Raw genomic sequence first — 67,997 nt, 5'->3', positions numbered from 1 at the left:
GGTTTTGAGGCTTCCATTTTTAGTTTGTGCCGTTAGGCATTTTAACTTTTAAGTTTTGTCCAAAATTTCACTTTAGTCAATATTTTTGGTAATCGTGCTCGAATTAAAATTTTGTCACCGCGATTAGCCATATAAGTTCTGTTTTGGTCTCATAGGATGGTTGGTTTGGGTTTTTGAGACTTTTATTTTCAGTTTGTGTCGTTAAGCATTTTAACTTTTAAATTTTGGCTAAAATTTGAATTAGGTCATTTTTTTTGGGAAACATGTTCAAATTTGAATTTCGGCAGCGTGGTTAGCTCTGAAAAGTCATTTTTCGTCTAATAGGATGGTTGGTTTGGATTTTGAGGTTTTCATATTCAGTTTGTACCGTTAGGCGTTTTAAATTTTAACTTTTGGCCAAAATTTGACTTTGCTTAACATTTTTTGTAAACGTGCTCTAATGAGAATTTCGTCAGTGCGATTAGCTTCGGAAAGTGATTTTTATATCTAATAGGATAGTTGATTCAGGGTTTGAGGCTTCCATTTTCAATTTGTGTTGTTAGGCGTTTTAACTTTTAACTTTCGGCCAAAATTTAGATTTGGTCAATATTTTGGTAAACGTGCTCAAATTAAAATTTCATCAGCGTGGTTAGCTTTGGAAGGTAATTTTTGATCTATTAGGATGGTTGGTTTGGGTTTTGAGGCTTTTATTTTAGTTTGTGTCGTTAGGCATTTTAACTTTTAACTTTTGGCAAAAAATTGAATTTGATCAATATTTTTGGGAAACATGCTCAAATTGGAATTTCATCAGTGCGGTTAGCTCTTGAAGGTTATTTTTTGTCTAATTGGATGGTTTGTTCGGATTTAAAAGTTTTCATTTTCAGTTTGTGCCATTAGGCGTTTTAACTTTTAATTTTTGACCAAAATTTGGAATTGCCTAGCATTTTTTGCAAACTTGCTCATATGAGAATTCTGTCAGCGCGGTTAGTTTCGGAAGGTCATTTTTTGACTAATAGGATGATTGGTTTAGGTTTTGAGGCTTCCATTTTCAGTTTGTGTTGTTAGGCGTTTTAACTTTTAAGTTTTGGCCAAAATTTAGATTTGGTCAATATTTTTGGTAAACGTACTCAGATTAACATTTCATCAGTGCAGTTAGAGGTTCAAAGATGAAACTTTATAGAACTATGATGAATGTGATCTTCTTAGAACGACGACAAGAAAGACTCGAGTAAGTATTACTTGTATTCCTACAGTTCGATGGTAGTGAATATTACAAAAGTTTACAGCTTAATCATTAGTTTGGATACAAATTGTGATATCAAAAGGACACCTCAAGAGTTTAAAGTAATTTATCATCATGGACTATCAGAACAAAATGCTTGTAAAGTAGCTATTATATGGTATCTAGTAGCTCTTTGCTCGGTCTTTATATATAAGGGTTGTAGTGTCTTAGGTAGGAGTATGTTTTAACATTAAATTTCCTTGAGAAAAGTCATGAATTTCCGTGGCTAGCTCATGCTAAGTATTATATATCACATGTGTTGCCTTTGACTATTTTCTTGATGATTTCTTAGAGCAATACTGTAAAGTCTAAGATCATATCAACATGTCAACCTGCAAAGTAATTCAGTGATCCTCCAACAAATTTTTTTCACAAACTTACGACCTTCTTTCTTTGACAACTTTCTAAGGAAATGTTGGTGCATTATTCGCTTCATCTTCAAGATCGTGATTTGGATGTTCAGACGAAAAATGTATTGTATGCCCATTTACAAGAGAGGAAGCATGACATTTGAGAAAAAAATGAGACACAAAATGCAGCAACAAGTAGATAAGATTCTTCAAGCTGGTTTTGTCAGTTGGATACATTGTCAACTTGTACACTACATACGTTTAGAAACACATCATGATATAATGATATGTGTCATATTGAGATTAATTTAACTTGTTATCATAGAGTTTGCATTGTTTCATTCAAATATGATTTATAAAATTGATATTAATATTTTTGAATTTATATTCGTGCTCTTAGATTTTTAAATGCAATGCGCGAATTCGGATTTAGTCAGGCTCCAATGTGGGTACCGGACACCGAATGAAAAACCAAAAAAAATAAAATTAAAATTTATTGATAAATTACCAACATAAATTTTCTGTTACTAAAATTGCCAACCAATTACCAATGTATCTAGAAAAGTTTACTACCAGACATTTGTTACTATAATTACCAACGGAATCGAATAATGAAGAAAAAAATTTAGTAACTCCTTTTCAATTCGTTAGTAAAGGTACTAACGATATACTAACCAAAAATTAGTTGGTGAATTTACCAACGAAAATTCCAGGGTCATGTTTCAAAATTTTGTAACAACATCTTTGGGTGTTTACCAACTGATTTTTGGTTGGTAAGTTTAACAACAAATTAAAATCGGTTGATAATATTTACCGACGAGCCTTTTAGCAACGGATTAATATAAGTTGGCATTTGGTTGGTAGCTCAATTTGCCAACCAATTTGATCAATTTACCAACGAATTTTTTTGTTGGTAATTGGGGTTCCTTTTGTAGTAATGTTATGCAGTATGGTACCTTCTATGTATATATATATATTCAAGCATTTTTAGTAGTCAAAAAAATATGCTTTCGATCGGGACCTTTTATGTCTTTAAATTATATCTACCTCCCAACATAATTTTAAAAGGTTCATGTATCCCACGTAAGATTAAATAATTTCATATGTTAGATTATTTTGGAGTGATCAATGAGACTAAAAAACCTCTCATTCTTGGTTAAATTCCATGTGGAAGTTATACATCATTAAATAATATAGCATGTGAATATCATTCATTAATTCCTCCCTTGAACTTGAATTTCGAACTATATCGAGATATGTTTTGCCTATATTAAGATTTAAAATTTATCATCTACTTTCGAGAAATATTTGAAACAGAGAAGTTACAATAATACAACTCCAACAAATAAAAAAGTGGAAGGTACTAGTCCACTTTCTAGTGTGAATATGGATAAAGGGTAGGCTAAATTCTAGCTACTAAAAATGAACGAAAAGAAAAAAGCTCACTCTTTTTTTACTTTCTTTTTCTTTCCACTTTAATTAAAGGAAGAAAAAGTACTGTAATATTAATCTAGAAAGTTTTTAAAGATGATTCTATCCTACACTTTGACTGGATATTATGTTCAGGTCATTGGCTAAAAGTAACTTGAATATTTGCACATGTGATGCATGATTTATGCTTTTTTTTAAAAAATTGTAAAACTAGATATGGAACTGTCGGATCAAATACATATTACTTCAATCTCAATTTATGTGATACAGTTGATATATATTTGGAGAATCATTCAAACAAAAAGTTATGATTTTTAAATATTTGAAGTTATTAATTATTCCCCAAATTCCGACTAGCGCGGTTCTTTTTCTCGATCAATTTGAATTTCATTTCATTTTTTTAAAAGTTAAGTAGAGTAGTAAGTAGTTAGACGGATTTCAGCGCATGCTGCATTGACTAGAATCTCTAAAGAAATTCGAAGCGCCTATGATAGCATATGATTATTCCTATTCGTCACTGACGATTGCTTGCAAGAGGTGGTAATCGGCACTGTTCCAAAGCGACATAACGACGTGCGTCAGAGTGTTATGGTTGCCAGCTCAAACCATTTGAAATGAAAATACTACTTTTTTCTTATTATTGATAGAGTGGTATTCTCTTCCCTTGTCAAATAAAGTAGATGGGGAGAACTAGAAGAGAGAAGGGAAAGAGCAAATTAAAGGATTGACAAGTCTAATGGGGGAAAATGATTGACACGTTGACTGCCTTCGATGGACGGAAAAAAAAAACTGTCTAACCTTATAACCCCCAGGGCGGACCCCAATCGAAAGGCGCTAGACGGACTAAGGGCAAGCAAGATAAAGAAAGCAGTTGGCCATATGTGTAAAACCTTGTCGCGGGGAGAGTACTTAATGTATTAAAGAGGACCTCTCTACCGGTGAAAAGTGGTGGGTGTCCACTAACAGTCATTCCTGCTCGGCTCGGATAACGCAATTCCATGAGGAGTCGGCTGTTGGACATTGGATCCATTCGGATCTGGATAATGTATGACATTGGGTCGGGGTTTGGTGAACCAACTGGTCTCTCCTCTAGTTGAAGTATCGGGCCCCTTTTTTGTTGCCTAGGTTACACCTTCGGAATACTCCATAAGGAAATTTTTTCTACTCCCTTCAATCTTCACTTTACGCCACGCCGAATCCCCTTTCGTTATAAGGCGTGGAATTAGACCAAGGGGAATCCCTATAGGCTATAGGAACTTTTAGATAATTTTCAAATAATATATATTACTCTTATGTCCCAAGTTACTTGGCGTAGGTAGAATTTCAAGAATAAATCAAATTTTTATATGTTTTCAAATATTTGAAGTAGTTATGATAGTGAATTTGTGATTTATAGTGTTTTTTTATGTCATATTCAAATTATATATATTACTTCTTTTACCCCAATTTATGTGGCATTAAATTTTTAAATATTTTAAATTATTAATTATCATGATTTATAGAAATTTTTAAAATAATTTTTAAATATTCAAAAGATACAAAAAATTAAAATAAAACAATTACAAAAATTATATAAATACTCTCGACTAGAAGCAGACACGTTAAGTCGTCAATCATGAGGTAGCTGCTTCTAACCTTCTCTATATAGTAAGTAATGCATGCGAAGACCAAGAGAACTTCAATCAAAAATATAAAATCTAAAAATTAGTTTTAAAACCAGATGGCACTACTATACACGTTGTTTTGAAAAGTAGATGCGGATATAGTTTTTCTAAAATATGAGAGCAATTGATCATTCCTGCTAACTTAACATTCAATTAAGTGCACTATTTAATCTTTTTATAGTATAAGAGGTAGTAGATATATTAGATTATTTCTAAAATATACGTATATGAAATATCTAATTTGACGAAAAAATTATGAATTAAGTGCATAATAAATCCACCATCTACAAAAATAGTAGTATTAAAATTAAAACCTTAAATTATACTCCATGCATACTGCATTATAGATGCTTTATATGCTCGATGTAATTCATGCATTCAAGAACCAAGCCATTATCTGGAGGATCTTAGGTTTATTTCAGTATAATTCAATTATAATTATATATCTTACTTGTTTGGTGGAAAAGGAAATGGATTATTCAGTGTCAGATGAAATAGTCACCCCCATACACCAACCATTTTGTTTAGTTACTTTTGAGATTATGAAAACAAACCATACCCACAAAAAAATAATATTATAATTCATTTACTTTATTTCTGATGGTGATGTGTATCAATACCATATTCAATCAAACTTTTAAAATCACATTATATATTTTGAAAAGTACTACTTAAAGCTTCATCAAACATTTCAACTTTGAAAAAAAGAACATTTGTAATATGGAGAAGCTTGACCAGCCACTTTCGTGTCAAAGTTTTAGTGATTAGTCTTTAATTAAAGAGCACTTGTATAACAAAAAAAGTAAGATTTAATTAAACTCCTAGTTAAGGTCAAGCTATAAAAACTTACTATATAATACATACATACTCGTCACGCATCTTTTAATTTAATGCAAATTTCATACACGAGTATCATTTTTTTATTTAATATCATTTCATCCTCAAAATTCGAAGATACCAGAAATATTTGTCACATATATCTATTAATTACTGCAATCTCATACGCAAATGTATCGTTTTTTTTAGCATGATTTCATCCATAAAAAATTAAAGTGATGGATAAATAAACTAGGGTTCCATACATATATATTTATTGCATTATACACTTATTATCATATAGTGGTCATCCCACGTAACGAAAGAATGGTTAACATCAAAAGATGTGGTGTAATGGATGAGATAGCTCCTCCCTTAATCAAATGTATTGGATTCGAATTTTGGGTATGGAAAAATCTTTGGTTGGAAGCACTTATCCTGAATAGGGTCCTGCAAAAATAATTGAGCTCCATTGCGGATATCAACGATCAAATACCGAGTGAAAACCAAAAAAAAAAAAACTATTGAAAGTGGTTGTTCCACTTTAACAAGTGTCATGTTACACTTCTTCTAGAAGAACTGAAGCTATCACACCACTTAGGTCCTACTTGATTATCGTTACAGTAGAAATTTATTTGTTTGAAATGTTATATAATATTAGATTAAAGAAAATGCATGACGAGAAAAAAAAACTACCATCTGGCAACTCCTATTAGAAAAAAATATTTTCCTTATTGTTAAACAACTTATTTTCTTAAAAGATATTTTTATGAGAAAATTGAAAAATAATTTTCTCCAGAGACACCCTTCATCATTAGCTCTGCAACAACATTATTATTTTGGTCTTGAATATATACCCAAATATCTAACTATATTTTATATTGGAACCCATCAAAAAAAAAATTCAATTAGTGTGTAGCCCATATTAAAGTCCCAACTAAATTTAAATCGCACACTACAAAATTCAATTCGGAGATGACGCTCCTAACTAACCATCGATCTTTGTTGTTTACACATCTGCTTAAAACTCAAACAAGATCCTGAAAATCTTTCAAAGTGGTCCATACTCCAAAATTCCAAATACATACACCAGGTTACTTTCACTCAATTTCCCCATCTCTTAAATGCCATAAAAGCCAAATTAAATGAGCCCAATTTTTTTGGATAACGTCGTCATCATAAATACAAATAAATGGGATTTTTTGGTTAGACGTTTTGTTCATTTTTACTTATTCATATTTCAAATAAATTGAATTAAATTAATTGAATATTTAAAATTTAGATGTTTGAAAATTGTATACTACTAAGTTATAATTTTTCTCATAGTTATATGATTTAAAAAACATATCTTAAAATATTGGTCAAAATTCATGCAGTTTGACTCCTATTTAGATTAAATAAATTTTTTTTTAGGAAAACTACCTTATTAGATACACATCAGTCATCACTATCATATATATTAATCCTACCTATACTTTCAAGCAATTACATATATTACCATTTTCTCAATATATAACCATTAGTTATAAGCACAATTAAACCATCCCAATTCACGCTTAAATGACAATTTTTTGTAAATCTTTTGCTGGTTTTGGACACACCATTTATTTGGGCTTTTGCTGCTCTGTTGCCATAGTGTATTATAAAGCCCAAAAATTTATATGGGCCAGTCTATCATAGACTGATAAGTCGAATGGGCCTAAATAAATCATAAACTCCGGGATGATCAACTCAAGTCTCAACTTACACTTATAAACTTTGGTTCCTGTAATCTTAAAAATTCCAAAACATGGTTTAAAAAGAAGAAACCTAGTGCCTTCACCATTTGAAGAACTTTTGCCTCTGTTTTGGGTTGGTTTTGATTTTTGCTTCGCAAGGACGTCATTACAATATCCCACAAGTTATGTTTCACATATACATGTCCTTAAGAACTTTTGCCTCGCTAGATAAAAGATCGGTTGCTAAGGAAAAAAAATTAAATTCAGCTCATTTGAAGGACAAATCGTTCAATTAAATGTCATTTTTAAAGCCTATTGCTTTCCTTGGGCCACTCCAACTCCAGGCTTATATATGGGCTTACATGCAAAAACTGGAAATTTGGAGCCCATTAGAACTGTTTAGTAAAAATTTACACATCTTTACCAAATTGGCATTAAATAGTCCTCTTTTATTTTTTGACATTAAAACATTTTTTAATATTTATTTTTACAAGAATTAGCCCGTTTTGTTTTCTAAAAAAGTGGAACTACTTTTATAATATTTTTCTCTCTCTAAATTCGATTCCTTTATTGCTTCTTTTCCTTCTCTTTCCTTGTGGGTGGTTTCTCAACGGTAATAAGTTGAGGTTTCCTTTTTTCTCTTTCTTAAATCTTTCATATGTTTAAATTTGTTCTTCTCCTAAATATTCTCTTATATTCCTAAATTTGCTTTATGTATGCATATCTAATAAATTATTTTTTTATCCATTGTTACCAATTTAAATTCATCTTTCGTACAAACCAACATATAACAATGTGAAATTATTTAAATTTGTTAATGAATTTCGTTGATTTCACTCCAAAATAGTAATGCACAAATGTATACTATGTAAAATTAGAAATATTCTAATACAAATAAATGTATATCAATTTATTAATGAACACCAATGAATATATTCATAACAAATATATACATGTGTAAGATTAATGCAAACAAATGTTTACCAATTTATTACGAATCCAGACGAATGTATGTAATACAAATGTATACCAATCTATTAGACAAATGCCAATCAATGTTTACAAATTTGTTAGTGAATATGGATTGAGTTTAAGGGCAAAATAGTTTGTGGATAATGGACTTGTAGGAAATTTCAAGGAGAGAGATTATTCTAAATAATATTTTTCTAGTTTTAAGTGGAAATACTTGAAAGTTAGAAGAGAGATTATATTAAATTTCTTTTATTATTTTAAAAAATAATAAATTGAAAGGAGAATTTCAAGGAGAAATGGCTGGAAGTTAGAGAAAAGATGATATTAAATATCTTTTACTATTTAAAAAAATAAAAAATGACGTCTATTATTTTTGGCTAATATGTGCTAGTTTTTATTTATTTATTAATAGCTAATTAATATTGGGCTATATGTTGTCAATTGTATGTAGCATTTGTCTATTTGTGTCAATTCTTTCTATTCAATCAACATTTAATATTTTTGTGAATATAATACATTCAAATATGACACATTTATTTTCAAGAATGACCGAATCTTCGACATGCTAATGACAAGTCTTATTCTTTTCAAATAATAGACTAGAATCATATATACGTGCTTCATATATTTTTATTAGGATCTCATTTTGATGTCTAAGCATTATCATATTTTTATATAATATATCTTAACTTTATTTTGAAATGTCATGAGCATCACCACTTTATATTTCTTTAAAGTAATGGCCATGTGCATCATCACCTTATATTTCTTTCTTTTGATCATGTCATGGAATATGATAGAAAGGATTGTTAAAAAAAATCAAGTCAATACATTTCTGATCAACTACATAATTTTTTTTTTACTAAAGGCTCATTTAACCATGCGACATGAAATCATGAGATGGAGTTGAAGTTTTGTTTGGACATACGATCTAGATTTTTATGTTGTATGCTTTCTCATAAACTTAAAGCACTCATAAGTTGTAAAGCTATTAAAATTGTGTCAAATTCTTCATACAATTTTACTAAACAAACAAATATTTATAAAATTGCATGATACACTACCACAAAGTTATTCTTAAAAAATACAATATGTATTCATCAAACTTTAAATTCAATAAAATAAAATAAAAGTGAACATAAGTTGTAGAGTACTAGTCTTTAATATAATCCTCTCACATAGTACGAACAAAATCTTCACGTTGAACTTGCATTTCTCGATCATATGATCGAGAAGACGAACCAATATTGTTATTTTGAGTCACTTGTTGGTAAATAAATTTGTTAAAAATAACGAATTTGGATTTTGGTGAATATAAATGGTAAATAAGAATAGATTTGAAGTAATAATAAATTTTATATATGTTGGTGAAAATAATTGAAGCATCTCCTCTCGGGATTCACCGGACTTCGTAGCTTGAAACAACCTGTCCTTTTCCTTTTCCCTATGCTGAGGCAGCACCAACAAATCAATCCATCGAAGTTCCTATTGACATACATAAAAATATAGGGATGCCCTTGATGATTCGGTCAGTAAGGAAAGGTGGGACAAAGAAAGCTCTACTTCGGGTAGCTGGGTGCATCAACCTCTTTCTTTCACAGGAGAGGGGACAATACGCTTTAAGGAGCTTGGGCTACTCAACCGATAGGAATAGGGGCTTGTTTCCACAACTGAAAGAGAATCTGAAGCAGGATCGGAAACAGAATAAGATTGAGGAGCGGTATCGTATTTAATAGAAATGGCAGCTTTTAGGCGTGATCTATCTCTCTGCTGATTTGTTCTTTTACCATGTCAGCCACACTCTCATTTAGTCGATCTTGATAGTCCGAATACGAGAAGTGTCTTAATCTAGACACTCTCCAAGTTGATAGGATCCAAATGAAAAAAGGAAATACAATGGTAGGATTTGCCATCTTTCTTATTAAATAATGAAAAACCAATTGATCGGGAATGGGGTTCCGCCCTCTCGGTCAAGTTCATGGCGTTTATCATAAAAAAAGAGAAATAAATTATTTTAAAAGTAATGATATGAATTATAAATTTTTTTACTTATGAAATAAACAGTCAGTAGATATAAATATGGGTTTTTTTTTTAAACAAAATATAAACTTGTGGGTCAATTTTTATATTTGAAAATCTCAAATCATGATTTGAATTCCTAAATTATGCTTCTTCTTTTTTTGGAGAATTTAGAATTTCATCTCATTATATCATATCATGAGATAAAATCAGCATGAAATCACATGTCCAGATGTTGATTTCATCTCATAATTTCATATCACGATTTGAAATTGTATGTTCAAATGCCTACTAAGGAAAATGACAATGACACTCTTACCTGCTGCAACATATAACTTTTTTAAATTTATTTTTTTGGGTCTTTTGGAAGGATAAGAACATCATGGTTACAATCTCATGCTAATGTTTAAAATAAAAAATACAATATATGAATCCATTTTTGACGTGAATTTGACATTAATTTTATATTTTAAAGTAAGAATTGTAAGTAAAAACATATAAATTTTACTACAGATCACAACTATTTATAAATAATATTTTTAAAATTGTTGAAAGATTGTTTTCATAAACAATAAATTGAAAAACTTCCAAAACAATACTATTTCATTCTTTTAATGAATAAATAGAGTATAGTTCAAGAAAACTACAATTGTTTCATATTACGATTTATTTTAATTTTTCGAACTTCGAAGGATGGATAGCCACTCTTTTCCCTTCTTTCCTAACCACAATCTTTTAAGTACTACTATCTTTTGAGATCTCATATATTTTTGAATCATATATTTGTGGTTATATGGGGCTTCTCGTAATTGACACTTTTGTATTTCGGGTTTTTTTGAGTCCACTCACATTGAATTTTTGATTAAATTCAAATTGTGTAATGCAGAATTCAATTGAGAGTGACGATTCCAACATGATTTTCTCCATATTCAACGTTTGAATACAAAATTTATAATTAAAAAAGAAATAATCTCACCGTTGAACTATAACCCATTGAAATCAGAAGAATATAAGGACCAACTACCCACTCTTTCATTTAGTGGTTGAAATTGTCGCTCGGGCCCACCAGGTGTTCAACAACCTTGAAAAGTGAGAATCTCCCAATATTTCATTAATTAAAGTTAATTTGAAGATTTGTTGAGAGATCACATAATAATTACAATTAAACTACATAAAAAATGTAAGTAAGATAATCAATAAATTAAAATGAAGAAACTAAAATAATTTCTTATATAAAGAAAATACTTAATTAAAATGAGAGCTCACTTGTACGAACGCCGTCGCATTAACTCTGATTTTGCACGTTCACTTCCCTCCTGCATTTTCATCGATCTCTGTTCATTCCCCCCCCCCGCCGCCGCCGCCACAAACCACCGCGATTCAGTATACTGTCACCGGGAAATTTACATTCCCCCCTTAGCTCGTCCATATTCCGATCGGTCCTCTGGTTTTGAACTGAGTATACATTGACAGAGTGTTCAAAATCTAAGGATTCGTAGAAGGTTGAGCTATAAACTAGGCGATCTCGATCTTATATGGCTTCTGAGGATGTGAAGGCGAGCGAATCAGCGGTGGAGAAAATTGTGAGTCTCGCGGAAGAGGCGAAGTTAGCTAGACAAGAAATCAGGCCTACAAGCCATGCTGTTATCAGTATCTGCAAGTCACTCGTAGCTGGAGGTGTCGCCGGAGGCGTGTAAGTTATACTACATAATTGAATCTTCTCCTTTATGAGACATTGTGAATTAAATACATTTTACAACATTAATTCACCTGATAAATAACATGAGCGAAAATGTGTAAATTTGATGGACTCAACTGAAGGTTGTATACTTCCCCCACCCACCCCACCGTCTGTTTTCCCCCCATTGAAAGTGAAATAAAAAGTTAGATTTCCTTATAATTGAGTCAACTGGAAATAGAGAAGGAGGCAAGTGGTGTTTTCAAAGGTGCCGTTGTTCATATAAATTGAGCTTTTTGTCTAATACCCATGTTGACTTTCCGAAGAATTGCACAAAATATCATCTGTATTTATACTTTTGGTGTAAGATTTGCAAAGCTATAGTATTCCATCAGTGAATGAGGTGTTCATGACTGTTATTCCGTATTCGTTTACTTGATCACATGATTTGATTGTAATGGATTTTTTGTTTCCTTTTATGACGGACATGTGCAAAAGTGCTTTGGGAGATTCCAGCATAAGTTTTTCACTCTGCTTATCTCAAACAAAGACTTTGATGAGATTGTTGTGTATATGTGCTCTTAACTTGGATGACTGAACTGTGTGGTTTATACTTCTGGGAGTGGTGACTGCCAACTCTATCTACACCCCATTGTTCAATAGATAAATCATGGATCTTGTTGTCCCGTATGGATATTAAGAGTAAATTTCTGGATAAATTATTGTTTTGAGTTTGAGAGAGAAGTTAAGGTAATAGTTTGAAACATAAAAAACAAGGGGTTAAGTAATCACGTCAACATCAAGTTTATAATGTTAAGTAATCATCCCTCCATCCATTTGATATGACATCATTTTACAGGTTACAATGTTTAAATAACAGTTGAAAATTAGTTTGATGGAGGTAACATTGCTTTGAAGTGTAAATTGCATAATTTGTTAAATGTGCTTGAATTCTATGAACGTGAAAGTTGTATCAGATACTAGTATTATTTTTGCTATGAGATGAAATATTCTGGGATGTCCAAAATAGAAAGATTGCCATGTGAATTGACACGGAGGTGGTAATAGTGTCTTCTAGTTTGAATTGCATGAAGGAGGTTTTGCATTGAAGAAAATAAGTCAAAGTTCTCGAGACAAACAAAGGTGGAAAGAATTGGATTTCACTTATATTTCTGTATTAATATTCTTTCAACACGCATAAGCTTTCAGAACCTGTGAATCCCATTCTCAGCCTCTTTAGAAAACGCTGACTCTTTCACCAGAAACAGGCATCTCAAGGTTTGAGAGATCTGGCGAGGTTGACTGGTGCATATTATTTAGCAAAATCTTATTTGTGCTGGACCTGATATTTCTGTACATGAGTTCCATGTGATATTATGAATGCTTGAACAAATTCTATTTCCCCTTAATTTTGACTTGATTCCGCACTTACTACTGGTCTCCTTATCCTGCAGGTCACGAACTGCTGTGGCCCCACTGGAACGGCTAAAGATATTGCTCCAGGTGAAGTGTAGTTTCATACCTGCTGTTTCTGTGCTATTTCAACGGTTCCATGTGAAAAATACAAAACTGACTTCAAGCATTTCTTACTTAATTTGAGTGTTGGAGCACCGTAACCCATACTTTAATTTGTAATCAGTGGATCAAATTTTGTTCCTTTTGAAGTTTAGGATAGTAAACTTTATCTCCGACATGCTTTATCTTTGAAGGAGCCTAATCTTTTGTATGAAGCATACATTTATATTGCATTTAAGGGTAGTTCCATCTAGACTAGTTTGCTTCCTACTTTTAACAGGATCTGTCTCAAGTGCAGGTTCAAAATTCACATAGCATAAAATACAATGGGACCATTTCAGGCTTAAAATATATCTGGAGAACTGAGGGGTTCAAAGGACTGTTCAAGGGCAATGGCACCAATTGTGCACGTATCGTCCCAAACTCAGCAGTCAAGTTCTTCAGCTATGAGCAAGCTTCCAAGTATGGTCATATCTGACACTATGCATTTTTTTGCAACTCAGACTTGCTTCTCAATTTCCCTTAAAATCAAATATCTGGTATTTGTTCCCTCTATTGACCTCTTCATTGATATTGAAACAGGGGTATACTATATCTTTACCAGCAACAAACTGGCAATGGTATGTTTATCTTTCTTTTGGGTTATTTAGTTGTCATGTGTTTTTGTTTTTGATTTCACCACTTATCCTCCAATGATTTCCTTGTGGATGAACTATGAAATTTCATATATGAATCCAATCATTGGAAGAAATATCTATAAAACTTTAAGCACAATTCTTTTCCTACTCTGTTTAAAATTTTAAGCAATCTTCATCAGATATGTAGAAAACTTTAAGCACAGTTCTTTTCCTACTATCTCTATAAAACTTAAAGGAGTGTGTTCCTACTGCATGTTACGTTACTACGATTCATTGTGCTGTTGTTTGTGGAGATTAAGTATGAGCTTATATATGTTTTTTTAAGTTCTACCTTTTCCGTTCACGCTACTTCTAGTTCTAGTTCATTTCCTGCTAATGTATTTGGTGCTTAGTCATGTAAAAAAGAAACTCTTATGTTTACAGATGCTATGTTTGATTTAGCAATGGGATATATCTGTACTCTCCTTCTCCTTGTCACTATGTCTGCTTATTATGTTGTCTAGCAATGGCCATGGCTTGGTGGGTGGTAAAGGCTCAATCTGTTCTAGTGCGCAAATGCGAGTTCTAGTTGCGGGCAGCCACTTTGTGCAAAATGAGCCGGAGGTTAAGTTTATACCCAGTTCAACTCTTCCAAACCCTGGATTGAGGGACCAAAGCTGTGGGTAATGGCTATATACTCGCCAATATTTTCTTTTCCTTATAGTGGATGGCCCTTTTGGAAGACACATTTTTTTTTCCGGATTGTCTTTCAGTTATGCTTGTACTGACGCCTTTTCAGGCATTTCAAGTAAGATATAATTATTAAGATCTGTTACCTTTGTCAAAAAAAAAATAATTATTAAGATTAAAAAAAAGAAGAGGAAGTAAATATTGGTTATGCCCGATCGTCCATAAAGATTCTTCCCCTCCACTTTTCTTAAGTGAGCTTATTTCTGTTATAGGATCCTACTATTTCTCGTGCTTCAGCTTACCAGTATAGTTTACCTTTGCAGCAGGCCTTATATTAACGTCTCATTCGACCACTGTATTCAAAAGTAAGAAATTTTTCCCCACAACACTTACGGTCCAAGACTTAGTAATCAAGTCAAAACGTCAGCTGGGTCAACAAAAAGTAAACCTCAAAATTTTCATATTTCAGGGCAAATTTGTATTTAGGTAGAAATTTTACCCCATAACACGTGCTGTCCAAGACATAATCAAATCAAAACATCAGCTGAGGCAGCAAAAATAAACCTGAAAATTTTCATATTTCAGGGCAAATCTGGATTTAGGTTAGTATGTATGCATCCTCATCCTGATCCATCCATAACTTCAGTTGCCAACATAAGTTTTAAAGACAGATAAGAGTTTTTCTCCTTCAAAGCAGGTCACTTTTTCTGCCATATGCTTCTTGTGATCGTCTGATCGCTACTGGATTTTCTAGTAGTGTCAGATGAGATTTATCTGCCGAAGATCTTTTGGAAACAACCTCTCTACCTCCACGACCTCCACGAGGTAGTGGTAAGGTCTTCATATACTCTACCCTCCCAGATCCCCACTTAGTGGGATTTCACTGGGTATGTTGTTGTTGTTGTCAGACGAAATTTATCTACACATAATTTTGGCGTTTAAGTCGTCCTTGGCTAACAGCTTGACTGATTGCCAAAGCTCACAAGACATATTTAAGCCCCATATTTTCAGCATTTGCTTTCTAACTTATTCGGCACCTACCATTAGAGCCGTCAATATGGGCTAGGCCTGTTGGGCCGGCCTGGCTTAACCCGGGATTTAATAGGGCTGGGCTAAAATTTTTGGAGCCCATTTAAAAAAAGGGCTTTTTAGCCCGGCCTGAATAAGCCTGCTGATTTGTGGGGCTTGAGAAATATAGGTAGGGCCGGCCCGTGGGCTAATACAAATTAATTAAAAAATATAATATAATATTAAAATTTAAAATTAAAGAGATCCAAACTCAAAATCTATTTAAAGTTTTTTAGGAAATCACTAAGTATAGAAGTTGCATCCACCATGAAAATGTCCAAACACTTGTTGCTACTCGAAAACTGGTTACATGGTTTTTCTCAAACTGGTAATATATTTTTGTGTACATTTAAATATTATAATTCTCAATTTAGTTATTTTTTAATATTTAACTAATTGAAACCGCATATAAATTGCATATGAAAATGAAGATGTTAAGACAACCTTCCCACAAGTTGATTCAGATATGCTTGATGAAGATGATCATGAAGTGTTAGATACGCCATAGGTTTCATGAAGTGTTAGATACGTCATAAGTTTCATGATTTTTTAAGGAGTTTATTTTTTACATTTTTATGGTTGGAATATTGTCATATTTTTTGTGTTGATAATTTTATTTGTGGATTTGATTAACAAGTAGTAACATTAACACCATGTAATATTGTTTTGTCGATATTTATGATAATATTTTTAAATTATAATTTATAATTTAATTTAATAATTATAAAAAAATATATAACTTTTAAAAAAGTGGGCTGGCCCGGCAAGCCTGTAGCCCACGTACTTGTGGGTTGGGCCGACCGTTTTCTGGCCCACACCAAAAATGGGCTAGCCTGGTCTGACCCGTAAAATGTCAAAGCCTGTATGGGTTTGCCCGGATGGGGTGGGCTAGCCCATATTGACAGCTCTACCTACCATGCTCATTTAATTTGGTAAGCAAAAGAGCATCTGATAAAGCTCTTTTTAATGTGTTAGATTAATGAAGATTGTCTGATGATTTTTCTGGTCTTTTGTGCACATAAGAAGTCATACTATGCTAGTAGCCTGAATATAATGTAAAAGGAACAGAAAGATATTCCCAAGAATTTGTCATCATTTAGACTGTCATCTTCCTTTTTCCACAGAGGATGCTCAGCTCACTCCCTTACTACGTCTTGGAGCTGGAGCTTGTGCTGGCATAATTGCCATGTCTGCAACTTACCCAATGGACATGGTGCGGGGAAGAATTACTGTGCAGGTATTTTATGAGTTCTTAGAAGAAATATTACCTGTTCTGATGTTCTGCATACCGAGGAATGAGTGAATGACTATGGAGCACCGTGCTGCTACACCTTTCTTGAAAATCCTCTTTCCTGCTTTGCAGACAGAGAAGTCTCCTTATCAATACAGAGGAATGGTCCATGCCCTATCCACCATACTCCGTGAGGAAGGTCCACGTGCTTTGTATAAAGGATGGCTTCCTTCTGTCATAGGAGTTGTAAGTTTTCCTTTCCCTAATTTATAAGGAAACGGTTGTTTACTAAATTGGTAATCATGCTCAAACCATCTGGTTCTTCTGATTCTTGTGACAGTTCATAACTTAATTGTTGTTTGCAGATTCCATATGTGGGACTTAACTTTGCAGTTTACGAATCTCTAAAAGAATGGTTGGTCAAAACAAAACCACTTGGTCTAGTTGATGATTCTACTGAGCTTGGTGTTGTTACAAGGCTGGCATGTGGGGCTGTAGCAGGGACTTTGGGGCAAACTGTTGCTTACCCTCTTGACGTTGTACGCAGAAGGATGCAGATGGTGGGTTGGAAAGATGCTGCATCCATCGTTACTGGTGATGGGAGGAGCAAGGCCTCCCTTGAATATTCTGGTATGATTGATACTTTCAGGAAAACTGTGAGGTATGAGGGCTTCAGCGCCTTGTACAAAGGTTTGGTGCCTAATTCAGTGAAGGTTAGTCTTGTCTCCACACCTTGTACCTTTAGGTGTTTTTTAATTGAGACTTGGTTGAAGTTTATTAATTTCTCTTATTGAGGCTCATAGAATTGGCTTCCCTTTTGTGCCAATTTTGTTTAAATAGGAAACTCTTGATCTTGGTTACACATTACCTTTTCATTATATGTTACAGAGTGGATTGCATCCACTTTAACTTATCAAAACCTCTAATTACATTTCCTTAATTGATAGTAAAAGTTAGTTGTTGCCTTGTTGGTCTCCAATATCTGACACTCTCAGTATATTGTCCAAATTTTTAGCTTCATTTTCCCACATAGTCATGCTAAATAGAGCTTGTGTTTCTTCTTGGGACTAAATGGACCGGCCGACGTAATATGTAATGATTTCTGGAGGAGATCTCTGTAGTATCATAGTCTCCATTTGAGTTGTGAAATAGTTGGTCTGTGCACAGTCAAAAGTTCACTTCACAAGCTTTAAGACTCTTTCAATTACTTTTGGCAATATTACTGAACTGCTTGTAAAACACGAAACTGTAAAGTATCTTCTTTATGATGAACTTTTTTTGACTAATAATTGGTTGACTGAGTTACTATGATTAATTCCCTTTTATAGTATATTACTGGATCATTCCTAACTGTTCATCATTTGTTCAGGTCGTCCCTTCAATAGCTATTGCTTTTGTGACATATGAGCAAGTGAAGGACCTATTGGGAGTTGAGATCAGGATATCTGACTGATGAAGACAAGCTCCAATCGTTTTTCCCTGCATATGATAATTTTGCAGACAAGGATAGATAGAGTGATAATAATAACATGGCGGGTTACACCGTCTAAACAGAGAATTTACGCTTTTGTTCTAGCTTGTGACGACAAATTTAGGATTTTCTAGTGTGCTTATAATTTCCTTATGTATCTGTTTATTGCTTATTCAATTGTCAATAAGCAAATTTTACAAGAATAGTGTAATGATGATTGCTGGTTGCCTTTGCTAATCCTGGTCTCCGTTGCACTTGTGGCCTAATTTTTCTGGTGTCTACCAGTTTTCACCTTTTTAGTTGAACAGATTAGGTAAGAAGAAGGGTACTCACTTTCATGATCAGATGTATTCTTTAGTTAGTCATTTCTGTAATGCCATTTTTCGATGTTTCTGTTTAATGTATCGTGAATGTTTTTTATACAATTTTGGTTGCTATGATGTATAGTGTCTTTTGAGATGCTTTATCTGCTGAAGATCTAACATGTTACTACCTTGCAAAGTAGGTGGGTGTTTGTTATGTGTAATGGGTGAAAAAGAAGGGTTTTGAGCTTGATAATGGTGAACTTTTTGATAAGGAGCATTTTACTGTACAATTATACATGATAGCAGAAGCAAATGAAAAGAAAAAACAAGAGCTGTATTTGCAAAAGTGGGAATCATCAGTTCTAGTCTTTTACATGTATGTTTATTTGAAGAAGGGAGGGGGGGTCAAGGACTATGGGGATAGCTTCTATGGCCATGCTGGAAACCTTTTGGTAACATCTCTTGTTGCTAGCTTTGCTGGATGTTGATTTCTTTCACATTTTTCGACAATGCCTGAATGAAAAGGAAGCAAGAGAAGAAGATGAACTTTTTAATATTAACAGATAATCAAGTAGTATTAATTTTGTCCAAAAAGATACCGAAAATTTGATCTCCAAATGATAATTACAATTTTTTTGTACCTGCAATCTCTAAACTTGGTCGAGAATCTCTGAGTTTCTGGTTCACTAGCCCTGTATTTATTGATTCCACCCCGTTTTGTGAAACGTGAATCAGAAACAACTTTGTGTTCTTGGTTGGCTTTGACATTTTCATTGGTCTCAGTTGCATCAAAATCAACTTCTTCAGATGATAACGAAAGAAACGAGAGAATTAGAATGAGATTCAGCTCCTTAAAAAACAATGTCCTTGAATTTTCGTCGCCATTGTCTTCTTCATCTGTATCCGCCAAATGTTCTTCTAATTCCACTCCCTTGGTTGTGGCAGATTCAGCCATTTCTGTATTCTAATTTTGTAACTATAACTAAATAAATAAATAAAACAGTAGAATGATATGAATAACAATAATAATTCATCAGAAAGAAAATAAACAAACTTGTATAGTCATTTTTTACCTTGTTGTGTGTGTTTGGAAAATTTGATATGAAAAAGGATGAGTTTGCATATATAGGAGTGCAATCAGTGGGTGCTAACGTATGGTTTCAACTATCCACCCCTTTTTACATAACCAGAAATTGCTGTATAATAGGCAAATGTTTGGGTAATAGATGGGGGGTTAAGTTAACCTTTCAATCAAGTACTCCTTTTTATTTTCTTGCATAATTCGATGGTCAATTTCATGATTTTGTAGGGGATAAATCAGTTGGATTGCATAGTAATTGAAGAGTATTTGTGTACCTGTTTCGGAAACTTGTAAGAAGATGCAATTTGGATACCACCAAACCCAGTAGCTTGAACACAAAACAAGAAAGATATGAGAGACAGTGAAATAGGGCAATTTTTTGGTCTTCTATCCTAGTCTGGGGAATAGAGAAATTTCTGATAACAACTCCACTGTATGATTGGTTGCCCCTTAAATGGGTCTGGTGCGAATCCCTTAAACAGGCCCACCTTCCTTATTTTTAGTCTAAAATTACTTTACCGTGTTTATCACGCTACTTCTTCCCAATCGTGCTCAATTTTCTCTCTCCCACCTTCCTCAATCAGAGCTCCTGATATTCTTGATACTCAAGCTCAGAAAGAATTTCCACAAAGTCGAGTATAGGGCGGTGATCTCAACCCATGACAAGGTAACTCACTCTTCTACCTTTACTATTGCTTCTATATCACTTTATAATCTTAATATTTAGCTTCTCCAACTACATCCATTGACATATAATCTAGTGAGCTCACTGTGGACTTTTCCCCTGCCCCTACCACACATCCTCAGAAAAAAAAAGGATTGTTAGATATTTTAATTAATTAAGCTAGTTTCTGCTTTCCTAGTTTTAAGGGTATATGGTTGCTATTTCCAAGTTACTGGAAACGTGTGACTTAGTAGGTTAGTTTTAATTTCTTTTATGGCTTAGTGGTTGAGATAATGTAGGATGTGTATTGCCTTTATAAAGGCTGTTCATTGTTTCAGTTTAGTGAGAAGTTTACTACCTCCCAAACTCTTTTGTGTTTATCTTGATTTCTTCCTAGTTTTCTAATAGTGGTATCAAGAGCCAGTGAGGGTGAATGTGCTTTAATTGTGAGTGAGCGATGGCTTCAGAGAGTTTTGTTCAACCTGCTATTCCACGCTTTGATGGTCATTATGACCATTGGAGCATGTTGATGGAAAACTTTTTGAGGTCCAAAGAGTTTTGGGCAATCGTTGATGGTGGATTCCAAGAACCTGCGGTTGGTGTTGTTCAAACAAATGCTCAACAGACAGAGCTTGAAGCACTGAAGTTGAAAGATTTGAAGGCGAAGAATTATCTTTTCCAAGCCATTGATCGTTCAATATTGGAAACAATTCTTTGCAAGGATACGTCAAAGCAGATTTGGGACTCCATGAAGAAGAAGTACGAGGGAAATGCAAGGGCAAAGCGAGCACAACTTCAAACTCTACGAGGTGAGTTTGAAACCTTGCGTATGAAGCCGGGAGAGTCGGTGCTAGTGTACTTCTCACACACTATGACAATTGCCAACAAAATGCGAATTCATGGAGAGAGGCTTGAAGACGTCACCATTGTTGAGAAGATCCTGCGGTCCATGTTGCCGAAATTCAATTTTGTTATCTACTCCATTGAAGAGTCCAAAGATCTGGACACTCTTTCACTTGATGAATTACAAAATTCTTTGATGGTTCATGAGCAGAAGATTGTTCAACAGGATGTAGAAGAGCAAGCATTACAAGTAACCACAACCTCCAAAGATTCTGGGCGCAAAAGGAGCAAGTGTAAGGGAAGAAACTCAGAGAAAACTGAAGAGGGAAACCGAAAAAAGAATGGTCAGCATGATCGTGATCAACGACACTCGTCCAATGGGAAGGCAAGGTTTGCAGATAAGTCTCATATCGGGTGTTATAAATGTCACAGGTATGGTCATTACCGTTCTGAATGTCGTACAGATTTGAAAAATGTACGTAGAGAGAACTCTAATTTTGTAGAAGTAACTGAGGAGGAGGAGGTCTCTTTGTTAATGGTGAGCCAATCCTCAGAACAATACCACAAAAGTTTATGGTATTTAGACACGGGCTGTAGCAACCATTTGTTTGGAGAAAAATCTGCATTTTCTGAACTAGATGAAACTTTTCGCACAACAGTCAAGTTTGGGGATGATTCCCGTATTGTTGTCAAAGGGAAAGGGAAGGTGAAACTCCAAACAAAGTCTCCATATATGCAGATTATCTCTGATGTTTTCTTTGCACCAGACCTAAAAACAAATCTTATCAGTGTGGGTCAACTTCAAGAGAACGGCTATGAAGTGTCTATCAAGCATGGAATTTGCAGGATCCGAGATTCTAATCTTGGAGTGATCACTGAAGCTAAGATGACGACAAATAAGCTTTTCCCACTTGATATGCATAATATTAGCTCTACCAATTTTTGTTTTACAACAAATTTGAATAGTCAAGCATGGCTTTGGCACTACAGATATGGGTATTTGAATTTTGGAGGACTGAAAATGTTTTAGCAAAAGAAGATGGTTACGGGTCTTCCTAATTTTGATATGCCTGTAGATATTTGTGAAGATTGTGTCATTGGAAAGCAATCTCGCGATAGCTTTCCAAAAGGAAAAGCATGGAAAGCTAAAAGGCAGCTATAGTTGGTTCACTCGGATATTTGTGGACCAATAAACCTACTATCCAACGGAGGAAAACGTTACGTTATAACGTTTATTGATGATTTTAGCCGAAAGACATGGGTTTATTTTCTGTAAGAAAAATCTGAAGCTTTTACCAGTTTCAAAAGCTTCAAAGCTCTTGTTGAGAAGGAGACAGGAAGTTCCATTAAGATTTTTCGTACTGATCGTGGAGGGGAGTATCTTTCACAAGGATTTATAAGTTTTTGTGAGTTTCATGGGATACAACGACAACTTACTACAGCTTATACTCCTCAACAAAATGGAGTGTGTGAGAGGAAGAATCTAACAATCATGAACGTTGTGTGAAGCCTTTTACAAAAGAGCCACGTTCCAAAGGCTTTTTAGCCTGAAGCAGTTTGCTGGAGTGTTTATGTGTTGAATAGAAGTCCTTCTCGTGCTATTCAGAATATGATACCAGAAAAAGCTTGGAGTGGACGACAACCAGATGTTCAACACTTAAGAGTGTTTGGGTACATTGCATTTTCTCATGTTCCGGATCAGAAAAGGACAAAGCTTGATGACAAAGCCAATAAGTGTGTTTTCATGGGTGTTAGCAGGGAGTCGAAAGCTTACAAGTTGTACAATCCTATCAGTAAGATGGTGATTATCAATCATGATGTGGTGTTTGATGAAGATAATTTCTGGTCGTGGGAAGAAAAGCCAAACAACCAACAGCTTCCTTTGGATCTTGACGATGGAGATAAGGAGCAAGAGCAACCAGTAGCCGATGAATGTGCTTCTACCTTGGTAAATCAAGAAGGCACCAGCTTTCGACCTCAACGAAATCGAAGAAGGCCAACATGGATGGCAGATTATGAGGTGAGTGGAAATGTTCAATTTGTAAATAAAGATTCATCTACATATTTAGCTTAATTTTCTGATTGTGATCCCGTAAGATTTGAGGATGCCTATAAAGATGTAAAGTGGCAGAAAGCAATGGATGTTAAGATTGCCGCAATTGAAAAGAACAATACTTGGGAGCTTACGGATCTTCCAAAAGGCCAAAGATCGATTGGAGTTAAATGGATTTATAAAACCAAACTCAATGAGTCTGGAGAAGTTGATAAGTACGAGACGCGTTTGGTGGTGAAAGGATACAAGCAAGAGTATGGTGTGGATTACAAGGAGGTCTTTGCTCCGGTAGTCAGACTTGATACCATCCAATTGGTGTTGGCATTGACAGCTTTAAACAATTGGCCGATTTATCAACTTGATGTAAAACCAGCCTTTCTGCACGGAGAGCTGCAAGAGTAGGTATATGTTGATCAACTTCCTGGTTATGTGATGCATGAAAGTGAGCATAAAGTTTATAGATTGAAAAAGGCTTTATATGGCTAAAACAAGCTCCCCGAGCTTGGTATAGTCGTATTGATGCATATTTTAATCTGGAAAATTTTAGAAAATGTCCATATGAGCATACACTTTATACAAAACTTGAGGATGGGAAACTTGTGATTGTATGCTTATATGTCTGGGAGTGATCCTGCATTTCTTGAAAAATTTAAGCTATCTATGATGACTAAGTTTGATATGTCTGATCTTGGCTTGATGCATTACTTTCTGGGCATTGAAGTAAAGCAATCAAGTAGTGAAATTTTTATTTCACAAAAGAAATATGTCCAGGAAACATTACAGAGGTTTGAAATGCAGAGTTGCAATTCTGTCACAACACCAACAGAGTTGGGATTGGAGTTGGAAAAGAATCCTATAGGAAAGAAGATTGACAACACTCTTTTCAAACAACTCGTGGGATGTCTGATGTATCTAACAGTCATCAGGCCTGACATAATGTATTATGTTAGTCTTGTTAGCAAAGAGATTCATTTGTTGGCTGCCAAAAGAATTCTCAGGTATTTGCAAGGTACTACTGACTATGGTATTCTATACAAGAAAGAAGGCAAGTCAGAGTTAATTGGCTTTACATATAGTGATTTTGCTGGAGATAAAGAAGACAGGAAAAGCACTCCAGGCTATGTGCTTATGCTTGGATCTGGAACTGTTTCTTGGTGCTCCAAGAAGCAACCAATTGTTACATTGTCCACTACAGAAGCAGAGTTTGTAGCTGCAACTGTGTGCGCTACCCAAGCAATTTGGTAGAAGAAGATATTGGCAGAACTTCATGTTCAACAGCAAGAACCAATTCTGATTTACTGCGACAATGGCTCAGCGATTAAGCTTTCAAAGAATTCAGTGTTGCATGGACGGAGCAAACACATAGATGTTAAGTTTCACTTCCTGAGAGATCTCACGACGGAGAAAGTTATTGATGTTGTCTACTGTAGAAGTGAAGACCAAGCTGCTGATATCTTCACTAAGTCCCTCAAGCTGGCAACATTCAGAAAGTTAAGGAAGCTACTTGGAGTTTGCACTTTAAGGGAGAGCTACTGTGAATGATGTTATTAAGCTGAAGTCGTAGACTTATCAGTTTAAGGGAGGGTTTGTTAGATATTTTAATTAATTAAGCTAGTTTCTGCTTTCCTAGTTTTAAGGGTATATGGTTGCTATTTCCAAGTTACTGGAAACGTGTGACTTAGTAGGTCAGTTTTAATTTCTTTTATGGCTTAGTGGTTGAGATAATGTAGGATGTGTATTGCCTTTATAAAGGTTGTTCATTGTTTCAGTTTAGTGAGAAGTTTACTACCTCCCAAAACTCTTTTGTGTTTATCTTGATTTCTTCCTAGTTTTCTAATAAGGATAAAGGGGAAAACAATGCGAGTGCGTTTTCTGTAGATCCATTTAGTTCTAGCTTTCTATGCAAAATGATGTTTAGGTTGATTTCTTCTTTATGCACCTTATGATAACTAATATGCCTGTGCCATTTTTGTTCCCTTAGAAAACAAATGGAGGGCACAACAAACCATTGACAAGTCTAACTCAGGGGAGGACCCACGTATAGAGCCATTAACTCAGCACGGAAATTTTATATATATGTATATATAAAATATTGGAAATTGATATATTCTATTCGTGAGCACCCATCAACCAAAAGGTCTGATAGGTGCGTTAGTTCTCAAACTGAAGTGGCAGCACGCGCGGCCTTGAGTGCGAGGATCTGGGTAAAACCATGTACTTTTTTAATTGAGGCAAAGTACTTATTTAATTGGGAAAAAGGCAAACTGAATTTTTTTTCTTTACATTTTTACTTCTTTTTATACATGTACTGCTATTTGCTTTTTTTTTTCTTTTCGATTTATTATTTTTTCATCTTTCTATTTTTAGTATTTCATTTACTAACTAAACTATAAAAATATTAATAAGTTTTTAGAAGGAAACCCTTCTTGGCAAGCAACTTTACTTGTTTAAGGAAGTGAGCACCCATAACGTTCAATTCCTGAATCCGTCACTGAGGCATCAATGACACTTTATGAACAAAAAAACACCCTCTTGCACTCACCAAATACTTGTAACTTTCAAAAACTACAACCGTTCAAATAGATCTTTTTGTGAAAAACTTTTTTTCTCCAAAACAAAAAAGAATCTTTTTCTCCAAAATTGTACAAATGGCTCCTCAATAATCTTCACAAGCTGAATGAGGGAGCTAAGCTGTGTCGTCAGTCGTATAACCCTTTCAAATCTCACACTGTTTAGGGTTGTAAATCTTGTCTGACAAATGAGGATCAGTAAGGAGCTTTTCAGCTTCTGAATGTTTCTGTTCTGAACAGTCCCTTCCCATTATGAGACACTAGGGAGGTATATATTACACAAAACGAGTAACAACCATGAATATCTGAGACTGCAACCATGTTATTTGTTGATCAGGTTGGAACAGAATGTCTTATAAAATGTTGGATGATTTGGAAATTAGTTAAGGAAGCTCCGAATCTGATGCATGGCCAGATGATCTCCGTGTTCTTGGGCTGTTCATCATCATTAACTGACTTTCAGAATTTTGCCTTATAGTACGTATGTTTGGAGGTCTTACCGTCCTTCCCCTTGGTGTTCCTGAAACAATGATCTCATGATGATGTTTAGACAATAAAAACAATATGGAAACTACACAATCAGAATCATTCTCCTCTTCTTTTGTAGCTTGCACAAATATATTATGAGAAGGGAAGTCATGATGCCGGTAGACTAATCATTGCACTAGGTATGGCTTGCATCAATTTGTAGTGTGTTCTCATATAAGTAATAATCTTTCTTGTTCTGGCAATACTCTGTGACTTAAGTTCATAGATACATAGTCCAAGCAGATGACGTGGTTGGTCCTATTATTGGTATTGATAACATTAATTTCGATTTATATCAATGTAAAGGATCATAAATGATATCATTTTAACTGTGAGAAAAAAAATTCTTAACATGATTACTTTACATCTGTCTCTTAAGTCCAAGTGTTCCACATTCCTACTCAGGTTTTAGCGAATGCAAACTTACTTTGGGGATTAGTTGTTTGTAAGGATCAAATAACTATAAAATTAGGAGTATATGTTGTTGTTTCTGGTGTCCCTGAGGTTCTGTTAGGCAGTTGACTTTCTTTAAAATTTCGGAACAAGGTATTAGGAAAAGGAGAAGTAGGCAAAAATGCTGCACTATATAGATTTTGAGCCAAGAAATGCTACCTGGTTGCTTGCCGACTTTGATATCAGCAGGTTTCCTAATTGAAAGTCTCTTGGTCAAAATCTCGGGAGATGCAATATTCTTCTTTTCGGTTGGTGATGGAAGTGCATCATCTGCCGTTACAGGATCATCCCCACATGCTGAAGTTCCATCACTTCCTGATTCAGAATTTACGTCTCTGTGAATTGTGCTTGACTTTTCTTTCTCGGTCACCCTGTATGCAAACATGTGGAAAGGTATTTGTGTGACAGGCAGGGGATCAGATTCAGAATTTCCTAAGAAGGGGAAGCTCCTTAAGATGACAGTTTCAATCTCTCCATAGTCTACTGGTGGCAATGGTGAGTCTTGTTGGCTGTGTTCAGGATTCATCACCAAGAATCTCTTCACATAGCGTAGAACCCTGCAGATGGATGAAAAACTTGGTCGTTGATATGGATCAGTATGCCAACACCTCTTTGTCAAGCTAGTCACATATTTTGGTGAGTGAAATGGGAATAATGGTCTCTCTCCTGCCCTTATATTTCTACTCATTTTATCTCCTTGTAGATGACTATCTTCAAATGGAACTTTCCCTGTTAAAACCTCAAAACATATCATCCCAAAACTGTACACATCAGATTTCTCAGTATACTTGATGTTTCCTCCATTCCCCGACTGCTCTTGTTCAGCTAGGACTTCTGGGGAAAACCAAATGAATGGGAGTGTCCCATTATTTTGATTCACATTAGCTTTCTGAGGAAGGTTGATAGAACACGATGAGCCAAATCCACAAACCTTTGCATGTAAATACCCTTCTGTAGATACGTTCCTCGCCTTGACAAGGACGTTGGAAGGACTCAATTCACCATGATAGATTTTCTTTGAGTGTAGGTATTCCATGCCTCTTGCAATCTGAAGGAGTAAATCGATTGCAACGGGAAGAGAAAACGGTACACGCTTTCTTGGTCCACAGATCTCTTTGATGCAACTAGATAAATCTTTGCTCATAAGTTCCATGATTAAGAAACATTCTCTCTTTTCTTCGTCAGTAAAACCACAGGAGATGTGCATTATATTTGGATGAGAGAGATGCAGTTCTTGCGAAATATCTGGAATGAGGGGCTTAATATCCCCAAACAAATGCCTTAAACAAAAGGTCTCCCCCAACCATTGGATCTCCTTGTACTTACTTCCACTACCTAATCGTCTTCTTACCTGGTAATCCTTAGAATTTACAAGAAGTGAGCTAGGTGAAAGCTTATGATCACTCTCCATCTCCATCTCGTTTAAGTTTTTCAAGAGGAGATCAGCAAGTCGTTTCTCATGCTTTGTCAAAGTACATGCACCTAAATTCTTCTTCTCTCGAATTTTATTTTGCAAAATCCACTTGTCTTCATTCCAAACTGAGCATACCCTTTCGCAGAACTTCTGAGAAACCATGTACTGTTCTCCGAATTTCCATTGGAAGATTCGTGGGTCCTTACACTCTTTCTGATACTTCATCGAGTAAATGAATCTCTTCTTCTGTATCTCGTCATGGTCACTACCTGAAATCTCTCCTGCTATTTCTATGGCCTCGATGACAATTGGCACACAAGAGAGCAAATTGTGGATGTGAAATTCAACACAATCTGTATTCTTATATAGAACTATGGCTTTTGCCCAAAAATCCTTATTTTCCAGGGATTGCTTGATGTACTGTTCTGCTTCTTTGAACACCCTGAGAAGCTCTCTTAAGGGGTTCTCAAGAATTTTCCATTTAATATTCTTCTCTTCAAATCTCAAGTTCTGTTTCATTGTTTCTGCAATTGTCTTGTAGGCACATTTGAGCATATCCACTAACAAACAACATTGTTTTTGATTTATTTGTATGTCATCTTGGAATACCATTAGAGCTTTAAGACTCCCAATTACCTCTCCTATCTGCCTGAATTCCTCTAACGCCGGCATGCTTGGACATAAACCAGAGATGGATCTGGTCATCAATCAATCAACTACGTCTCAATGAGTATTACGAGCATAATAAAGAAATCATTATTGTGTGAACATATATTTTGAAAGAAAAAAAAAACTGCTTACCAATAAATCGTGATTTCTGAAATGAGGTTCCAATAAACCTAAGGGAGATCAAAGTTATCCTTAATTAAACGTCAAACGCCAAACTGCATTGTGCAGTTGTTGAAATAAAGAACTTGATTGCATTACAATGACAATGAAATCACAAGGGGACAATCAAGCTCTCTTGGAATTTTCAGAATTACAAAAACTAAGAAAAAAGTTTTGAAGGAAGAAGTTGTTGATGGCCCAACACTTGGCAGATACTCTACTAATTTTAGTTTGAGCCAGATTGCACGTTTTAGGCCGGCAAAGTTGTATATTCAATTACGTGCTGTCGACATTTTCGAGTTTGTAATATGTGAAATGCTATCATTTTCTTTATCGTCAATTGCAATGCCTCTTCCCATATTCTTAAAGCTTTTCAACACCTCCAATTAATTCATGTAAAACTAATGCATTCAAATGGCATTAGTCTAAGAATATTAACATAATGGAACCAAGGTCAGACATGATATTAGGACAAAATTAGTTCAGATAATTCTTAAATATGTTATTTATTAAATTTACACTAAACATATAACCATGTAACAATATAAAGAAGTAATAATATTAAAATTAAATATTCATGTTAAATAAATAAACAATAAATTAGATTTTACTAATATATTATTTTTCCAAAATCTTTATTTTATAGAATAAGTATTTATAAAGAAAATAATGTGTTATGTCACTTTTTTTCCCTAGTGTAACCCATTTTGTAATTAATTTGATGAATTATTGTTAATTTTATGGAAACGTTTTTTTAACAGGGATTGATTTCAAGTTTTCAACTAATATCAAGATTAGCAGTTTAGCACAATTAGATGAAAACGCAACGGAAATACCCAGTTGAGAATATTGAGCCAAATCTGAAACCCCCAGTGGCACTGTGACAGTGTGAAACTCCTCGAAGAAGCAAAAAACACGCTAAGCAAATTTCCGATTTACATTTCGCCGGGGAAAAGGCCAGCAGCAAATCTCCGGCGATATGCGGTGGTACGTCGTTGCTTCGCTTCTCACCGTTCTCACCAGCTCACAGGTTTCACTTTATTCCATTCTCCATTTTCTCGTTCTTGAAGTTTCCTTTACCGTATCATATCTGATCTGTGTTTTTTACTTACACTTAGAGGATTAGCTCATTAATATGAGTGTAAAATTGCTTAGCATTGAATTTGAAGAGTAAAATCAAGTGAATTTTCATCGCCAAGTGTATTGCGCCGATTAATTATATTTTCTGTAAGCGTTCCGCATTTGAGTTTAAAATTTTGCTGTAAAAGGGATAATTAGTGGTTTAGTTACATATCAAGGATCGATTAATTGTATATTAGATACATGTAGGTTGATAGTTCTGGATTAATGTTTGAATTGTGCATCATCTGGCAGGGAATTTTGACGACTCTATCGCAAAGTAATGGAGGGTACAAATATGATTATGCTACTGTTCCTTTTCTGGCTGAAGTTTTCAAGGTATCATTTCTTAGATTAGCTTTATTCGCTTATACATTGTGTTCTATCATTATTATAAATACTAGAATGAATAGAATTTGAGGAATTTTCTTTTTTTGTTATAGCTTCCAAGTAAATCTTATCCAGAAGTAGAAAGGGAACTTTAAATTGGATTCTCATTCTTCTTATACCAGCTGTTCTATCATGTTCCAGTCCTTTAAATTTAGTGTCGGATTGTTCCCGTCCTTTAAATTAGTGTCGCGATTTCCATTATGTTCTATCTGAAAAAATATATACTAGAATGAAGAGCTGTTGAGAATCACTTCCTTTTGGCTTGCAAGTAAGAACTTATTAAGAAGTAGGAATGAAGCTCTAAATTGAAAGGAAGGTTCATTTTTCCTGTATCAGCTATCTTATAATGTCCCCTTCGTTTAAAATTAGTATTGTGCTTAACATTTTAAGTCGTACCAAATTAACTTCAATCTTTCCTGAACTTCTGATCATATCTTAGTTATGACCACAAGCTGGGTATGACTTATACACTTTTAAACATGTAAAGAGAGCAAAAATATTCTGTCACCTGACTTTGGGATGCATTTGATACAGAATGTTCCTCTCTCAATCTTCAGCTTAATGAAATGAACTATCCTATGTCTATCCTTTTCTTTTTCAGAAAGTTCTTCTTGTATTGATCATTAATTAGAGAAATCTCTTAAATATTATGGACAATTTAATTTGACTGGGCACCTACTTTTAGAAGGAATTTCTGGAGAGGGCATTGAGTGGGGCTATTTCCTGTGTAGTAACCCCTCTTGCATGATAGTTACTTCTTCATTTTCAAAATTTTCTCTGAGATTTTCCTCCTTCATTCATTTGTCATCCTGCAGCTTCTAGTATCCAGTGTCTTTCTTTGGAGAGAGATGCAAAACTCACCGCCTCCTAAGATGACGATGGATTGGAAGAGTGTTCGATTATACCCAATTCCATCTATCATTTATCTCATCCACAACAATGTGCAGTTTGCTACATTGACTTATGTAGATACATCAACATATCAGATAATGGGCAACTTAAAGATTGTTACTACGGGAATATTATTCAGGTGCTTGGTGCTGTCTTTTATGCCTAGTTTCTCTACCTTCTTTCACTTCTTTCCATTCAGCATCAATTCTTCATTTCCTCTATTGAAGTTGGCAAAGTAAATTAGAGATTTATCTTTCATATTTTAGGCTGTTTCTGAAGAGGAAGCTTACGAACTTGCAGTGGATGGCAATCATGCTTTTGGCTGTTGGAACAACCACAAGCCAGGTGCTTATGGAATCTGTTTGCCTATTTCTATGATTTGGGCTTGCCGAATCATGTCATGCATATAAATTTTCTTTTGGAGACCTGACCTGAAACCTAACCATATAAGGTGTTAGAACTGGCATGCCAAATTGAAGTCCTGTATTCCAGCTATTTAATTGGAAGCATTACCTGCTCATCATGAAAGAGGGTTATTACTCTCTGATTGGTCATATAGATTTTGTGCTGTGAGTATGTAATGGATTGGCTCATTTATAGGTTTGGGGGTGAACTACCTGATGGGTATACCTGTTTAGTTTGTTCTGGACAATTTGCGTCATTCTATGTAATATCTTAGAAAAAAGTTCTTTAAAAAAAAATATGCCCCAAAAAAAGAATAATATATGCTAACAGCCTCTCTACTGTTTATCTGGTGCAATCATAAATCAATTTTGAGAGTCATCTTGACAAGATGTTTTTGGTACTGCCCGTCTGCATTTGTTCAAGCTTCTAATGACTACTCCAGTACACTTATCTTCAAGTATGCATATATAGTAGAAATGTTGATATCATAATGTTGCCCCTTTTCTGAAATAAAAATTCACAACTTTCAAGAACTCAAATTCATTGGATTATTCAAATCTTAAACTTCGATGTGATGTTTTATCTATCACATGACGTTCAACCATTTATTAAATATTTACTTTCGGTGTTAGGTCAAATTTGAATCTTTTGTCCAGTCTTATACCATAATATGAAATGGGATTAAGGGAGTATTAATAATTATTCCACATTTGCCTGGTGTTCAACACAGGTGAAAGGCTGTGGAGAAGCTTCTTGTGACTCATTCTTTTCATCACCCATTCAAGGATATTTGTTTGGTGCACTCTCTGCTTGTCTTTCAGCACTAGCTGGTGTTTATACTGAGTTCTTGATGAAGAAGAATAATGACAGCCTGTACTGGCAGAATGTCCAATTATACACGTGAGTTCCTCCTGACCAAGAGATTTACACTGATTCCATTATTGAATGCAATTGAGCTTTTTCTCTCCTACATATGTTAAAATTCCAAAGTGGAAAACAGTTTCATAGGACTGTAAGGGAGAAGATTTTGTTAGTCTTCAAATACTGACTTGAATCCTATTATGTGATAAAACTCCATTCTAGTGGTCCAGACCCATGAAATTGATCTGTTAAATTGAAATAGTGCATTGGACTTGCAGATTTGGCTCAATATTCAACATGGGACGACTTCTTATGGATGATTTTAGAAGTGGGTTTGAGGAAGGACCGTGGTGGCAGCGCCTTTTCAACGGATACAACATGACTACATGGTTGGTAGTGTTGAATCTTGGAACTACTGGCCTTCTCGTTTCATGGTTGATGAAGTATGCTGACAATATTGTAAAGGTATCTTGTCTTCCTGAATTAGATGCATTGGCTTTCTGTTCTGTTCATAAACAATTTTGATCACCTTTAATATGTTTGTTATGAACTGTATGTATCGAGAAGTACTATTTAATTCCCCTTGATTTTCATGGCGATTGTCTCTCTTCTCGTACTTTTAGAGTTACAAAACCTACCAAATAACTTTATAGAATTTATAGATTCCTAATTGTGATTCTCAAGTGAATTATCCAGGGGATGAGAAAGCTGAGGAGTTATTTTAAATGGTATCTCTGCTTAGAAATTGAGAGAGGCTAAGGGAAAGGAGTAGTGGCACGACATTTTTGTAGTTTCTCAATGAGAAGGAACTTTTTAAGGGGAAGAAAGGCAAGGGCTAGACTGTTTAGGAAAAAGAAGACTAGGGTCAGAGCTAATGACATCTCATTATGTTGACTCCTCCACTATTGCTATACTATATCTCATTTTGTCGACTTCTTCACTATTTCAAAACATACTGCATTGTTGACTCCACTGTTGCTATAGTTTAAACCTTAACCCAGTGTTTTCTGTTAGATACTTTATGGTCAATCTGGCTTGGACTTAATGTGTGTGTGGTGTATTTACTGTATATGGAAAACTTAAATGAGCTGTTTTAAGTTTGACTTATCTCGTCTAGCACCAGATTTCACTGATTTATGTCTTTAGTTAATTTTTGTGATTTGTTCATCTTCTGGAAGGATCACGCAATTGCTTGGAGCCATCCAAGCGCGGGATCAGCCAAAAACAAGAATATAAAGGGCTGTACTTGGACACCATCGTGAATGGAAGTGAAATTTATATCCAGATACAATTTCAACTTCAAATACTCTTTTTCAACTTCGACTTCAAAAATTCTTGTTTTTTCAACGTCAACCAAAATATTGTCCAATAACGCCTACGAAATCCTTAAGTTGAAATCTCAATATGCATTTCAATCTTTTTTGGCTCAATAACCAAACCATAGGAATTAGTTTTGTGTTTTTTGGATAGAAGTGGAGGAGAAATTTAGGGCATCCACCTCTGCTGTATTTGTAATTATTCTGATATTAGATTAATTCTAATTGGTTCAAAGTTCTTCGGCAATGCAATCCGTTAATTATATTCTCATTCCCACTCATTTAGCTTCTACATAGAACATCACATTACCATACTAGTTATCAGTAAGGCTTGTTGCATGACCATATAGCTAGTCAATTGGAGTATTGTCATTGATGTTATTGTTACTTAAAGTAAGAAGCAAAGCAGCAGTCTAGTGCCCTATCTGGTATTAAAGTGAAGTTTCAGTTTTAATGTAGTCAAAAGTTATAGAATCACTTTAAGATCACACACAGATTTTCTCTGAGTGTAATAGCCGAACTGTGTGATGCCTTATTTTATTGGGAATTTTGTTTATTTTCCTCTCTGTTGAATGGTTGCTCCTTTGCTCTTCCTTTTGTTTCTCTATCTGAATAATCAGATTGTTACCTTTTCTTTTTCAGGTGTATGCCACCTCTATGGCAATGCTCTTGACGATGGTGTTATCAGTGATACTCTTCAACTTCAAGCCAACAGTACAGGTAAAGATGCAGAGAGCTGTTCCTAATTTGCACTGTTTTGTTATTTGCCTTTATATTTCATAAACATGTCTTTACTGTGTCATTGTCAGTTTCTTCGTAGTGTTTATTCTTTTCTTAATTTGTCTATTTGCAGCTCTTTTTGGGTATCATTATCTGCATGATGTCCTTACATATGTATTTTGCTCCTCCAAGCACACTGGTGGATTTGCCTTTGACAGTAAAACCGGTTTCTGAGAGTGTATCTGAAGTTCCTGCTGAACGAAAAACAGATTCCTGATGTACAAAATACTGCCACCAGTTTTTTTCCTTTGATTTGTGCAAAGATCTTTACAAGTTTGAGGCTCAGCTAATGCAAATGGTGAAGGGTTGGTTTCATGACCATCACTTGGATTCCAGGAAATCAACATAACATGATTCAAGAGTAGAGTTTAGAAGCTTTCTGATGATAGGAGCTTCTTCCCGCCCTGGTAATGAGCATGATAGTAGGACGAGCACTGTCAATCATTGATGTCTTCATTTTTTTAACCAAAACTAGTACGAACATAATGGCACAGTAAAAACATACGGAATCAAGAAAACACAAGCAAAAACAAAGATGAGGATTACATAACTTCTGTTGTGTTCTGTAATGATTTATATCCAACGTAGTGTAGGTACATAAAACTTTTGAGTGGAACAAGTTGCATGAGAAACAGCAGATATTTGTGTTGTGCCAGAATATCTTGTATGAACATATAGCTTAGTTATTTACCTGTTTCATGGTTATTGTAAACTCTTTGATCACCAGGTTGGAACATCTACAAGTCATTCACTGAAAGACAGAAGCTACATTTTCAATAAATTATCATTTCAGTTTGAGTCCCAAAAAAATAGGTTCAATATAGGAAAAAATCATAAATCTTTTTTATTAAATGATATTATTTTTAACTCATAGTTTAGTAAAAAGTATAGTTGTAAGAAATTAAAATTAAAACTCTAATTTGCCTCTTGGGAACACAGAGAGTTTAAACGAATAGCAGCCACAATTTAGTGAACAGGTAAATCTATCATTCAACGAATTAATTGCAGTACTTTAGTTATGGATTTTGTGGTGTCTAGCATTTGACAGAACATCTACTTTTCTTCCTACCATTCAATATGTGCAATTATTTGCAAGCGTTAGCCCACCTACACTGTATCATTCATTATAAAGTCTTTCTATATTCATTTCAAACATTAAAGTTGATCATTTCTAAGAGTCAATTATTAAAAACCAACATTTTTAATAATTGCAAAGAAGAAATTAAGTAGATATTTTTTCTTACTACAGGAGTTCTAGTGAAAATTTTGGTCATTATTTTTCGAAATTTGTTATTCATTTATCTAATCCCTTTGGACCAAGTGAAATTATAATCCATAAAAATGACCTACAGCTCAGCTTTTTCTTTTTTCCACAGGATTACAAATCAAAGAAGAAAATTTCAATCTGACTTCACTTGAACATCATTGAATGGAAATTTTAAATTTGGTAAATTTTGATCCCAAGAGCAAACCTGAAATAAAGCAATTTATGTCCCATCAAGAAACAATTTTCTAGTGATAGGTGTACTATCTTGGCTAAAAAACAATCCAGGAAGTTACAAGTGTGTTTGTAGTCAACAATTATCTCTAATACTTACACTTAACCTACCATCTATCAATAATTAAAGTTTTCCTATTCTCTATCAACTAGACCAAACCGAAGTTAAATTTCTATTTTTTTTTAAAAGAACCATGTTTTCACTAGTTTTGCTAATTCAAATTTGTGTTGCGTAATGTCCATTAAAGGAGAAAACGTTCCTTACACACACAAAAAATAAATAATCAAACTCGAGACTCTGAAATAATCATCTTCATTCCACCACAACTCTGGATAATATGTCTGTGCTTATTTATTAGTATTATTATTAATGAAAAAGTTGTAAGTTAAAAATAAATGAGAAATGAAAAAAAGAAAACTTTAATTATTTGTTTCCTCTATAAATACCTTAGTGTGCCACACTATTTTTCTCCACACCACCACAAAGTTTCCAATAAAAATGAGCGGAGGTGGAATGGAGTCTATGGCACGGCCAACTCCGCCGGATGTGGACGGTGGAATAAACAGCCAGCACGGCGGAGAACGGTGTGGGTATGGGTTCCATATGCCATTGCATTACCCAAGATACACACGAGCTGAATATGAAACAATGCCAGAATGGAAAGTGGATTGTTTACTTACTCAATATGGACTTCCTAGTAATGGAGATGTTAATCAAAAGAGAAAATTTGCTATGGGAGCTTTTCTTTGGACCTATTAATTAAATCTCTTTTTTCTCTATATAAGTTTAAATCGGTTTGTTGCGTGTGTATATAGAAGTTGAACTCTTTTTCTTTTCTGTAATATATGTAAAATAGGTTGATCATGTTTTCGTTTCTAGAGAACTAGTACTACTACTATAATTTTGTTATCAATATGAATTTCTATGTATAATCAACTTAATTATATTTACGCTTTACCCATTTTTTCTTAATTAGTGCTAATAACATCCAAAATCAGTGATTGATCCTCACAACCTTGAACCTTCCTTTTTATTTTTTTACTTGTATGTAACATAATACTTCCTCCTTTCACTTTTATCTGTCATTTTTAATTTATCAAAAAAAAGATGTTTTAGCCTGCATTAATCACTTAATTTTCAAATTATTTAATACTAACCAACAATTAATATGGATAGTATGATAAAGTTTTCATATTAATCATTAGTAACGTCCAAATATGACTAGTAAAAATGAATGGAGGCGGGAGGGAGTAGAAAGTGAAATTAATTTTTATATATTATCGTTGTATCTAGGATACAAATTTAAATACTGATATTCTTTGAGCAAAAGTTTTAATCATATTTTGATGCATTTCTAACTAGAAAAAATTATCCAAAAGTTTTCCTTTACATCAAAATTTTGAACAAATGATTCAGTAGTTGTCACGAGAGGAATATAAAAATGGTTATTGTTTAGCTGGGTTTTCCCTATTCAATTAAGTATGCGGAAGTAAAATTCTCTTAGTTGTTAATTTATAAACTTTAACATCACTTATGGATTAAATTGAATTCCGAATTTAGTTTGTTGGGAAGTTTATGATTGTTGGAGCGCTTTGCAATTAAAAAATATTACGAGAAAAAATTATACAAAATGGATGTAGGAAACCTTATATCTTTTCTAAATCCTGACGTGAAAAATATATATTGAAGAAAAATACTATCGTATATTCCAAGTTGGATAGAAAATGAAGGAAATGGACCAGACACCCATTTACTCATGAAGCCCATCTGCCTATGTAACTCAATGGCTTCATGGACCCTTTACTCTTTCTTTCATACTTGGGCCTAGTCTACCCAAATTAATCGAGAAAATAGCGCGATAAACATTTTATAAGATTAATGGATCCGGTGACATTGAATTCATCAAATAAAAATTCTGAATTTATATTTGTCTCGTAGTTGAGAAATCGAATTATTTTATTATCCAATATAGAAATGTTAGTCGTAATTTGCATGTGGAATTTCCCTATCCAAAGTATTCTTGCTCCCCCACCTTCTGCGTCATGGGCCTTTTTCTCTCAATTGCACAACAACTTGTCTCCATGAATCGATAAAAATCTTTCACTTAGCAAATAAATATAATTATTTATTTTTATCGATCGATCAAATGTGTAACGTAAACTTGGGCTAGATAACTTTTAGTGTCTTGATAACAGCTAGATAATTACTCACTTAGATATATTAACAATTCAAATTCAAATTAGGTGGTTGTTAATAATTGAGGTGTCAAAAGGGACAGATAATCTAAAGACCAGCTCCATTTAAAATTTAAATTGATAACTATTTGAACAACTAATATAAAAATTTAAAATCTTTTATTTATTATATTTATGTAGAAATACTTATCTATTAATTCTGATTAATTAAATAAGCTGATGTTAGATGGGAAAAAAAAAGTTGAATAAAAAGGAGGTGGCACATGGGTTTGCAAACAAAAAAGTTTGATAGATCCCACAATTTGGCTGGTTCCTCACTATCTCTATGCTCACTTCTTATAAAATAAAAATAAATTTCTATTTATAGATAGTATGAAAAATATTTATAAAATTGGGTCATTTATAAGATAATTACAAGTAATTTTTTATAATATGGATTAACTTAATATCTATAAAAGCAGTTATCTTGCTATAATAATTACATTCTTTTATACTACTATTCTATTTCAATTTATTTTTACTTTTTCAATATTGACTTGACACATTCCTTAGGAAGCACCGTATATAATGACAATTTTATTATATTAATCTTTAAATATAATAAATTCAATGACTATATTTAATAAGAGTAAATTACGAATTAAGTGGCATATTATACGTTGATTTTCTAGAATGGACAAGTAAATCTGGATGGATGGAGTAATATACATAACTTAAATTTTTAATAAAACAAAAAAACAAAAAGAATAAAAAATCCTACAAACTAACTATATAAACCTCCACAAGTGTGAGCCAGCATTTATCAGTTGTTTGTTTGCAAGATAATTACATTTTTTTTCTCTCTTGAGTAAGAAAGGGTGGGGGGATATTAGTTATGGCTTTTGTAGTTTCATTGTTGTTGGCCATCTTTGCCATGGCTTTTTTCACTGTTCAAGCTCAAGAATTTGCTCCTGCTCCTGCCCCTACTAGTGATGGTTTGTTCTCTATCCCACCTTTCTCTTTTCGTTCGATCGATCTCTATTTTGAATTTCTTTTACGTTGTCAGTATATATAATTTTAATATATGTGGTGATGGTAATTTGCAGGAATATCTGTAGATCAAGGGATTGCATATGTGTTGATGCTGGTGGCTTTAGTTCTAACATATCTCATTCACCCTATGGATGCTTCTTCCTACAACTTCTTCTAAATTTAGTGTCAGTTATAACCTTTAAATTATGTTGCTTTTTTGGGGAAATGGTTGTAATCATTCTTCATATGGATTTAATTGGTTAATCCATTCATGTTTAATTTAATTTCTAGTAAATGGTAATATATTTAGTTGTCTTTTTCTCATTTCTCCTATTGTCAACATTTCAATTGTTCTTTTGAGATATAAACGAAATGCATCATAACACACTAATTAATACAACTAAAAGAACATATGAACTCAAGAGAAATGGAAGTGAGAAGAAAATGAGAAGCCACTTAAGAGTAGCAATCTATTGCTTTTTCCTGAGAGAATCCTTTGGAAACGGTGTTTCTACCTTCATGAAGGTAAGGATAAGGATTGCGTACACTCTATCCTCCCTACAGTGGGATGAAATTTCACCGGGTATGTTTGTCGCACGTCTCATTTTGTGCACTAGTGTAACGCATCTCCTTGAGTTTTTGCAAGCAACCCCAAGTACATTCTCCCTCCAGGAAGTTTCCTACGACTGATTTTATATCCTACTTCCACTCAACACATATTCCTAGTTTATTGTGTTTACTGTCTCAAGTTTCTGAAATACACAAAGTACAGTACAGTTGCTTTTTTTTTTTGACAAAGGTAACAGAGTACAGTTGCTTTTTTCTTTTTGTGAATTTGTATGTACGACAATAGTTCCTGTAGGACAATGGTTTTGAATTTACAAAGGCATAACTGGCTGCCTATTTATTAATCAGACATATCACTAGAGAAACTTCTCCACTAGCTTGATTAGCCTTCAAGCCTCACTGGCAAAATTGGCCAAGAAGGAAGTACCCTGTGATGAGCCAAATTGCTGCAACTATCGGGTCTTCAGGAGATTACATTTCATCAAATATCATCCGTTAGATCTTCAGCTTCTTATTGGTAGAAGTTATGCTAGTATCACTAGCCTCATTGGTTTGGAAGATAGATCACAATGCTATAGATCAGCATCTTCGCTCTGCTGATGCATATGCCTATGGCTCAAACAATATTTTACCACCTCGTAGAAGGAAACAACGATCCCAACTGAAGGTCCAGCTCGGGCAACTCGAGGGCCAACTCCAGCGAAGAACCCCTTAAATCCCCCATCCCTGGTTCATGAGAACAATAATTAGCACAGGACACAGCACCAAAGAACTATAAGAAAATGGTCTACAAACTTTTTAAACACTTAGTTTGAACAAATAGCAAGATGCTGATTTCAGGGAGACACAATGGTATTCCAAGGTTCATCTTGTACTTTAGACTTTGCTAGAAATGGCCAAGCATGAAAGGAGTTCGAGAATCAGTTTACTTTCTATAAGGGCTAAAATCACTTATTTTGGCTTTTTTTATCAAATGGAACAAATGTGTGTATCTGCGCTATGCATTATTTTTACTCATTTAGAACCTATTAAGCACCCAGATAAAATAGAATTATTTTCTCAGCAGCATGAATGAATCACTGTCTTACAATAAAAGAATAAATCGAGACAGACAAGATGACGAAATAGATATTCCAGAACATCCAGTCGATCAATTGGATTGATCATTCTCAAATGGAAAGCAAGGAAGACAAGGAGCTACTTCGTCTCCGCTGGATCTGTTTCTGGGAGTAAATGGCGAAGTGTTTTATCGGTAAAGTCATCACTTAACGGGACCTCATACACTTCCAGCGAAATCATCTCTTAGGAATCGAGGCTCCTACAAATGTTCCATCCTCAATTTTCTTCCCCTCATACCCCTTCCAAAAAGAATACATCATCCATACATCTATCTTATCGTACTTAATTGGAAGAAAAAAAAAACTTATCCAATCGGCAATTGGCACACTAAAGAAAAGGATTAGTTTGTGAAAACCAAAATAAATCAATCAACTTATGAGAGCTCATCATTGCTCCTACTGTATATCTTTACTCAACTAGATCAAAACAAATTGCAGTATCTGAAAAAGATAGGGGGCAGGAAGGGGAGACGGGGTTGCAGCCGAAAATTAAGAAATAAAATGAAGTCAAATACCTCCATATCTCAACCAATGTTTGTCTTGTGGTCATCTTCAGTGCTCGTTCAGGATCATTCTGACATGACAAATGAAAATTTCACTAAAACAACAACAAAAAAGAGGGAAATAATAATAACTAGTGTTTCCAAAGCAAGAAAGTTCATGGGGCTTGAAGTGAAAAAAATGAGAAGTAAAGTCATTCTAGAGAATTGACGTTCCAAATCATAATGCAAAACTACTTAATGGAGGATTCACCGCAAAATACTAACTTGACTCATGATTGTCGAGATTATAGTCTACTTCTCCACATCCACCATGCTTCTTTAAGTTAATAAAAATAACAGACAATCAGGTTCTCGAAAGTTGTAGCCTTGTCCCATGTCCAATTCCAGTGGAAACTCTTACAGCTTGTTTGGATTGTGGTTAAATATTGTTTTATAATGCATCGTATTATATAGTACTATATTGGTTTGATGAATACAATGTTTGGATAGATTATATCGTTTTCCATCATCACATAATGACATGCATCACAGTAATCTCAAGGATAAACCTAAAGAAAAGTAGGATACGGGGTAGAGTTTATAATAAAAAAGATAGGGTAAAAATAAAATAGAATTATTAAATAATAAGCAAAGACAAAATGAGGAAAAGAAATAAGGTTACAACGCGATCACACCAAATCAATTGTTACATTCGTCATTATGTAACAATGAATTTAACGATACCAAACAAATAAATTTTAAGTACCAATCAAAATAACAATTGAATTATACAATACAATACAATACAATACAATAGGTAACAACCATCCAAATAAGCTGTAAGCTAATACGTCCACATCAAACTCATCAAACAGACTGCCATATCAACAAACAACGGAAACAAAAGGTTGGGAGTAACTAGAAATCTGGGTTGAGAAGTTAAAAGCATATCAGCACCCACCAGGACACAGAAATATCTTTTCAGTAAAATGAGTGTTGACAAACTCATTCGCCACGAAAATTTGATGTTCTTAACTTACAGAAATACCTTTTCATTTTGCTCATTCTTACTTTTCCTTGAACAGAATGATGGAATCGCAAGTCATCCCCTACTGGGAAGCATTAGAATACTGAATTATCTAGAATTATGTGACAGAATAAATGGTAGATCAAAAAGAAATGCATATTTGGGGAGAGATTGTGAACTCAACAAGTAATTCTGCGAGTTGAACCAAAGAGCTCATGATTTGGTGCCTGGAAACAAATCATCTACTTCCAAATTTAACATTAGAAGAGTTCTTTGTAGTTAACTCTTATTGTAAGTTATTAGTTGTTGATCCTCAGAGTACTAACTCATGGCCTTGAAGGAACATATGGAGATAAAAGTCACCATTGACAGTGGCTTGCTTTGTGTGGCTAGTTGCCATAAAAGCATGTTGACACAGGACAGAGGTTTGCAGCTCTGTAATAGGTTCCATCTTTGTGGGACAAATTCAGAAACCATCAACCATTGTTTTTGCACTGCCCTATTGTTTTACAACTATGGAACTTATTTCCGAATAAGCTCGGATAACAATGGACAATGTCTGAAGAAACATTTGATTTGATGAGAAGTTGGTATAGAAGGGAGTTGTCAAAAGAACAACAAATGGACGATGGTGGAGAACTATCCAAGCTACTATTTGAAAAGAGAGAAATGCAAGATGCTTTAAAGATACAGCTAGCTCTATTGAGAAGATAAAGAACAACTGTATACTTTTGTTTTCTTTTTGGTGTAAAGAGGATCTGATTAATGATGCAGACACTCGGTTAGACATATTTGACTCCATGCTGATTTGATGTGAAGCTGGATCTTTTTGTAAATATTCAAGCACAATTTGTGCTGCGTTTATAGCACTTACATTTTTCTCGAAGAAGAGTTCTTTGTATTTAACTGCACTGAGCAAACAGAAGTTCTTTGTATTTGATATAGTTCCCTACTAGAGGTTTCATCAATGTAAACCAATGCCTAAGGCAAAAAGTACTACATGATCATTTTCACTTCAAAAACATGTTTGATCCAACCCAAAACTTATCAACTGATTGAGGTTAAGCGTAATATCCGCTCAGCAGTTATTGGATCCAGGAAAGCAAGAATTATACACTCACACTCCACAGCCAAACTAGAAGAAATTTATTTAGGTGTGTGCACTATCAAGCAGAAATTTCTCAATATTCTGTACTTGACATCAGTATATTACTAAGAGGTCCAACTACTCATGTGATCCAAGAAAACTTTCACAATGGATAATCACTTTTTATGTTAGTTGTTTCTTGTAGGAATTGTTTAGGTGAATAAAAATGGGAGAAGACCAACCTCTATTTGTCTCCTAGTTCTTGCAACATCTAAGGGACATGTAGCAGAAGCTGAAAGAATTCCTGCAACAAATCCAGCAGAGAAGTTTGCACCAAAGACAGTCGTCGCACTTGCTTCATCTCCCGCCATGCCTAGTAGCTTCCTCCTAACCTTCACAAAAGTAGCGAGAGTTCTATTAAATTAAACAGAGTGTGGGTGCAGGAATAGGGCGAAGTTATGGGCTATAAGCACTTACTGGCTCAAGAGTAGACCAGCAAATTGCAGAGAAAGGAACATCACGAGCTAGTTGTGCCCCCAGACCGGTCCAGAGGAGGCGGTAGGTTTGCATTGCTAGTTGGTGGGAAAGTAATAAACCACAATATGTTAGCATAGCATTAAAATCAAAAGGCACAAGATCTGGAGCAGTAAAACTTCCATAATGGATTACTCAAAGAAATTGAATGTCCAATGTCATATGTTGTTAGTAACACTTTTAGCAGATTCATTCTGTGTCTCTAGCAAGTAATACTAGAGAACAGTTAGTTAATTATGATGGGATTTAACCTGTATTTCCTTTGCCAGAAGTAAGCTAATTTGGAAGGATCTAGTATTTCTAAGCAAAAATCAAACAAGGATAAGATAACTCGGAGAAAACTTCCTCACTGAAGCATTATTGGTATGTTGAATTTCCCCATAAATTACAAAGAAATGAGGTCTTTTAAATAATGATTTTACAAGGAAATCCTGCACTTCAATGGGAATATCAAGGAAGAGCCCAAAGCTCCACCTTGTGTCTGAAAGAACATAAGACAGCAGTACAACATAACTATGTGCAGCCAACTAAAGTAAGGTTGATGAAGAAGTATTACAATTTTGATAGTTGTTTAAACTATTGACTGGAGAAACGACCCCAACTAACGTCTTCCACACTCCTGGGGGCTTCACACCATTTTTTGTGTCTTTGAAGGCCTATCACAAATGGAAGTCATAGGAAGAAGTAAAATTTAGCAAAAAAGTAAGACAGATATTGTCCGAAACATAGATAACATCATAACATGATAAACCCAAACACCTAACGAGGTGGTGCTGATCTCTCTGAAAAGTAAATTAACAATATCTAGTAAATTCCAAGCACCCTGGATATAATAATGATAAAGACAAACATCAATAACAAGAAACTTAACATTTTAAACTACCAATGTGACAACCCTTTAAAGAACAGCCCTTAACTGTCCCAACAGTGGAACTGGAACAAGATTTCCATCTTCACCTTTTAGCTTTAACCATACCTAGCCACTAATTCACAACACCGAGAGCTAAGAAACATCTAGAAAGAATTTAAACCGTGGTTTGAGCTTGGGACTTCCATGTTGGAGGTCTCAAGTTCGAAACCCGTTGCCAGCGAAAGCAAGGGGTTTGCCTTCTGGGTCGAGCTCGTCGCACCAGGCTTGCCTAGTGCGGGTTACCTCTCCTATGTGGTTTGCGAGCTATTGCATAGGAGCGGGGGTTTTACCCTGTGCGCACCCAAAGGGTAGCGGCTATGGGTTTCCCTTGTCATCAAAAAAAAAGAATTTAAACCGTTATACAGGAAAACATTTTTAAAAAAACTGGAAAAAGGTTGAATTATCTCCTGGGGCATATAGACGCATGCCCAAAATATGTGATGTACTTTGATCTGATGAATGTGAATTCAAATATTTACATATCTGGAAAATGTAGAATTTACATATTCATCTATAGTTCTACCGACGAGATCAACTGTAATACTCAAACATCTCCTAGCAACAAGAAATTCCTTTAGCAGTACTAAGCAATGGTGTAATGTCGATCTGCATCAAGAAGATAATCAGATTTACCTGCATACGTGTTCTTGCAAGCTCAACTGGATAGCAAGTGATGCAAGCATGGAATTTTCTCCTATGCTATAAATTCCTGTATTTTATATTTTCTAGAAGATATGAGTAGGTTTATTTACACTTGGACTTTCATTATAATTGCGTAATAGCCTATTCTCTTATACCCTCTACGCACCCAAAGGGTAGCGGCTATGGGTTTCCCTTGTCATCAAAAAAAAAGAATTTAAACCGTTATACAGGAAAACATTTTTAAAAAAACTGGAAAAAGGTTGAATTATCTCCTGGGGCATATAGACGCATGCCCAAAATATGTGATGTACTTTGATCTGATGAATGTGAATTCAAATATTTACATATCTGGAAAATGTAGAATTTACATATTCATCTATAGTTCTACCGACGAGATCAACTGTAATACTCAAACATCTCCTAGCAACAAGAAATTCCTTTAGCAGTACTAAGCAATGGTGTAATGTCGATCTGCATCAAGAAGATAATCAGATTTACCTGCATACGTGTTCTTGCAAGCTCAACTGGATAGCAAGTGATGCAAGCAATGGAACGTGCTAAGGATCCTGCTACCAAGGGGACATATGGTGTAGCAATTGGTATATTACGTAATGTATACTCTTCCATAGAGTTGCGGAAAATGTCATAAAGAGGCAAATATATCGCCACCTACAAAAGGGAACGAAACACTTAGTAAGAACTATTACGAAACAGAACAGCTGAAAAAGCAATTGCACGTAACTGCATGCTTCAATATTTAATAACCAGATAAAACTGAAAAAACAAACGAATTTCTAAATTGAGACTTACAGAAGGGATTGCCAATGTTAGACTTGCATTAGTGCCTCTCCACAGTCTGGTAAATCCTTCCTGTACAAGTTACCTGGGTTAAATAGATGACACAGTTGACTTTACTTTCACTGAGCCAATGAAATGCAGAAACTCCCTACTTTGCAGGCTCAATGGTTTTTATTTCTTTTCTTTGTTGATCTGATAATACTGCATAACTTCACAACAACTATGACATTCATATCAGCTTCCAACCTATAACATCAACACTCAACTTTTTTTTGAGAGGGGAGGGGGGAAGAAGGTAGTGACAGACTGACAGTAAACCCTAGCAAGGGTCACTCTATTTACAGAATTACCACCTTTTACATGACCACCACATGTAAAATTCATAGATGTTCATAATGAGAAGAGAGTTGTCTCTCATGCTCAAGAAAAAGGAACTAGAATTTTCTATTTGAAATATTTTTGCAGCCTGACTACAAAAATCATCCTCAAGACTTTCTTACATGACTATTTCATGATGAATGTTCATGTTATAGTATCCATAACATTGAGTGTATTTCAGATAAGACACTCACATTTCCAAAGCAGAAGATCTCAAACTACATTAGAGAGACAGAACTACATTACTTCCCACAGAATGTAACTAACCTGACGTATAACTTTATAAAAGACATCAAGCGTTCCTTTATATCGAAAACACTCTGGAGAACATGTTGGTTCAGCACCAAGAACAGCACGAGTGCCTGAGGAGTTGTACTTCACACCTGTCAGCACCTAAACAAGATAGCAGGGCCAAAATTATATGCTGAATAACTTAACTTGGTCCTTGCAACTTTAGATTGATAATGTAGGTAAAACTGAAAACATCTCGTGCACAAGATCTCGGAGAGAACATGAAACACATATAGCTTCCACAATCAAAACATCATTTTCGCTTCAGGTTTTAACAGGTTGAAGTCGCATGAAAAGTAAGCAAAACGAAAAATTGGTAGTTAAATGTTGGGAACCTACTGTATTAGAATTAAGATGTCCCAAATTACACAGGCTGTCATAAGGTACACCAGCAGCCTGAGCTTGCAACCTTGTCTGCAAAACAGGGAAAAAGATGTCATTAAAATGTAAACACCCTGAAAGAAGTGAAATGACAAGTAATTAAATAATCCTCAAACATTATCAACTCAAGATTAACAATTTTAATCTTCTAAGGTTCTCAATAGATTATCCTCGGCATTAATCCGTGTTTAAGCATTAATTTTAGCAATGTGATCAGTTGAACACATAAATAAATACAAATAGAAATCCTTACAATAAACCAAAATAGTATAGGGGTTTAGTTTAAATGCTTACATACCAAGCAACTAATCAAACACCACTTCTCAATATCCCAATTTGTTAAAAGCAAATTCAAAGAACAATATGGGTTTAATTTATTAAGAATAAATAAATAAAAGGGGGAAAGTAACCTTGGCAACATCAAGAGGGTTGACGAGTATGGCGGAGAGAACAGCAGCACCGGCGGCGGAAATAGCCCTCTCTCCGAAGCCCAAACTGACATCTGTAAAGTTATCGGAATGTGAAGGCGAGTCCCCACCAGAAACGGCAACGTTTTTGTCAAAATCAACGGTGGTTCTTGTTGCAGTAGCTGCCCCAATCCATGAAGACAACCCTTGTTTTGTCGATGATGATCCAACCATCAATTTTCGTTTTTGCGTATTCAAATTAATGCAAATTTCTAGGGTTTTTTTGCGATTCTTCGAGATGGAAAATATGATTTATTATTATTTTTGTAATTAATATTTGCATGGAAAAACTGAATTGAGAAGCAAAATGAATTCGTGGCGTGGACAAAAGGGCGCCAAGCAACAAGAATAGCGGCTGTTTGTACAAACAGAATCTTCCCATTCCAATTATTTGGGGAAAATGTATATTATTAGTTTTATCATATGTTTTTAAGGAAAAAAAAGATTTTGTAATTTTGTGGTATAAATTTATATAAGATCTTATTAATGTATAGATTATGCTAAGTAAAAGGAAACTTAAGTGATAATGTGCAATATTATTTATTAACTATAATATTTTATTAAAAAATAATAAATTTGTATAAATATTGAGTATGAGTAAATTGACAAAATTTCATAATTAACAAATATAATAGATATAATAAGGTTCTATAGCTATAGTTTCAATAATTGTGCTTTATAGCTATAGTTTCGTTTGCTATGGAGGCTACAATCGTATACTTCTGCTCGTTTGTATATTGACAAGCAAAATATACAAATATGGTAAGTATATACAAATTATGTATTTATACATTTAAAAAAATTTCAGAACTTCGTTTGTATATTTCGCTTGTCAATATACAAACAGGGTAATTAATTATGAATTTTTCATAAACCGTATACAAATAGCTAGGGTAAACATATAAAAATTTTGGATTTATACAATCAGAAATTGAATTATATAATTCTAAATTTATACAAATCCAACAAATTATACAAATCATGCTAATAGCAAGATTGGGCAAAACTGTAGCTGCAAATTAAAATTTCCCTAAACAATAGTTATAGCATTTAATTTAGTGTAAATGTTTGTTATTCTGCACAACTTTTTCTAAAATTATTCATATGACGTACCATGTACGTGTATATAAATATCATTTGAAATTCCGCTGCTTTTAAATAAAATTGAACATTGTATTAGACTATTAGCTTTAATTTAGCGACATATTTAGCTTCAATATGTCAAAGCAAAATAAAGCATCACTTCCTCTTGTGTCTACCAAAGATGTTTTTTTATCGCTGACAAGAGGTTCCAAAATTTGTTGGAAGTTGTGTGTTCTATTCTTGATAGCAAAATTTACTCTTGGCTCCGCCATTAAATCGCGCCATATTTTTTGGTACGATGCTTATAATTAATATATAGATATATAAATGTCCCCTTTAACCAAAAGAAAAAACGTAAAATGTCTCATCAATCATTTTATTTAAAGTATGAATATCTCTTTGCTTTTGCTTCTTTGTTTCATATTTTTCTTGTTTTGTTTAAGGTATTTTGTGACCGTTTGGAATTAATGCAAGGTAGGGTACTTCGTTGCTTGAGTGGTCTGCATCTGCTGTTTTTAACTTAAATCATTTTGTTTACCTTTCTTTTATTTTTATTTTCCTTTTTCATGTGGTGTTATATTCCTTGACAGACAAGTTTAATTTGCAGTTTATCAACGACTTAGCTGTTGATTACCCCCACATGCATTAATTCACCTTCCAATATATTGCATGCAAAATTATATCACCAACTGGCAAGTCGAATACCCTTCATCGAAAAATTATGTTATATATATATTAAATTTTAAACACTTTTAATAAAATTTCTGACTTCGTTATTGACAAATAATAGCTCCATTTTGAAAGAGAAGTTTTAAAATGAAATTCTGAGTAAAAGCCAAATTAGTACTTACATCACGGAATAACTAATAAATAAATTTATTTATTAATTATAATTATATATAACATATCAAATAAATAAAATGTATTTATGAAAACTTTTCATAAAATTTCTCATAAATTAATTTAAATTAGAAGTCAATTCAAAAATTTAATGAAATGATCATGAACTAATCTAATAAATAAGAAGATCAATAATCAACTTAAACTTAAAAAGGAATTGACAAACCTATAATTTTTACTACTAGCTAATTTTATCCCCTCTGCTCACAAATCACAATAAAATAAAATGTTAGGCATGACCCATATGGGGATGTCAGTATCCAAAGTATATTGTCCGGAAGATATATATGGGCCTCAAAACATGCATTAGTGTGAATACGCATAATTATGTTACACTTGTCGGCTATATGAGTGTCGGCTCCTTTACCCACCTATCACAAACTGTATAACTAGGTGTTTTAGACATCTCATATGAAATCGTGAGATAAAATTAACGTTTGAACATGTGATTTCATGGTAATTTCATCTCATAATTCTTTAAAAATTATAATTGGAAATTTCAAATATAAAAATTGACCTATAAGTTTATATTTTATAAAATAACCTCGCATATATATCTACTTACACCTGGAATAATTATAATATTGGGATCACATTGAATAAATCAATTGAATGAGTCTATTTTAAACGATAAGAAAATGAAGTATGTTTGGTTTAATTTAACCTAAAATCAACTCAATTATAAAACAAAAAATATACAAAAATTATATAGGGTGATCATTCATCAAAGAACCAACTACCGATGCGGAAACTCAACAACTATAATGAATAAGTTTTGTGTATATATGTTTAGTGCCGAAAATTTTACTCCTCAGTACAATTAACTTTAATTTGTTATATATAGCACACTACTTACCATTTGTTTTAGATTTCAATCAGTGAAACAAAGTTACCTTCCATTATCCTTTCCATTGATGACATTAATAGTCGGAGCGATTGGTTGAATAGAGACGAAAGTTGGTCATACTGATTCATAAGTTTTGTACTATATAAAAAGATTATATCGTGACAAATTAAATTCTCAAAATTAAATGTGAGGTGTGACACTACTAAAAAATCATTATTTTCCTATTGAATTTTCATTGAAAGTGGTTATTTTCACAAATATTTTGATTGAATATGTGGAGGGGGGAATAGCAATGATTTAGAAAGTTCTCTATTATTTCAGTAAGAATCTGTTTTTCGCCACATATTTTTCCAATAAGCTGACTCAATAGAAAAATCATATTTTATAGCACAAATTTCTTACTAATTCACTATCGGAAAAACCTTTTGTATGATGAGGGGTCCAATCTACTATATGTAGCATGCTGCACTAGCTAGCTTGTTTACAGCAGCAAAATCCAAATATTTTGGTATGACATTAAATTGATCATCCACTATAGGTTGCTTCTCGATCAGTATAATTAGCTTTTGGACCACTGTAAAATTAAAGATGAGTTTTAATTTTTACTACAGCTGTTTTCATTCAACTTTAATGCTTTTCAACATTAGTTTTAATTGGAAGTATGAATAAGAACAGCTATAGCAGTTGTGACAGTATATACATATAGCAACCTACAAGAATCACAACTCAGACACCGACAAACATTTCAAACCATACGTTATTTACTCTAATTTTTATGACCAGACAGCCCCCTACACATGCACACACATAATTAATACGATCCGTCCATTTCATTTTACTTGATCACTATAGTAAAAAAAGTATATTTCATTATACGTGTCTATTTTAACAAATCAAGGAAATAACCCTTTATAAAGTCCTACTTATGTTTTAAATTGATATTTACTTTGTACTATTATTTTTAAACAGCTCATAATGTGTAAGAGCTGTTAAATAGTTTCATTTTTTTCTTTATGTACTTTTAAGTATGACAGAATTATTGACTTAACCTGATAAAGACAGACATCTTTATTGGTCTTTTTTCCTTAATTAGCAGAAAGAAATTTTTCTTGCATTTTCCTTAATTAGCATAAAGTCAAAATATAATTACTTTCAAATATTAAAATCATTTAAAAAATTTAGTGCTTAAAGTTAATAGTGGTTGTAAATTATGTTTACATGTCAGAAAGAGCGTTCATTAACATAATATTTTTTTAAATAGACCATTAGGACTCACCCAAGACATTATACATTGATACTACTAATTGTATACGTTTTATTTGGAATTATTTTTATGCACGCGTTCTCATTACTGGAAAAAGATATACTACTATACTATATAAATAAATAAGTATAATAAAGTGAGGCCATTATAGGAGGTACGTAATTTGTGCAGTAATTGCTCCCTACTCGAAAGGTTCCTTTAATCCGCTAACTTGCACAAATAATATAAAAATTATTTACACTATATAACTTAAACACAATAATAAGTGGCCGTCAACCCATGTTTCAACAAAAAATTGTAAAAAATAATTTTTAATTTCAAAGTTAAAAAACGATTCTATGTGAAAAATTACCCATATCTCTTGTGAAATGAGTGTATGGTATATGCATGAAAATAACTTGCAATTACTAAGAGGAAATATGGCTATTTTGGCCAAAATTCTAGGAAGTCAAAAAGTTTCTTTTTTTGTTTTGGGAGTGCTATTTTAGAGAGTTGTGGAGTTTGAAAAAACTTACTAAAAATATAAAATAAGTAATAACAAAAGATGAAAAATAAAAGGAATTTTCACCAAAAACAAAAGTTATTTTCAAATTTTAACTTGATAAATTATGGCTCTTATATTGATATAGTTTTTCAAATAATAAGCTAAACACATATTGTTATAGAAAACAGCATTTCTATCGCTTAAAAACAGAAATTAGGTGTCATACCAATTATCTTCTCTACATCTCATTCGTGAAATTATACTCAATAAATTATGATTAATCATAAAAAAAATCAATTTTGAAAATTTACCAGAACATGCTATAATTGTTAAATGGACTTGAAAGTGTATGACCTACTAGAAATAAAAGCAACGCACGGCAAAGTTATTGCAGTTTCCCATTTGCTGGCTTATACGGATTAATAAAAACTATTTTGACCATATCATTTTCATAACAGTATAATATTTTCTCAATTTCATATTAAAATATTGTCAATCGTCTGCTTTACATGCTTAGAAATATATATTTATAATTTAAAAAGATAATTTTATTAATTTAACTTTTAATAATTTTAATTCTTTTAAAAAATATTAAATAACATGAACAACTAATATGAGACGTAGAGTAGAATTTATTAGGTGTATTATACAATGCATTCATTGAATTCGCCCCAGAAAATCGATTTTTGTGGGACCAATAATAAGTTAAAAACCTCATACACGTCCTTTTCCTCATATATAAAAACTCAATCTTTGTTTTTCGGGAAATTAGCATTTTAGTCCCTCAAATATTGGAAAATTATTATATTAGTGCTTGTAATTTTTTGTTGAATATATATGTAACTTTCAATTAATTAATATCAGCATTTTGTATCCCTCCTTGTGTATGTTTACAAATTTAACGAATTACTTCATAAAAGTTGTTTAATTCATGTATTGGTATGGATTGTTATATACATCTAATGATCTTTTTGTCAGTTTCATATCGTTATTTTTCATTAAAAATCATTTCTCTACCTCACTAAAATAAGATAAAATTTATATATGTCTAATTCTCTTCGTATTTCACTTATAATGCTATTTTGAGTATGCTATTGACTATTGTTGTACATAATTACTTTGTTGGCATAATCTTTAAAGAGTAATGGACAAGCTGCAAGAACCAAATAAACCCCTAAACGTGAAGGACAAGTTGAATTTTCAAAAACAATCTTAGCTAAATATGACTTCCAATCATATTTCATTACTGTTATAGCATATAACAAACTCATTTTTTTATCTCTAACTAAAAAAATTATATCTTAAATTAATTACTCTTTTTAGATATATTAGTATTCTTAATTTTGAATCTTAGTTATTTATATGTAAAAGAAAGTACGCATACAATGGAGTACTAGTATTTTACTAAAATAATCTATTTTTCTCATATTTTTTTACTTTAAATTTAAACTTAAAAAGGACAAATAAAAAAAAAAACAGAAACGCAAAAGAGGAAGAGAGAAGCAATTGGGCGTCAAAGTCAAAATTAGAAAGTCCTAAAAATGCATGAAAAACTGCAAATGCAGGTGACAAAGGCTGCACAAGAGACCATTTGTTCACAGTGCTACAGTGAAAAAGCCAAACACAGGCTCAACCACAGTCCACAAAGTGGCACATTTATAACTTTATTGGCAACCAGAAAAAGAAAAGAAAAAAAGTTCATTAGCAATATTTACAAAAAGAATTTAAGTACACTGTTACTCTACATTATTTCAACTTAAAAATCTGAAGTTTGTCTTCATTAGATAAACTATTCTCGAATTCAGTGGTGGAACTAAAAATTCAACGAAGAAAATTCAATTATCTTATGTACTTACGTATTTTATGTTTTGTAAGATCTCTTATTAAAATTTGATTTTCAACCTTCAATGCCATCTTGAGGTGTTCATTTTAGAACATGTTGAATATGATCATTAGAAAGTTGTCTTATATAACCCCACACGCCCATAACAAAACAAAAAAAGGTACAATCACAATAGACTTTATACTATTACTAGTCTTTTATTATTCATTAACACCAAAAAATCGAAAGATCTCAACATTATAAATAATGAGATTTCGGTTCACCTAATTCATCACTTAGACGTTTAATATATTTAGTTTACGGAAACTAAGTCAAAAATTAACTTTAGTATCAACGGTGGATCCAACAATGATCTTCCCAGTTCAACATTAAATTTAAAATAGGTCAATATTCACATAAAAAAAACGTAAACAAACAACGATTTATAAATAATAATATAACATATAAAAATACCACTAGATTCTTAAATAACTTAACCACACACTACTATTTTTGACACGATTGACGAAGGCTAAACATAAAATTACTACGAAGACAAAAAAGAAAAAAGAAAAAACTTGAACTAAAATCATAGTTATGCACCAAGAATTTCCACTAAAAACTTTCCTTTCATTTTCTTGGAAAGAAAGCTTTAAAAAAAAAACTTGAAATGTAAAAAATAATATATTTACTTTGATTATTTCTCCATAGCCATCATCAACAAACATCTTGGAAAAAATCATTTGCCCACTTACAAGTCTCCAAATCTTCATCCAACATTCTATTTCCGTGAATACTTAACACTTCTGGTAATAATCCCATTCCATCGCTAAAACCTGGTAATAATACATCATCCATCAATGGAGAAGGTGACCGAAAATCGAAGAAATCCTTAAGGAAACTCTGATCCATTAATGGCAAATTATCATCAAACATAAATCCATTTTGATCGATTTCCATTTTTTTGCTCTCATCATTCATTTCCTGATTGGTAATTTTAGCATCAGGCGCAGGCGCAGGCGCAGCATCATCATTATTATTGTTATTATCATTGTTGTTCTGCCTCAAAACTGAGGTGGGAGAACAGAGGTTTTCACATTCCCCTGTAGAATCATAATCCGATACTGAAGTGATTATATTTTCCTTTTCCTTTTCCAAAGGCGTGTCAATAAAATTAATGATAGCATCAGCTCCGCGCAATTGAATAGCGGCTATATTATATTTCCTAGCAGCTTCTTCAGCCGTCTCAAAAGTACCTAACCAAACCCTTGTCTTTTTCACCGGATCTCGAATCTCCGCAGACCATTTTCCCCATGGCCTCTGTCTAACACCGCGAAACTTCTTAACATTCTCATCTCTCTTCAAATCGATCACCTTCTTCTTCTTTTTCGAATTCAACGATTTCCTCACATCTATGGCGGCTACTCTCTTCTCAAATTTAATCTCTGTAACGTATTTTTTCACTCGATTCCTCTCGTCGTCATCGTCGTCGCTTGAAGAATCAGTAGCATCACAATCAGTATAACAAATCCGAACAACTCTAGGAGTCAACCTGTTCTGATCATACTTAGTAGTGATAGTTTTGTGGACTTTGATTTTTTGTGAAGTTTTTGTTTCCATTTTTTGAACATGGGAGAGAGTGAAGAAGAAGAAAAAGGGAGTTTATATGAGAAATTAAAGAGAGAAAAAAGGAAGAACAAGTCTTGATGAGTTTAACGACTAGTCAATGAGTGTTGTAGAGAGAGTGAGAGAGAGAAGAGGGAAATATATGGAACAGAGTGAAAGAGATTATATGGGAAGAAGATTTCACTTTTGAGTCATTAGTCAAAATTATATACTCTATTTTTTCTCATCTTTTTCGAATTTTCATTCTAATCTTTTTTAATTTAATAATTAATTACTTTCCAGAAAAAATAATCTTTGACTAATTAATAATCTGATTTCCTTTATTCCTTATGCTTACTTTAGTTTGAGATAAAAGATGTTTTTTTTTAGATTGGATGGTAATATATTCGTCCTACTGTAGACCTTATTCGTATTTTAGAGGTAAAGATAAGAATGCTTTAATGTTGAACTTCATTTTATTGCTTAAAAGAAAAGTATATTATCTTATAACGAGGTTAAAGCAAAAACATTATTGTTATTGGTGAACATTTACTTTGAAATTTTGCCTTGCCAATGAGATATATAAATGAATTTAGTGTTATTAAACCAAAACAAAATAACAATAGGTCTATTGTAGTAAAGTATGTAAATAATACAATTAAAAGAAAAAAATCGATTTGTTGAAATAAAGTAATTTAATTAAACCCAAGGAAGAATATAAAATTATCAATGTATCCAGTATCATGATATTCAAATTTAGATCAATTGTCATTAAGAATTGTTTTTTTTTTTCATTAAAGTTGGATTTTTATTTGGTGAGTAATGTTTTTTTTTAAAAATTGAGTAATTAACGAAATTAAAATTGTATTCAGCTTAAAAAATGAAAGGCGGTTAAAACGAGTCGCCGCATGGGAATGTGGGCCAGGTAAACGAGGCTATCACCTACGCTCCTTGCTCACCAAGTTTTTGCTCTTTTGTCCCTACGTATCATCAATAATTATTTCTTCTAAATAAAATAATAATAGTAATACTTTTTCAGTATTTTGTAAAAAAAATAAAAACTTTTACACATTGTTTCGGTTGAATAAATTATATTAGTATCTTTGTGTAGTTTTCAAAAAAATAATTATTATTTCCTTTTAAGAAAAGTAAGATGCTAAACTAAAACTGAAAATTAAATGTACTAATTCCTTCTTTTATTTATATTATTTTTTGAGACACAAAGAATGTATAAAGTTTCTTAGATTATTTTTCTTAAAGGTCTACTCTATGATTTGTCTTAATTTTTTATGTGGTTTCATATGATTAATTACTGTAAACATATTATACTTTGTTTGTCCATTTTTAAGTTTACACACCTATTAAGAAAATAATAATTGACATAATGAATTTAACATTTTATCTTTTAACGGATAGAATTTCAGAATCAATTTACTCATTAAACAATTCTACCTTAAAAAAATATTAACTCTCTAAATAAATTAAAGGTATAATAGGTAAAAAATATCGTCTTTTTTTGATCTATCAAAAATGACAAGTAAAAAGTCAAAATTGAACAAGTAAAAAGTCAAAATTGGACAAGTAAAAACCGACAAGTAAAATGTCAAAATTGGACAAGTAAAAAGGGACGGTGGAGTACGTTCTTTTTTTAAAAGATTCATCACATTTCGTTTTTTTAGAGATAAAATACTCCTTCTGTCCAACATTATTTGTCCACTATTTAGTTGCACACTTCTTAAAAAACTACAAATAGATTGATAATTTTACTATATCACTCTTTGAATATAATAAATACAATGTCTAGAAAAATGTAATACTAAGAAAATAAATATAATTAATGATAAGGGTAAATTAAGAACTAAGTGTAAATTGTCTATTTATTTAATCAAATGGACAAATATTGTTCAATATCCAAAAATAGTATAGTGAACAACTATTATTGGACGGAAGAAGTATAAATTTTGATTAAATTATAAGATGTACTTTATTATTATATTAATATGAAAATTGTGATTTATGATAATTTACGTATAGTTTTTAAAATTTTAAAATATGAAATTAATCTAATAATTTAAAATTCAAAAATTAGTTAAATTAATTGAGGAGAATTTTTTGGGACAGATGTAGTTAAAGGATAAGCTGATGTGTGGAGCTGATCATCGGCCAAATGTCAGCCGATAATTAATACGAAATTCCTCAGAAATCTCACTAAACTCTTACTGATTAATAAGTATATATAATTGATTAAGTAAATCCCTTATTATGCTAATAATCTAAACAGGTGGAGTACTTTTTTTGCTTGTCAACCAAGTACCTAATATTCAAACCCATGAAAATAGTAGTGTAGATCAAATAAAATTGGTAGAAAAGGTCAAAAATGTCTTAATCACCGCATTTAAATATTTCGTAAAAAAAAAAACCTTTTTGCTTACATATTTGGCAAAAATATGTTGCAAGTTTGTTTTTTTAAAAATAAAAATAAATAGATAAACATTTAATCTTTCGAGGTTGGGTTGCTTTTTCTCGATTTTTTACATTATAAAAATCAACCTCTAAAGGTTGATTTTGTTGAAAAAAAACATTTTTTCATTAAATCCAACTCCAAAGATTAATTTCGTACTTTTTGTTTTTTTGACGCTAAAAAAGCTACTTATAAGGTCAATTTTGTCAAAAGAAAATTCTTTAGAAATATGTTTTGAGAAATCGACCTTGAGAGGATGATTATTAATCCTTTTTTTTTTTTTCAAAAAGAGGTCCGTTTTTTCATGATTTTGTAAAAATTCAACCTCAATAGGTGAGTTTTTCTCACGAAAAATAAAATTGAAAAGTAAAAATTAGACCAGAAGTTTTTTTAAAAAATTGGTAAGATCATGGTAAGTCGAAAAATCAGGTGAGTAATTTATTTAATTGAGAAAGTTTAATAGTTGACCAATTATAATATGTTATGTGAATTTTAAAATTCATCATTATTCAAAGGACATAAGTAAGCCAAAAGATATAATCAAAATGATATTTTTAGCAAAACAAGTAGATAAAGAATATATTATTAGATATTTTGCAATACTTATAGAATTATTTTAAGCCCTTCTCCATAAAACGTAATATCATGTGTTTGAATCCTAAACTACTATACCTAATTGAGCATTTTTTATTCATTTGTTAATTATGCAGAAAAAAACAATCTAACCTTCAACTTCTTTCATTATTCTTCATAAATAAAAGTTTCATATTTGTTTTTATTTTCTTAGTTTACTATGTGTTGCGTATTTGGTTGGAAAATATCAAAAATAAAATGCATTGATTCGGTTACCATATGAAATTGGTTATAACACAACATCTTTTATTTGTTCCATTATTAAAAAGATATGTTTCGTAATTGCTATTCCTTGCAATCCAAGGAATCAAATTAAAAGATTTTCAAATTATACGTAAGCGGATTCAAACTCTGATGTTTATGAGCTTTTATATCAACTATAAGTTAATACATAATAATAATTGAGTTCTTGATTAAATATTTAATTGAATCCTTAGTAATTATAAAGTTGTATACTACTTGTTTTTGACTTTTTGTATAGTGAAATTATATTTTATAAACTAGTTTGTTTAATATCATATTCATTTTTTAACATCAATTTAAATTGAAAAATTGATTTGATGTTAAAAGAATTTCACTTTTTATAACTATACAAATGTCTAAAATTTATGTTAGACCATCAATTTAGAAAGCCTACCTATTATAGACCATAGTTTAAGTGGATGGCAAGAGTCACAAATTCAAAGAAGTTCGTACAGGTGTAACAAGACTACCTATTATAAACTACTTAACAAAAACCAGCAAATAGCATTTTTTTTATTTGCCTAATATACTTATTTCCATTTATATAGTCATTTTAACGAGGTTGAAAGTGATGCCATTTCACACATTTAGATATCAAATTGAAAGTTATGTTCGTTTCCGCTAATAATTTTGATTGTTCACAGATATATTTAAGTCTTTCCATTTGTGATTAAGTTACATACACCGACAATGTAAATTTAAGTTTGTAATGCGACTGGTCATGATATTTTGAGTATAGGGCCCAGGTTTTGCCTGTTGGAGTTAATTTCACCATTTCATATTCATGTATATACACTCAGCGACAAAGACAAGACTCAAAAATTAGGGAAGAGTCAGTTCAAAATACGTCTAATTGGCTTCAATGATTGAGTCTGGTAAATGACATCACAGGTTGAAAATAAATCAGATCATCTCTTAAGGGAATAAACATCACTTTTCATAATTGTCATGACCTCAACTTTAATTTGTTGCTTTCTAGGACAATGATTCATCCATCAAATGGACAAATATTGACGACCATAAAGGCATAAACAATGCATGCACCACCAGAAATTACAAGTAACAGTAACAGGAGGACCTAAGACAATCTATTAAAATCAATGTTAGCACAAAAAGAACGAAAACTATACCATTAAATTAAACAGAGGCTCATTCATCTGTTTCGTTATTCTTTTATCCAATCTTTCAGATGGAACTGAGATAATAAGAAGATGAAGATATCCCACCTCAGCAGATGTAATGATAGTGCTCATACACGTTATAGAGAGCGTATTTCTGAAGTAACAAACACGGTTGGAAATTAAATATGAATAAATGTTAAAAGTTTTATACAAACCATTGAAATCAAAGCTGCAACCTTAATCCAGATAAATAACACATCCCAGATTTCTTCAAATGTTCGTATCCATACAAGAATATTCAAAGCATCTCCATTTTCTTGGAGAGGTCAATGTTTAATGCTATTCTACACTTGTTGATTGGGAAAGTAAAGACAACAGACAAATGAATTCATTTTACAAGGATTAAGACCCTCACAAGTAATATAATGTCTCAACCCATAGCATACTTCTGGGTCCAAACCCGGGCAGTTGATTCGTATTTGGCCCTGTCTGTCTTGTACATGTGAGCAATCTCTGGCACCAGGGGGTCATCAGGGTTTGGGTCCGTCAAAAGTGAGCAAATTGAAAGCAAAACCTGAAGGGAATACAAAAACCTTTCCCCCTTAATAAATTTATCTATATGCACACTAAAACTTAACCAGTACATATTGGTCTAAAGAGCTGTACAAAGAGAATACGTCAATCACTGAAAACCAATCATGATACCATCACAGAACTGAGACATGATTATATTCAACAACACTGTTGAATGGTAATGGACATCTTACATAGAACTGAACTATGTTCACCAGTACTTCAACAGCTAGTATTAGAAATCACAAAGAACCCAAAGGAGAAGTTTCTAATTATCTGTACTGTCCAATTAAATTATTTGCTTTTTTTAACATGCCAAATTTTATTTCCTATCCAGCTATCCTTCAGATTATATACTTCTTTTGGCTAATATCCTTCAGATTATATAAATTGGCTGATGGCTTCAAAATCTATTTGCAAGGGCTCTTATCAACCATGACTTTCAAGGTTCTAAAAGAATATTTCTGGTTCTTTAGCTTGTATAACTTCTCAGAAGATAAAAGGGTAGCTTGAAAAGTAAAGAACGAACCTTAGAGATAGTTAAGGCAGGGCTCCACTGCTCCTTCAATATGTCGAGGCATATACTGCCATTACTGTTAATATTTGGATGGAAAACTTTTGTCCTAAAAGCAACCTGCAAACATACATCCATAACTGTAAGTAACACAATAATGTTGACAGGAGAATAACACATGTATACCTAGGCACACGTCAAAATTCCACCAAATATTGCCAGATAAATGTCATAGCTGACATGTTGAGATTTCAAATAGTTGGACATATACGTATTTTATTTGATACATGCTATGAAAGTGTACAGAGAGAGAGAAAGAACTATGTTGATATTAACCATGATGTCTTTCCAGAGAAGCTATTGCACATTCTCAACCCTTCACCAAGAAGAAATTTGTTCATTTTATAAATGCCGTACTGAGTACTCTGTTCTGCTGACTTTACAGGCAGCAGGAAGATCCTAGTGTGTTCCATGTTTGTTTGTTTTTTTGATAAGGTGTTTTTGATGAAAAATATTATACTCGTAAGATGTTCCCCTGCACATGACTCTCAACTCTTAATTAGTAAGTCAGTCACCAATAAGCCTAAATTCCACGACACTGCTCCCAACTATTCCTCTTTGGTCACCTATCAGGCAATCGTGAAAAAAAGTCAAGCACATGCAAAATAAACAAATTGATGAATCAACCCTCTCCCCAACCTAAAAATCTATTTCACTATTTTCTCGACCTGAGCTAGTTCATGTAGCTTGGACAAATTGACATCTCAGCTATCCAACAGGTGTAATCAGCAAAACCTACAAGAAACAAAACCAGCAATAGATCCACCACTGACATATCACAAGTTCACAGCCCAGATCTACATATTCTGTTGGGTGCAATGTCCTATAAGCTATGCTCCATGACCAGGAACACATTACCAGAAAATCTATACCGACATTCTCATTCAGAGTTAAATTAGAACACTTTCAGAATCCAACAGAACAATGCTCCAAGTAGTAAACCTGAAAAATAAATAGGGCACTGGCAAACAGCAGAAATAATTACCAAGGCAGAGGTCATTAACTCATAGTAATTTGAACCATTCCATACCTTAGGAGGCTTGAATGGATAGTCAGGAGGAAAATGGATAGTAACTAAAAATACACCGCCAGTATAAGGACTGTCTGGGGGACCCATAATTGTGGCCTGCCAGTGAAACATGTCCTCTCCAACGGGGCCTGTTACACATGGTACAAAGGCAAGGAAGACAATAACAGTCAATGATCGATCACATAGCATATACATCCCTTTCAAAGATGCAAGAATATTTACACACCTTGTTGAAGAATTAGCAAATTACAAAAGGTCCTACAACACAACTAAAAAGGCTTACAAGGTACTCTAGTAGAATATCTCCCAAGGACAGAAAAAGGTAAAGACTCATATGGAAACAGGAATAGCATTTCAAGGACTATGATACACATAATGCACTGGGATGACAATGTATAATTCTCAGTGGAAGACATCTATGCAGGGACTACTTTTTATTGCAAGGCTTGAATATGAATGATATAGTTCTCCATCAACACATGAGAAGAACAAACACAAAGTGGGATGCCTGAACAGAATGCACGATGAATGAACGATACACAGTAAAGCAACACTTCCTACTTGCTTCAAGAAATTATACATTGCCGTGTCGGTTATGTCAAAGAGAATCCACTATGCAAAACTATAAACCTTTTTCTTCTTTTCAATCAAAAGTCACTTTTTCCAAATATTTTAAAATTAAACAGTAAGTGAATGTGACGACCTACCTTACGGATAAAAAGGAATCACTACAGAAAAGTGTTCCAGTCTTCATTAGAAATCCAGTACTATGCTGAAGGATGGAACAAATAGAGATGCTTAAATTCACCAATTTCTCTTATAGCAATGCCTAAACTATAATACCCGAGGACTGCTCTTCATAATCCAGACAGCACACAAAAGGATGAGAACACAGCACTACATGATGCTAAAAAAACTATAGTTGACCTCACACGAGAAGGCTTTGTCAAGGGAACCAGGCATCGACTGTCCAAGAATTAACCTATTAAAAAATTGAGTGGAACTTCTTTTTCCCGAGAAAGACACAAAGTTTGACTCCCACACAGAAATTATCATGGGAGAAGGCATACTCAAATCATTCCCAGTCTTTACCACCTTTAGTTGGCCCAGCTTAGCTGTGTAATACCTTCCCCATATGGAACCAAAAATTACTCTAAAGTACTTGGCATTCCCGTATGTCAATTAAAGGCAAAGTAGTAAATGAAAGAAGCAAACTCAAGGTGGGCAACATTTTATGAATTAAGATCAAGCTCATGTCCCATTCAAGTAAATTTTGAGTTCAAGCTTGTCCAATTCATTGGTAGACGTGAGTTTTAGCTCCATTTTTTAATATGTTCTTCTTAGATACAAGCAACCAACATGTTAATTAAACTAATCATTTTCCGGTTATTGGGTAACTTGGAAACTCTAACAGAAGAGAAAATGACTTTTATACATTTATGAATGAAAAAGACAGTAGCAAGTACTGTCCATGCGCACACCGTGAGTCAAACGGAACTTTCCCAGGTTCTGTTTGACTAACAATCAAGCAACAAAACGAGCTTGAAATTTGTTCAGTTCACAAATAAATGGGACCTGTTCGAGTTTGACGAGCCTAGTCAAGTTCTGTTCGTCAACATATTGTTCACTTACAACTCTAATTAAAGAAAATTGGCAAAGAAGTGTTGGGGCTAATATAGTACTATATATTAAGTATAGACTATAGAGAAAATGAAAGGCAGAATGGAACAAAACCTAAAATAGAACTACTAACCCGGGGTTAAAGTACAAAAGTAGATACATAATATAGTGTGTGATCAAACAATCAAAACTCAGAAAATGATAATGACCAGGTAGCATATGATTGAGAGATTGATTGTGTAATGAATGAATAATAAACAATTAAACTTTACAACAACTTCTCAGTTCACGTGCATCACATTATTTTCAAATTATTTAATTGACAGAAAGATCCATCAGAATTCAGAGACAAGAGGAGATATTCTTAAAGTTACATTTGTCTTCTATTTCTCTCCTAGATAAAGAGAGTATAGCATTTGATTTGAATACAAATATGTTAAGACAATTCAATTTACTTTCAATATGCAGCGTTCAAGAATTGATCCAGGACGTTAAGTTTACCAACAATCAAGCATCAAAACAAGGTATAAAAAAATGCAAACCATCTCATCAATGTTGAGCCTAGATAAATAAAATCAATTTCTGAAACTAATTAAAAGTTTAACCTGATTTGAGTAGCAAGTAAGAACCAATTAGATATTAATACACAAAAAAAAATGATACATAACAAAGGAAAAATCGAAACATTACGCTACAACATGTATTGAGAAAAAGGAAAAAGAAGGATACCGGCGCTGCAAGAGGTGGGAGGATCCTTCTGAAGATCCTTGAGTTCCTTCAATATCCGTTTCGAAGCCATCACAGCGAAAAATAACCGAGAGAAATACTATCAAAGAGAAGGAGATCGAGATCAAATCTGAGAGATAACCAAAAAGGGAAACGCAGATCAGATACAAGAATTCACGAGAAGGTTAACAAAGAATATATGCAGAAACAGGAGGCGTGAAGAACCTGCTTAGAGAAATGATTCTCTTCTTTGTTTGTTGCTGCCTCTTAACGCCAACACCACCCCTTTTTTCCCTAATATATTACTACTCCACATCGGCGGTCCAATCATTTCAAATATGCAAAACCTGTTTTTTTTTTATACTCTCTCAAAATAATTTTGAAAATCTGATTAAAATTATTTTATTTTTATTTTGAATTATAAAGTTATTTTTCAATTTATTATATTCAAAATATAATATCAGAAAATTATCATTTTATTTATTATCTATTAATTAGTGTGCATAGTCAATACTGAACAAGTAAAATGGATGAATGGAGTAATTAGAATGAGTGCTTGACTAATTTATCTTTATTTATATTTTAAGATATAATATATGTTATTATAATTGAGATATTAGTAGTGTTGAGAAATAATTACAATTGAGTATAAAATAGGGAAGAAAAGGATTCGATCTTAAACTTCTAAAGGCGCTAATTAGTTTGAGACGAATATTTTTAATAAACACAATAAATATTTTAAAATAGAAAAAATTATGTATATAATTATAACTATGCGAATACATTTTTGGAAAGCGGATGGTAATGAAAATTTAACAAACTTTCATAACTAAACTTGGTAATGTAACAATTAACATTATGAGTTGTCAATTTAGACTTATGTTTCGAGATGTGTTAGACTTGTGTACTTAAATTGGTAAGGTGGGTGGAACGAGTAAAAACAAGAAGAAGATTAACTCAATAAATAATTGAGGTATAAAATAATAAAATTGAGCTAATCTTTTGAGTTTTGATGTGAAGAAAGCAAGGAATTGGTCTCCATTGGGCTGTTCACCCACTGCGTTGCCTAACTTTTGACCACAAAAATCTTCAAAAGATAACTAAGGCATCTCCAACCATGTTCTCTATTTTACTCTTCAAATATAGAGTTTTTTTATTTTTTCAGACAATCAACTCCAACTCAATTTTTTATTTTACTCTCTATAAAAAAAATAAAATCTCTCTCCTCAATATTATATTATTATTTCTATTTCATTCTTATTTTCTTATTTCACAATATAAATTCCTTCTTTCTTTTTTCCAAATAATCACTTTTATATAATTTTCATGTGATATAAATTTTTATTTTTTTAATATAAAATTTTATTTTATTCTAAATTTCTAAATAACATAAATTGGAAGCAAATAAATTAAATTAATGGGCCCCCAAGGCCTAGCTCAAGTGGCAAAAGGTGGAGGATTTGTGGCTTAGGTCACAGGTTCAAGCCCCACACCATGCAAAGCGAAGCCCGGTATTTAAGTGGAGAAGGGTAGAGGGGCGGGCCCATTATCCACCGAGTTTAGAAGGCTGTGATTGGTCCAAAGGGCGGGTCACAGACGGATTTCTCGGTTATCAAAAAAAATAAAAAAAATATACAAATTAATGGACAATTCAAATAAAATTGAAATCATTAATGAAATATAATTACATAAACATTACATAAATACCCAACTTTCAAGATTATTATGTTGCTCCCATAAATTCTCTATTAACACATTATGGAGTTAAAAATGAGCATTTTTGTCCTTAATTTTTTTTATGTCTAGCTAAAAATTGTTCAAATAGAAGATTTTCATCTACCACCATTTTTGTCGTTACAGTTGGAGTCTCTACAACATCTGGAATTGGTGCATTGAGATTACGTTCATCCTCGATTATCATGTTGTGCAATATAATACATGTCGTCATTATATCATGTAACACTTCCTTTCTCCAAAAACGTGATTGTCCTACAATAATTGCAAAATGTGATTGCTAACCTCCGAATGTACGTCCAACATCTTTTCGGCTTGATTCTTGTTTCATCGCGAATGTTGACACCCAATTTTGACCCTCCACAATATAAATTAATATCGAGCTTCTTCAAATCCGAACGATTTAAAGTAATTAGTTTTATAAAAAAATTTCAAAAAAAATAAAATAATAAATAATAAAAATATAAAAAATAATATATATATATAGTTTGCAAGTCATTTTAAATAGTTTCGTCACTTTTGTAAATGATATATATTTGTTTTATATAATCATGTGTACAATTAGTATATTTTATGATTATTCAAAAATCATCTCAAAAAGTTTCTTTTTATTTTTTATATTATATTAGGGATGGTTATAATTTTGAGTTAATGAGTTTCATGAAATTCAAAATACTTTCAAGTTATTTTTAAAGTAATTTTATCACTTTTTAATAATAAGTATGTATATTTTTGCAATCACGCTATTTTATAAATATTTGAAAATTATCACAAAAGATTTTACATTTTAGTTAAATATTTTATTAATTTACTTTAAGTTATAGTTATAATATCGAGTTAATTGGTTTTGTAATTGAATTAGTTAGTTTATAATTAAGTTAATTATTT

The 67,997-nt window shown here is 33.1% G+C and overlaps 8 protein-coding genes across 9 annotated transcripts; 3 read left to right on the top strand and 5 right to left on the bottom strand.

Moving 5' to 3' along the window:
• The first annotated feature begins 11,520 nt into the window (after nt 1–11,520).
• On the top strand, nt 11,521–18,759 carry LOC102577527 (mitochondrial carrier-like protein). Its single transcript, NM_001288173.1, is given in 8 exon segments — nt 11,521–11,924; nt 13,364–13,412; nt 13,723–13,886; nt 14,007–14,044; nt 16,924–17,036; nt 17,163–17,276; nt 17,396–17,743; nt 18,400–18,759. Coding segments are annotated over 8 exon segments (1,068 nt in total). The 5' UTR covers nt 11,521–11,766; the 3' UTR covers nt 18,484–18,759.
• Nucleotides 18,760–19,044: 285 nt separating this feature from the next.
• Nucleotides 19,045–20,290, bottom strand: LOC102600198 (uncharacterized). Its single transcript, XM_006339616.2, has 3 exons — nt 20,163–20,290; nt 19,448–19,788; nt 19,045–19,319 (listed from the first exon to the last, which is right to left on the bottom strand). Exons 2-3 carry the CDS (start codon nt 19,759–19,761, stop codon nt 19,301–19,303), a joined length of 333 nt encoding a protein of 110 aa, XP_006339678.1. The 5' UTR covers nt 19,762–19,788; nt 20,163–20,290; the 3' UTR covers nt 19,045–19,300.
• A 6,087-nt stretch (nt 20,291–26,377) lies between these two features.
• On the bottom strand, nt 26,378–29,234 carry LOC102599858 (mitogen-activated protein kinase kinase kinase 7-like). Its single transcript, XM_006339615.2, has 3 exons — nt 29,214–29,234; nt 27,158–29,109; nt 26,378–26,537 (listed from the first exon to the last, which is right to left on the bottom strand). Exons 2-3 carry the CDS (start codon nt 29,082–29,084, stop codon nt 26,401–26,403), a joined length of 2,064 nt encoding a protein of 687 aa, XP_006339677.1. The 5' UTR covers nt 29,085–29,109; nt 29,214–29,234; the 3' UTR covers nt 26,378–26,400.
• LOC107062027 (arabinogalactan peptide 16) lies at nt 26,982–40,028 on the top strand. 2 transcript variants are annotated; one of them, XM_015312208.1, is made up of 4 exons: nt 26,982–26,986; nt 27,956–27,959; nt 39,569–39,670; nt 39,782–40,028. In XM_015312208.1, exons 3-4 carry the CDS (start codon nt 39,571–39,573, stop codon nt 39,883–39,885), a joined length of 204 nt encoding a protein of 67 aa, XP_015167694.1. In that variant the 5' UTR covers nt 26,982–26,986; nt 27,956–27,959; nt 39,569–39,570; the 3' UTR covers nt 39,886–40,028. The 2 variants fall into 2 exon arrangements, with proteins under 2 accessions (XP_015167694.1, XP_015167698.1); XM_015312212.1 differs by lacking the exons at nt 26,982–26,986; nt 27,956–27,959 and having other exon boundaries at nt 39,504–39,670.
• Nucleotides 30,007–35,738, top strand: LOC102599534 (CMP-sialic acid transporter 1). Its single transcript, XM_006339614.2, has 8 exons — nt 30,007–30,270; nt 30,615–30,698; nt 31,565–31,779; nt 31,907–31,985; nt 32,776–32,945; nt 33,185–33,371; nt 34,865–34,942; nt 35,076–35,738. The coding sequence occupies exons 1-8, from the start codon at nt 30,220–30,222 to the stop codon at nt 35,217–35,219; spliced, it is 1,008 nt and encodes a 335-aa protein (XP_006339676.1). The 5' UTR covers nt 30,007–30,219; the 3' UTR covers nt 35,220–35,738.
• Nucleotides 40,029–40,410: 382 nt separating the features above from the next.
• On the bottom strand, nt 40,411–48,756 carry LOC102598884 (mitochondrial carrier protein MTM1). The gene is made up of 10 exons (XM_006339612.2): nt 48,333–48,756; nt 47,881–47,955; nt 47,518–47,643; nt 46,885–46,944; nt 46,573–46,743; nt 45,079–45,178; nt 44,466–44,560; nt 44,231–44,380; nt 41,908–41,966; nt 40,411–41,000 (listed from the first exon to the last, which is right to left on the bottom strand). Exons 1-10 carry the CDS (start codon nt 48,561–48,563, stop codon nt 40,847–40,849), a joined length of 1,221 nt encoding a protein of 406 aa, XP_006339674.1. The 5' UTR covers nt 48,564–48,756; the 3' UTR covers nt 40,411–40,846.
• Nucleotides 48,757–55,247: 6,491 nt separating this feature from the next.
• LOC102598554 (pathogenesis-related genes transcriptional activator PTI6) lies at nt 55,248–56,582 on the bottom strand. Its single transcript, XM_006339611.2, has one exon. It carries the CDS (start codon nt 56,407–56,409, stop codon nt 55,507–55,509), a length of 903 nt encoding a protein of 300 aa, XP_006339673.1. The 5' UTR covers nt 56,410–56,582; the 3' UTR covers nt 55,248–55,506.
• Nucleotides 56,583–61,024: 4,442 nt separating this feature from the next.
• Nucleotides 61,025–65,691, bottom strand: LOC102598215 (ubiquitin-conjugating enzyme E2 28). The gene is made up of 5 exons (XM_006339610.2): nt 65,601–65,691; nt 65,379–65,505; nt 63,030–63,157; nt 61,955–62,059; nt 61,025–61,426 (listed from the first exon to the last, which is right to left on the bottom strand). The coding sequence occupies exons 2-5, from the start codon at nt 65,446–65,448 to the stop codon at nt 61,283–61,285; spliced, it is 447 nt and encodes a 148-aa protein (XP_006339672.1). The 5' UTR covers nt 65,449–65,505; nt 65,601–65,691; the 3' UTR covers nt 61,025–61,282.
• Between the last annotated feature and the right edge of the window lie 2,306 nt (nt 65,692–67,997).

This window comes from Solanum tuberosum, unplaced genomic scaffold (assembly GCF_000226075.1).
Source record: "Solanum tuberosum cultivar DM 1-3 516 R44 unplaced genomic scaffold, SolTub_3.0 scf00010, whole genome shotgun sequence".
NCBI lineage: Eukaryota > Viridiplantae > Streptophyta > Magnoliopsida > Solanales > Solanaceae > Solanum > Solanum tuberosum.
The sequence above is the reverse complement of the archived record's forward strand: the minus strand, read 5'-3'. Positions and strand labels throughout refer to the sequence as shown.

What these genes read in the sequence shown, in the direction of transcription:
- LOC102600198 (XM_006339616.2), bottom strand. Translation starts at nt 19,761, where the DNA reads ATGGCTGAATCTGCCACAACCAAGGGAGTGGAATTAGAAGAACATTTG.
- LOC102599858 (XM_006339615.2), bottom strand. Translation starts at nt 29,084, where the DNA reads ATGCCGGCGTTAGAGGAATTCAGGCAGATAGGAGAGGTAATTGGGAGT. An exon ending in CAAAGTCGGCAAGCAACCAG is followed by an intron (nt 26,538 to 27,157) that starts GTAGCATTTCTT and finishes TCATTGTTTCAG; the next exon opens with GAACACCAAGGGGAAGGACG.
- LOC102599534 (XM_006339614.2), top strand. Translation starts at nt 30,220, where the DNA reads ATGCGGTGGTACGTCGTTGCTTCGCTTCTCACCGTTCTCACCAGCTCA. An exon ending in TTCTGGCTGAAGTTTTCAAG is followed by an intron (nt 30,699 to 31,564) that starts GTATCATTTCTT and finishes GTCATCCTGCAG; the next exon opens with CTTCTAGTATCCAGTGTCTT. An exon ending in ATGCTGACAATATTGTAAAG is followed by an intron (nt 33,372 to 34,864) that starts GTATCTTGTCTT and finishes TTTCTTTTTCAG; the next exon opens with GTGTATGCCACCTCTATGGC.
- LOC107062027 (XM_015312208.1), top strand. Translation starts at nt 39,571, where the DNA reads ATGGCTTTTGTAGTTTCATTGTTGTTGGCCATCTTTGCCATGGCTTTT. An exon ending in TCCTGCCCCTACTAGTGATG is followed by an intron (nt 39,671 to 39,781) that starts GTTTGTTCTCTA and finishes GGTAATTTGCAG; the next exon opens with GAATATCTGTAGATCAAGGG.
- LOC102598884 (XM_006339612.2), bottom strand. Translation starts at nt 48,563, where the DNA reads ATGGTTGGATCATCATCGACAAAACAAGGGTTGTCTTCATGGATTGGG. An exon ending in TTGCAAGAACACGTATGCAG is followed by an intron (nt 45,179 to 46,572) that starts GTAAATCTGATT and finishes CATTTGTGATAG; the next exon opens with GCCTTCAAAGACACAAAAAA. An exon ending in ACATTGGTTGAGATATGGAG is followed by an intron (nt 41,001 to 41,907) that starts GTATTTGACTTC and finishes CTCATGAACCAG; the next exon opens with GGATGGGGGATTTAAGGGGT.
- LOC102598554 (XM_006339611.2), bottom strand. Translation starts at nt 56,409, where the DNA reads ATGGAAACAAAAACTTCACAAAAAATCAAAGTCCACAAAACTATCACT.
- LOC102598215 (XM_006339610.2), bottom strand. Translation starts at nt 65,448, where the DNA reads ATGGCTTCGAAACGGATATTGAAGGAACTCAAGGATCTTCAGAAGGAT. An exon ending in TCCCACCTCTTGCAGCGCCG is followed by an intron (nt 63,158 to 65,378) that starts GTATCCTTCTTT and finishes CATGTGTAACAG; the next exon opens with GCCCCGTTGGAGAGGACATG. An exon ending in CTGCCTTAACTATCTCTAAG is followed by an intron (nt 61,427 to 61,954) that starts GTTCGTTCTTTA and finishes TATTCCCTTCAG; the next exon opens with GTTTTGCTTTCAATTTGCTC.